The following is a 72,089-nucleotide window of genomic DNA, read 5'->3' on the forward strand; positions in this document are numbered from 1 at the left end:
AGCAAAATGCTTAATTGCAGCTTCTGATTTGTTTGGCTTCTTATTCATCAACTGAAGTTGGCTTAGTCAGAGCTTGAGGTCCACACAGTGATAGCAAAACGAAAAGCCAATTTAGTGTACCATTCAGTGTGAACTACCCAATACACTATACTGTCAAAAGTATTTGCTCGTCTGATATGAACTTGAGGGCCATCTCATTCTTAATCCATAGAGTTAAATATAATGTTGGCCCACCCTTTGCAGTTTCAACTCTTCTGGGAAGGCTTTCTACAAGGTTTAGGAGTGTGTTTATGGGATTTGTTGACCATTCTCCCAGAAGCACATCTGTGAGGTCAGACACTGACATTGGATGAGAAGGTCTGGCTCACTCCAATTCATCCCAAAGGTGTTCTATCAGGTTGAGGTCAGGACTCTGTGCAGGCCAGTTAAGTTCTTCCATACCAAACTGGCTCATCCATGTCTTGTGCCTATGTGTCTATGTACCTTGCTTCATGCACTGGGGCGCAGTCATGTTGGAACAGGAAGGGGCCGTGCCCAAACTGTTCCCACAAAGTTGGGAGCATGAAACTGTCCAAAATCTCTTGGTCTGCTGAAGCATTAAGAGTTCCTTTCACTGGAACAAAGGGGCTGAGCCCAACTCCTGAAAAACAACCCCACATCATAATCCCCCCTCCACCAAACTTTACACTTGGCACAATGCAGTCAAACAGGTACCATTCTCCAGGCAACCGCCAAACCCAGACTTGTCCATCAGATTGCCAGACGGAGAAGCATGATTCATCACTCCAGAGAACATGTCTCCACTGCTCTAGAGTCCAGTGGTGGAGTGCTGTACACCACCACTCATTCGATGCATTGGTGATGTAAAGCTTGGATGCAGCTGCTCAGCCATGGAAACCCATTCCATGAAGCTGTTCTTCAAATCAAATCAAATCAAATTTATTTATATAGCGCCTTTTACAACTGATGTTGTCACAAAGCAGCTTTACAAAAATGGGAATCACAGCACAGAGAATCAGACAAAACACTGAACATAATATACAGTTCTTGAGCTAATCTGAAGGCCACATGAAGTTTGGAGGTCTGTAGTGATTGGCTCTGCAGAAAGTTGGTGACCTCTGCGCACTATGTGCCTCAGCATCTGCTGATTATAGTCTTTAAAAGCTGGATTCCAACACCATGTGGTCATTTCACGTCACACACTTGATTCATCTTAGTAGTTAATGATTAGGGGCTGGTGTGTCAGTGAAATCGCCAAACTGTACTGGCCCAAACGAAAGTATTAAGACATATTGTACTTCCATAAGCCAGTAAACCAATCTTCTACCCATTATTTCCAGGTTAAAAGTGAGGGGGCTCCTTTTATGACCCGTCTTGACCGAGTGTGAATGTAAAGCTGAGTCCACCTGCCTCCCAGTCAAATCCGAGCAAAATGTTCTCCTCACCTCGGAACGTGTCCATGCCAAGGACCGCTTTTGTTGTTGTTGTTTTGTTGCAAGAGCAAAAAAGACTATTTAGCTATTAGACCAGTCTAATATAGTACAGGTGTGTGGAGGGTGGACTATCGACGGTGTTGAGAGTCGGCCCAGTCACCAACTGTTCTGTCAGTCTCACATGTAGGACCCGGGTCGACGTTCTGCTGTTGAATTTTATTTTTACTGTGCTAAAAAACCTAGTTAAAAAGAAAATGTAAAGTTTGGTGGTTGCTTAGTCACCTAACGCTAGCTAGCTTACCTGTTAGGTTAACATGGAGCTGAAAGATGCATAAGTGTAGCCACAAAGTGCCTTGTAAATTGTTCTTTGATGTAAGTTTGTTTAGTTGATAGAATAATACAACGTTAGCCATCTAGCTCTGTGTAATGATCAAGTTCAGTAGCTACCTTTGAGAATCCTCTGTTGTGCTCCATGGAGGAACGCCACTATCTGTGGTAGCTAGACACAAACCCTAAAGCCACACCATAAAACAAGATCAACACATACACACATATGAAACTAAAGAACAACAAAAACAACAAATGTCTCTTTTATAGGGGGTAGGGGTAGTAGGTAAGTAGTACATAGTGTACCTCTAAAGCCTATGGAGCCTATCCCAGCGGCCATCGGGCGGAAGGCACAGTAGGTTATACTTGTTGGGAAATGTAGTTTTATGGATGTTGTAATAATAATAAATAATGTTGACTGCAAATCAAATAAAGTACAACTCAGTAATATTTAAACAACATTTATTGTCAGTTTTCTCCTTTTAGAGAACGCCATGTGAAACAACTTCCCTCTGACTCTTCTTCCCTCCGCTGTGTGTGCATCACTCACTCGAGTCTCAGCGCGCATCGTAATGCACAGATCTGATTGGCTGAGTAGCGTCACGTGTGATATTTACAACGCATGCGATTGGTCTGTGACTCTCCCGGGCAGCTGAAGTGCTACCGTAAAGGCTAGAACGGCTCCCCCGATTAAAACAGTAAAACCCCGTCGAAATTAAATTATTCTCAATAGTTTATCGGTTATAGGTCCAGGTCCGCATAGGACAGCGTCTGGGTCCCGACTCGGACCGCGGTCCGCCTATTAGTGACCTCGGCTCTCGGCTCTAGGCTCTAGCCTCACCTCTTTCGGCAGGGTGTAGTGAAAGCCTCCTTTAAATAGCCACAGGTGGGCGTGTCAACCACGATTATGTAACTGTAGTTTGAGAACCTTGGACATTGTGCTGCAAGGCCGCTGCAGCTGTGGTTCAACCTGAATCTCATCTGCAACATGGCACCTGAGGAGTATGACTGCATAGTCATAGGAGCTGGAATACAAGGGTCTTTTACTGCCTATCACTTGGCCAAAAACAAGAAGAAAACTCTTCTGCTGGAGCAGGTTGGTTAGAATATCACATTTCTGCAGCAGTGAAAGCTCAGCTTTTTGAAGAGCTTGTTCAGTTTTGGCTTTTTTACTTTTTCATATTTATCGTATGTACCGTATAAATATGTGGTGCAAAAGTCAGGAACCACCTTTGACTTATTGAATTTCCATTCCTAACAATCCTGCAAAGCCTGGTTTTATAAAGCCAGGCTTTGCATGGTTGTTTTATAAAATGTTTGAGATATAGAGGGAAATTAAGCTCCACTCTTGCTGTAAATCTGACAGAAATCCACAGGTGTTTCAGTCCATCCTTCCACTGTAAATGAGCTGCTGGTGTTGTCAGAACTACAGACTGTCCACCCCAATATCAGTGTGTTTGGGATTATTTGGATTGTGATAAGCAGAAAGTGCAACCAACTTCTAAGACTAAACTTTGGGAAGTGTGGAAAAGTATCCCTGCAGATTTCTTTAAAAACTGAAGCAAGTCTCCTGAATAACATAGAAGTCACTATGAATGGATATGCTAAGTACTGAATTAAATCATATGTAGTTGCTGAAGTGGTTTCTGACTTTTAACCATTACTATGTATGTAGAAATGGCATAAAAACCCAATAAGCTGTTCTGAATATTCTCTCTCTTCAGTTTATCCTGCCACACTCTCGGGGGAGCTCCCATGGCCAGACCAGGATCATACGTAAAGCTTATGCAGAGAACTTCTATGCGTCCATGATGGGGGAGAGCTGTGAGCTCTGGACCCTGCTGGAAAAAGAGGCAGGAGTGACACTATACAGGTGTGTGTTGAGGGGGCACTGATAGACAGACAGACAGAAGGGTATGAAGGGCCATTGTGCGAGACATCAGCCATGACATGATGAGTAATCCCAGTCTGAAGAGCAGCACGTTCTCATAGTTGTGCCTCTTGTGGTTTGATTGACATGCCTCAGTTTTCTACCACAAACAAAAAGATCTTTAGAGAAGTTTTTTTTGTTTCAAAGCCTTACCAATCTTCAGCAACCTCATTTTTCAAAGTCTGTGAGGTATAATGGATTGCCAGATGATTCTTCACTTAGCTTTCATGCAGAGTCAAGCTGTAGTCTCTCTCAGCATTTATCTTTGGTGACTGATGGACCATGATCTGAAAGCCACTGTGTGTCCTTGAACTTTTGTAAACTGGTGTACAGTGGGAAATGTGGGTCAAGCCCATACATGTACATGTTTTTAGTGCATTACAGTTTTCTGCTGGTTCTTAGCCTTGGACATTGGGCCTGCATGCAGGGTAATCATAAATGAGGGAGAGCATTGTTGTATTGTGTGGAGGCCTCACTTAACACCACTCATCAGTCAAAAAAGACAAGAGGTGCTGAAGCATGCCCCCTGTCTGGTCCCAGTCTCTTTTCCAAATACATGCACACTATTTATACTCTCTGCTAAATGAGCTAGACCATTAAAGGGTTCAGCTTATTTATGGTCAAAATGTAACCATTACCACTAAAGCAAGCTTGCAAACATGCTTATGTGCCTCTTACAGTGGTGCAACAGTAGTGTCTAGAGTGAGACTATCAGATTTAAAGACTAGGAAATAATGTATCTATCGAAGGTGGGAGGAACTTTTGAAAACTTGGAAGGAATTTTGCTGTGTACATTGGGGCAGGCTCCTTGCAAAATCTGATTGCTCATGTTTTTGCTAAGAAGTCTAATATCATGTCCATACTTATTAGCATCTACATCAGCAGTACATCAGTGGATTTCTTCATTCCTGTAGAAGGTATTTCCAATGGTTGTATGATTAGTTAGTATTTGCATAATCCATGCTGGTTACTGTCATGAGAGGACATTTATTGACAAAATAAAAATCACCAAAATGATACAAAAGTGTGAATTCTGTCAGTCTGATGAAGCTGAGGGATGCACATGCACTACAAAATGCTACATATCATGACACAAACATATTAAATGCCTGTTTAGGGCAGAATGAAAGTTGCTACTGAAAGTTGATGTATTAAACTGTAGATCATGTTGTAATCCTGAAAATGCTCTGAACTGTCAATACATTACACAACATTACTGCATTTGGTCAATTTCAGTTTTTGATTCACAGAACTTACCATGCCACTTGACTTAGATGTGTTAATGATTAGTTTACCAGGCCTAACTGGAGTACCTAACTATATGATCCTTTTTGCTGTAGGCGTACAGGGCTGTTAGTGATGGGTCCGGAGAATGGGAAGGACTTCCAGCTCATTAAGAGCACAATACAGAGCAACAGGGTTCCTGCCGTGGTGCTGCAGAGGCATGAGTTCAGCCAACATATCCCCAACGTCAACCTGACCCATGGAGACGCAGCATTTGTGGAAACCGATGCTGGAATTCTGTATGCAGATCGAGCTGTCAGAGCAGCACAGGTCAGTTACTGCTGAAAAGACTTTCCTCTCACTGTTTCTCATCCTTATCCTGAAGACTTGATTGGCTCTAGTACACTTCCCTACAAAGACAGAGAGCAGTGACTACAACAAGTGTAAAAATGGGCAATTATGTTGCAGGTACATAAGTGATTCTGCACACATATATCAGCCAGTATCATTGACTTATATATTTACAAGATATTTAGCTGGACAAGAGTAGAACTTTGAAACTGTTCTCTCAGTTTCAGTGTTTATGTGGTTACCACTCTTTTGTAGGGCAGTATACTTTGAGAAGCTAACTCAGGAGCCTGTCTCATGAAGCATGTTTAAGTTTAACTTAACAATTTTCACTCAGGTTTACATACTCAAGCTAAGATTAATCCCAGTGAGTGTGATGTTTACAACAAACAGCCAATTTGTGAAACATGAGGAGGAGTCAAATGCTTATTTTTCAAAGAAAAAAAAGAAAGTAAAGCAGTTATAGTGGTAAAGAAAACAAAACTATCGCCACTGCCACGTTGTTAGTACTTATTGAGGTAATAGCTGCCTAATATTATAGATACACTGTAAAGCCAAAGGTATGTAAATAGTCCTGCTTATTATTGAGTTCAGATGTTTGAGCCACCCCCATTGATCAACTGTATAAAATCAAGCAAGTAGCCATATACAAACACTGGCATGAGAATGGGGTGTACTGACGAGCTCAGTGACTTTAAACAGCATCAACAAGTTTTATGCATTGGGAGCTTCACGAATGGATTTCCGCACCTGAGCAGCTGCACACAAGCCTAAGATCACTATGCACAATGCCACGTGTCAGATGGAATGGTGAATAATACTTCATGATCTGGCAGTCTGATGGATAAATCTGGGTTTGGCAGAGGCCAATAGAAAGCTAGCTACTAGAATAGTTTGGTGAAGGAGGGATAATGGTCTGGGGTTGTTTTTCAGGGTTTGGTTTCAGCACCTCAGTTCCAATCAGTGAAGGGTAATGTAACTTCAGCATACAGAGACATTTTAGACAATTATATTCTTTCAGCTGTGAGGCAAAAGTTTGGGGAATGCATTTCGTTTTTCAGAATGACTGTCACCCTGTGCGCAAAGTGAGGGCAGTAAAGACGAGTGGCCTGCGCAGAGCCCTGACCTCAACCCCATTGACCACCTTTGGTCACTTTAACCTTTGTTACCTTATTGTAACATTGATAATGAGCCAGGCTTTTCATCCAACATCAGTGCCTGACCTCACAAATGTTCTTCTGACTAAATGGGCAATATTTCACAAAGACACACTCCAAAATCTTGTGGGTTGCCTTACCAGAAGAGTGGAGGCTCCATATCATTGCTCATTGGTTTTGGAATGGGATGTCCAACATCCTGTCCCATTTGGTCAGAAGCTTGGCCCTGATTGGACCAAAAACTGTTTATGAAAAAATACTGTTTATAAAAAATACCCTCAACTCCTCCACATTTTACATTATTGTCTGTTAGTGATGTCAGTATAGTGATGTAACATCTTCGTGAACCAAGTTAACTGCAATGCCTGAAACTTAGTCAGGAACTCTGTCTATGCTAAACTTGCTTTGGTGAGAAAGACACATATTTTCATGCACATCACACAATACTGTTGACATCTAATTGGGTCAAGAATATTTCTCAATGTTGGATAAGTAATGGGATGATCTGAGCTTGCTTTGTCAGTAAACCCTGATCCACTTAAGTGGAAAAGAGATTTAATTTGAGTGTGACATTAGCCTCAAGTTGCGCTGCTGTTTCTTAGAAGAGAAAGGGAGAATAAAAAAGCTTTGAAGGAGAGAAAGTCTTTCTAAGCGCTCCATCAAGCACATAACTATTACAAACTGATTCCTTTTATTTCAATAGAAGCCAGACACAATTAATCATTCCTCTGTGAATTTAGTTAAAGTGATTTATCTTCTTTAAAGAGCACAGATCAAGCATACTTCACACACCATCATTAACCTTGAAAAAATGACTTACAGCTGCCAAAATATTCGTGTATTCCAGTTTTTAGAAAAAGATGTTGAGCTGTATAGCCGAGGCTGAGTCCTCACAGAATGCCAGAGGACCTTAATCCTGAGCATGCAACACAGGACAGCAACATCATTAGTGAGTGTAGCTTGTTAAGGCTTTCTAGCACTTGACTGCAGGAATCTGGCCTTGTACCTTTACGCACACACCATCTCCTCCAAGCCTCAACCTGTTCTGGTCTACAGCAGTTCCAGTGTGCAGTGCTAGGCTCCCTGATGGCTCAGTCTGAAAACAGCTCTTGCTTCTTGCTCATTATCTGGGATCATTCTTTCTGGTGTTGTACAGTCTTGGTGTCCCTTTCCTTCAGCCTTAGATCCTGTTAAACCTGAACAGAAACACACACAAAAGATTCTCTGTTAACAGTCGGAGGAACTTTAGAAAATGCCTCAATTAGCTGCTGTTTGTCAAATTTGAGATTTATCGGCTTCTAAAAACTGAGAGTTTTAAGTATGTGGGTTATTATATTATATTATTATATTATATTATATATATTATATTATTATATATGTCATGTATGCTATTTTTCATAAAAAAGACCAGTTGAAGAGTTTCATTAAATGCCGTTTATCCATTTGTAACTGAGTTTTGGGGGGGGAAACAGCTGACTTATTTTGGAAATCACATCTATATCTCTAATGAAGGAGATCATCATAATATAGCATTAATATTTTGTAAAATGTATATTATGAAAAAGTCATCTATATTGTGTCTTGCAACAAAACCCTTCAATCATTGAAAGCCTGGAAGCAACAACCAGTGAATAGCAACTGAATAATCTGCATATAAATTAGCTGAGTAGATGCCCATTATGTCATCATCTTATTTTATTAAGTAAATTTTGTAATTTTATCAATTTTTTCAACAATTCAACATTTGTGAATAATTCATTTTTGTAAACAAATAATACAACCCCAATACCAAAAAGGAGTGCTGTGTAAAATGTAAATAAATGAAAATAAAAACAGAATGCAAATATTGTAGACCCATATTTTATTCACAATAGAACACAGAACACATATCAGATGTTTGAAATGAGACATTTTAACCATTCCATGTAAAATATTAACTAATTTAAGAATATTGTCCCATTCTTGTCTGATGTAGGATTCTAGCTGCTCGACAGTTCTGGGTCTTCTTTACCAGATTTTTTGTTTCATGATGCACCAAATGTTTTTTATTGGTGAAAGGTCTGGACTGCAGGCAGGCCAGTTCAGCACCTGGACTCTTCTTCTGTGAAGTCATGCTGTTGTGATGAATGCAGTATGTGGTTTAGCATTGTCTTACTGGAATATGCAAGGCCTTCCCTGAAAGAGATGTTGTCTGGATGAGAGCATAGGTTCTAAAACCTCTATGTATTCAGCATTGATAGTGCCTTTTCAGATGTGTAAGCTGCCCATGCCATATAGGCACTAATGCCACTCCATACCGTCAGAGATGCAGGCTTTTGAATTGTGCACTGATAACAAGCTGGATGGTCCAACTCCTCTTGAATTTGCAGGACACGGCGTTTGTGGTTTCCCAAAAGAATTTCACATTTTGATTCATCTGACCACAGAACAGTTTTCCATTTAGCCTCAGTCCATTTTAAATGAGCTTTGGCCCAGAGAAGACGGCAGCGTTTCTGGATTGTGTTGACATATGGCTTCTTTTTTGTGTGATACACCTCTAACTTGCATTTGTGGATTGCATGGCAAAGTTTGTTCACAGACAATGATTTCTGGAAGTGTTCCTGAGCCCAAGCAGTGATTTCCAGTACAGAATTATGCCTGTGTTTTAAAGCAGTGACATCTGAGGGCTCGAAGATCACAAGCATCCAATAGTGACTGTTGTTTCTCTTGATTCTTTGAATCTTTTCATATGTACTGTACATATGATAGTGGGATGTCCAAAGTCTTCATAGTGTACCTTGAGGAATATTTTTCTGAAATTGTTCCACAATTTTTAGACACAGTTTTTCACAGATTGGTGAACCTCTGCCCATAATTGCTTCTGAGAGACTCTGCCTCTCTAAAATGCTTTTTTTATACCCAGTCATGTGAGTTAGTTGCAAATGTCTCCTCCAAATGTTTTTTATTAGTACCACTTACTTTTCCAGCCTTTTGTTGCCCCTGTCCCAACTTTTTTTGAGATGCATTGCTGCCATCAAGTTCTAAATGAGTTAATGGAATAATTTTATTTTTATGAGTTGTTAATAATAATAATAATAATAATAATACTTGTGCTCTATGTACTCCAATGTACGCATAGTTTTCAACAGCATTTTTTAACACAAAACACTGCTGTTTTGCTGACACATTTTGTTTGCCCACTTGACAAACTGAATCTTGTGATGCATTTTGTTTATAGCAAAAATATTTTCAGGTCTCATGATCTTAAAAGGGAATTACAGCTTTAAAAAATGATGCATAATTAAATTATCATGATGTAAGCAAAGTCATTCAGTGTGGTTTGTCACAGTTTCACAGAAAGCCATTACGTGAAACGCGTCTGAAATAAACCTGGGAAAAGTATCAGGAGTGGTGATATTCTAATGTAAACAGGTCTCCAAACTCATCTCTGTATTTTTTTTACTTAATTGGATACACACAATCAGCAATTATGGCTTGGAATAAAAAAATGAAAAGTTGTGTATGAACTTTTGCAATTTTGCAATGCAAGTAGGGCTGGAAAAAATAAATATTTTTATTGTTCATATATATTGTTGATATTTGATTGTTTATGCGTAATGATCGGCTAATACTCAATGGATTGGCTTAAATGTGGCCTTTAAGTGTGAACAGGTGTAACAGTAAAGTGTTTGGCAGTGTTTGACAAACTAAGATACTGTTAATGAAGAGCTAAATTACCACTGTGGAAAAAAACATGATGCCTTTTTGATGTCTGCCCATAATTTTGAGCTAAAGTGGGTAATAAATAATAAAGTAAAATAATAATATAATAAAAAATGTAAAAATAAGTGATACAGTAATACATAGGTAGATTAAAGTTACAGCTCTGTAGGCAGCATTGTTTAAAAGGTTTAATATTTCAAAATGCTAGCTCACTTGCTCACTAGACGAGCTGTGTACAAGTTTCCAAGAAGAATGGACAGCATTTTTCACGTTTTACACCCCTTTATATTGCTGACCTTCTTCTTCCCAATACTCCTGCTCATACTCTTGGGTCCTCTGATGCTGGCCTTTCAGCCTTTATCTCTCTGCAACCACTCCACACTCTCTTCCATCAAAGTCTGCCTCAAAACTTTCCTGTTTTCTCAATACTTTCATTTTTTGTCTCTCAGTACTCCCCCGCACCCCATGATGATGACTCATAGAACATTTGTCTCTTGTTGTTAAGTGTGCAATCATTTTTCCCTTTTGTGATAATCCCTTTGTTTGATGTGATCATGACTTTCTTATTCTGAAATGGCCTTGTGTGACGCCTATGTGAAAGGTGCTATAGATATTAAACTTATCATTATTATTACAATTATTACTACTTGTTTTGGATGGGAATCTGTCACATTGTAAACATCAACAGCCCTGATCTACATCACCACCAGTGTAAATAAATCTTTTACTCTGCAAAAATTTACTCTGCAATATTTCACATCAAACCACTGTAAATAACTCTGAGATTATGCAGAAATTTTGAGAAAATGTGGACTTTCCCTTTCCCTAAAATTTGGTCATATCCCCCACTCTCAGCTTTAAAGTTTGCCACTGCCTCTTCTCTTTTCAGATGGTTTTCCAAGGACATGGTGGGGTAATAAAAGACAGACAGAAAGTGGTTCAAATCGAGCCTGGCTCTATGGTCACCGTGACGACCGGGTCTGGCGTGTACAGGGCAAAAAGCCTGGTGATCACAGCGGGTCCCTGGGCCAGCAGAGTCCTCCCACTCACCGGACTGCAGCTGCCACTGAAGGTACAACAGCCAAACAGATAGAGCCAGAGCAATTCATGCGTTCAGTCCCTCACATGCTCCATCTTTATCAGCCTTAAAAAATTCATACTGCAACGCTCTGTCTACGAGAATGCCTGACGCCAGGTCGCCAAGCATTATCTGAAAGGAAATCATTTCCGCCACAGCGCAGCGCGAAGGTCAGAGGCTGGGAATTACACACAGCCCTGCAGAGCTTGACTGGCATCACCCCAGGTCAGTCTGAAAAGTCAGCCATTGCTCAGAGTAAACAAGCCAGGGCATTTCCCTCCCCCAGTGCTGCCCGCAGCCTAGGCAGTCTCAGTGCACACAATCTTCGACGTGTCACACACCAAAAGAGAGGTGATGGGGGAAATATTCAGTGTTGTTTAAGCTCGAAATTGGACCCAAAATTGGAATTGCATTATTCAGCGTAGCGTGGTCCTGAAAACCTGCGCTTGAGTGAGCAGGAGTGTATGTGTGACGTGTGAATGTGTGCTGGTGGATTTTTTATGGTTCCTGAATGAGGAAGCTGGCTGGACAGTTCATTAAAGTGAGAGCTAGTAAATGCTATCCTTTTATTACCTCTCCCCTGATGTGATTTGTATTAGTGTATATTCATTTAATTAAATCCTCATCCCTGATACTGCAGTAATAGTAGAACACTACTCTAGTAATTGCTGCTGGATCAAGGACAACAATGATGCAGGGAAAGAACTGACCCAATCAGAGTGTCAGTTTTCTCTCTCTCTCTCTCTCTCTCTCTCTCTCTCTCTCTCTCTCTCTCTCTCTCTCTCTCTCTCTATCTCTAGGTGGTGAGGATAAATGTGTGTTACTGGAAGGAAAAGGTTCCGGGCTCCTACAGCGTCACTAACCGCTTCCCCTGCTTCATCCAGATACAGCCAAAGGAGGCGGAGCACGATATCTACGGCCTCCCTTCCAATGAGTATCCAGGACTAATGAAGGTGAGTGGCAGGATTTGTCTAAAAGAGGAAATTCCACCAATTTGTCATAGTTTCTGTGTAATTGAATAATTGATAAAGTCATTCATAGCGTTTTGATGTGATATGGTTCATTGTTGAGAAACTTGCTGACACTGGTTTCTTTAGAGTGGTGGTGATTGGATCCAGGCATTGCAAACAATGCAACAAAAATATAGCCATTTTATTTACCTAAAACATTTTTTAAATGTAATGTTGACGGCAAAATAGTTATTAGTTAATAGTTAATTATAAATTATAAGATATCACACATACAAACATTGGAGTACCACAGTGCATAATTCAGATCCACAATTCCTCAGATGTCCAACCCATACAGAGACAAAGTGGTTGTATTATGTATCTACTGTAGGTAATAGAGGGTAAGGGAAAAAGACATAGAAAGAAACAGAAGAAATAAATAGATTTTATATTTTATTTTATGGTTATGAATTTGTGTATGTGTTTACTTGTTCTGTGTGGTTCAGTAGCGGAAGCCTGCCTGTCTAATCTGTGTTTTCTTGGTCATTGCTGCTGGTCCTCATCAAACTCAGACAGATCACACCTATTCAACCTGGCCTTCCTGTAAATGCAAAGCATCAGTTTTACATGTGTACAAAGCAGCATTTCTTACTTCTGCTCTTGGCGACCCACAGCAATTATTAAAAATTACTCAAATTACTGAGAAAAGCTGTTTGAATATGTATTCAGCCCTGAGCTGTGAAAGCTCCAAGATCACACAGATAAAAGATATTGCCCTAACAAGGACACCGTTAGCTTGCTATTGGGCTCTTGAAAATGTTCACCTTTTCCTGATAAAAGACCTCCTTAATTCAGGTATCATTAGTCAGACTGCAAATCTGAAGAAAGGCTGTGAAAATGAAGGCTGAAAAGCATTCAAAGGAAATTAGAGATAGAGGTATAGACATGCACAGGATAGGAAATGCTACAAAATAATATCCTAGTATTAGATATCTCAGTAAGCACTATTGGATCAATTGTAAGGAAGTGGAAGCTGCATCATACTACCTGGCACTGCCTAAACAAATGTCATTCATCAAAACTCTGCATCAGGGCAAGCATCAGACTTGTGAGGGAAGCAACAGAGAGGCCAACAATAACTTTGAAAGAGCTACAGATTTCAGTGGCTGAGACTGAATGGAAGCTGCTCCAGTCAATGATACCAAGAGCTCTAAATATGGCTGGCCTATATAAGGAAGTGGAACGAAAGAAGCCGTAACTGAAGACAAACACAATCAAAGCACGTCTGGAGATTGTCAGAAAGCATCAGAGTGACCCAACTAAAATGTGGCACACTGTTTTGTAGTCAAATTAGGTATAAATTGATCTTTTTGGTCAAAATGTGTGGTGCAGACCAATGCCCATTCTTCAACAAACACCATTGCAGCAGTGAAGTATCAATTGAATGATGATGTGTAAATACATCTGCGATGCATATGGACACTTCATCAGTGATGTTCTTGGAATCATAGGGTGTTTCAGGTCTTTCAACATCATACACCCTCATCCAGGTAACCCAGCTGGGGCTGATCAGATCCTAGCTTGTGTCCAGATGGCTAGCTAGCTACCACGACTCCATGGTTCTCCTCTCTTGAGCCACAGCCATCTTAAGGCCCTCTCTGCCGCTTCGGTGGTATTGTGGATGGCTCTCCTCTTTCGCTCTCCCACTATGCCTAAACTGCTTAAGGTTCCGGCCAAGGAATGGGCCGCGAAACCTCTGCATCCAACCTCCACTGTGAGGCACCTTGCTCTCCATCAAGTCACTGACCAGTCCCGCGTACTTGAAGAGCTTCCTATCAAACGCTCCTTCCAAGCAGTCTTCCCATGGCACTGTCAGCTCCAGCAGCACGGCTTGCTTGGTCGACTCAGACACAAGGACAGTGTCTGGTCAGAGGGTGGTGACTGCAATGTGGCTGGGGAACTTCACCTGCCGTTCGAGGACCTCTCTTGGAACACAATGGACATGGTGTTTCTGCTATGCCCCATGCATGCAGGTTAGATGGGCTTGGAAGCATATTATACACTGCCTGGATGAGAAACTTAATGAGGTGAGGTGAGGTGAGGCTTTCCAGATCTCAGTCCAGGTCACTTTCCTCTCAACCACGTTCTCCCATCTTGTCCAAGCCCCTTGATGCCTCATTCCCACTGCCTTGCATGATCTTGCCTCCTCTACGGCTGCTCTCACCTCCTCTTGAACAAGGCGCTGCCTTTCCTTCCCTCTGGTGTTCCTTTGGGGAGTTGGAAAGGATCCTAACCCGGCTTGGCCTCTTGTGACCACTCCCACCAGGCTCCTGTGACGCAGCCTTGCCTCAGCCTCTTGGACAGCCTCCTCTGTCCTCCACTTCCTGCCTGTCCTCACTTGGATTCCAGCTTTGGCCACCTTCAGATCACTAGAGTCCCTGTACTGCACCACTTCTCTAGTTCTTGTAACCTTGAATTCCTCTTCCAAGGATTTGAAGGGCAGGTGCAGTTTGTTGTTGCACCCATAGAGTTCGATGCTGCTCAGGCTCTTTGGTAACCCAAGCCATCTCTGGAGGAGGTTGCTGACTTTCCTCTCTAAGGTCTCAACTGTAGAGATTGGGACTGCATAGACGAGGAGGGGCCACAGGATCCTGTGAAGGACGCCATGCTGGTAGACCCAGGCTTTGAACTTTCCAGGTAGACCGGACTTGTCCACGGATTTCAGCCAGCCATCCAAATCAGCGCAGGTTGACTGGACAGATGTTGAGTCTTTCAGAGAGCTGTCAAAAACCTTGCCCAAACTCTTGACCGGCTTCTCTGTGACCGTTGCAATGGCTGTGCCTGCCATGTAAAAGCAGAATTTGTCCTCTACCTTTCCTTTCTTCAGCACCATGGATCTTGTTTTGGCAGGTTTGAAACGCATCTGGGCCCACTTCATCAGCCTCTAAAGTCCCTTCAGAATCCGCCGGTAACCTGGGACTGATTCTGTCGTGACTGTCAGGTCATCCATGAATGCCCTGATGTGTGGCTGCCATTGTCCAGAATTCATTCTGGGCCCTCTGCATTCTCGCTCAGTGGACTTGGTAAGCATATTCATGGCCAGGGAGAACAGTGTCACAGAGATACAGAGAGTGCACCCTGTGATGATGCCGATCTTCACCTTGTGTCAAGTAGATGTAGTTGCTCCAGAAGAGACCCTCATCCTGAGGTTGTTGTAGCAAACAGCAATGAGGTCTCCACTCCTACTAGGGACATGATGTTTTACTAGAGTGAACTGGACTAACTTGTGTGGAATGGAGCCGAATGCAATTGCCAGGTCAAGCCATAACACTGACAGGTTGCCTTTGTTCTCTCTGGCCTCCCGAATTAGCTGTGTCACCACACCAGTATGCTCCACACAGCCCAGCATTCCTGAAATGCCGCCCTTCTGGACTGATGTGTCAATAAAAGTGTTCTTTGTCAGGTAGGTGCACAGCCTCTTGTTGTGGCCAATGCTGTTGTGAATTGCAGGATGTGGCTTGAAGTTGGTGTCACTGAAAAAGACGTTATTTAGAAGGCAGCGTATGTTGCTCCAAAATGTGTTCAGTATTAATGGTGCAGGGTACCCATCAATACCCCCCATGTCGGACCCTGGCTTTTGAATTTTTTTATGCTAGTAACAATGATGATGGTCCTTTTCTTCTTTGGCCCTTCGAACATAATGTCCATTATTTCCATAAATAATTTGAAAAGTTGACTTATCAGACAACATTACACATTTTCACTGTGTATCAGTCCACTTCAGATGAGCTGGAGTCTAGAGACGATGGCAGCATTTCTGGACTGTGTTGATAAATGATTTGCACTGTGCATAGTACGGTCTTAACTTGCATTTATGGATGCAGCGATGGATGGTGTTTATTGATGACATATGTCAAAGTGTTCTCGAGTCCATGTGGTGACGTCCATCACAGAAGCATGCGAGTTTTAATGCAGTGCCATCTAAAGGATCAAAAGTCAAGGACATTCAGACCTTTTTCTTTATACACATAGATTTCTCTGGATTCTTTTGATCATATTATGCACTGTCGGGGATGAAATACCCAGACTCCTTACAGTTTCTAGCTGAGGAACTTTTCTTGGATGCATTTCACAATGTTACTGGTCTTAAATTGCCCCAACTTTTTGGAATGTGCTGCAGGCATCAATTTCAGAACGAATGTATTTTACCAAAAAAAAAAAATATATGAAGTTGATGCATTAAAGCATTATATAACTTATCTTTGTACTACTGCTTTCTCTTTTTATTTGCATTTTACTTACGATTTGGGTTTGTAGTATTTTGAAAGACTTAAGTATTTATGCAGTAAGCATTTTTCAGTTTTTTTTTTTTTACAATCTGTTTATAAATATGCATTTTAAGAGCTTATTGATTTGCAGTCAAAAATACTAGCTTGAGCAAGTGTCCTTAGTAATCCAAATGAATCTGATGACTTTTTAAGGTCATTGAATACTTATTGTATAAACTCATGGCCGGAGACTAATGGGGTAGATGACTCTATTCATATTATATCATTTTGAAATAAAAGGTCATTATTATTACATTTAATTAGATATTAGATATTCTGAATCAGAAACTGCAAATGTAAGAAAAGAAAGTAAAACAGAAGGGTGAGGCATGGGCAGTGAACGCTCTCATGTATGGAAAAAGTTAATTTTACACTTCAGTACATGGCCGTTGCGCACCTTCCATTCTAAAGGCATTGGCATACGCACTGAGAGCAGCCCTCCCAAGCCATTCTTTAGACCCAAGCACAAAGAAAAGCTGCAGTGTTCTCTGTTTCAGGGTTAAATAACAGAGGGTGGTTCAACGCTTGAATGGTGGCGTAGCAGTAGCCCTGCTGTCTGATTTGAGTCCTCTTGGTCATAGTGCCGTTTCACGCTGGTGCCTCACTGGGAGTTCTCAGACTGATCACGCTCAACATGGCTGAAAAGCAGAGCACAGATGGTTGAGTCATGTTAGATGTATTATCTCTGCTCCAGAAAACCAGAGCCTGATTTTGTGTGCCTATCGGCTCCTCTCCCCAGTGCACCGCAGAGTGATGTATTATGGAGCTGTAGTGCTGTCTTAGGTCCCAGATGACACGGCTGTAGGAGGCCATTTTCTTTTATGAGTCACGTAGACTGGATTGAAGTAAATTTGGTCTCCGTGTCTGGGAGTCTCTCCTTTTGTTTAAAGTGCCACTGTTTAATCCGTTTAATCTCATTTCTCCCATCAGATTTGTCATAATTCTCATCTGTTCATTGTAATTCTGCTGATTAAAGGTTTGGACCCACATTACACAAGTACTATACAAATAAATGTACCTATTTGAATTTACCTATGCCCATAAATTTGTTCTTTAGTAGCTACCTTTGTGGACAAGCTTAGACATGGCGTTCAGAAAACATAATGGAAACATAAAGAAGACTCCTTTGTCTTTCTATGTAATCTCATTGGGCCTCATTGAACAACATCTTCCTAACCCTTTTTAAATGTGTTCTTGACAAAGTAGAAAAAACGAAAGTCTGTCAGATCCATGAACTATTCTTAAGCCACAGATCTCCTCGCACCTTTGTGCTCGAGGGTGCATAAATTCTGTTCTTACCTAAGACCAAATCCCAAATAATATTGGTGAATGTCAGAACCTTTTGAACAAATGAATAAGAAAAGAAGATTGGTGACTGGGGCCTTTTGTTGTCTTTTCGTATGGATTAGTTCACAACTAAATTTTCTACTAAATGAAATCACAAATCACAATCACATTCAACACAGTATTAAGGTCAGTCCTCTACAGTGTTTGTTTATAGTTGCAAAAATATTTAATATAAGTTGAATTTCCAGTTCAAAATGCAAACATCTGCATGGATCATTGTGTGATTCATGTAAAATTGTGTAGTTTGTACACCATTAAAGGCACCAAATCTGCATTCCTTTTATGCAACTGAATAACTGATGAATAAGGACCATTCTGTGGTCCTTGTACTACTAGTGTGAACTTTTAAACGCATAGCCTACAAAATAAAATGAAAGGAATAACAATCCAGATTGAGATGTGGACAAAAACTGTGTGCTCAGTAGGTTGAATGGAATTTTTGCCAACGTTCTGTAAAGCTTTTCCAATCTGGTTGTAGTTGTTATGGAAAAAGTAGGGATGTAATAATACAACATATTATAATGTATGGATCACAACACATTATATTGTTATGTAGTAACTAGATTGTGGCTAATGTGTTTACTTTGAGTGAATGTGTTAGCATGTGAGTAGTGTGTTAGATTGAGACATTATAAAGCACAGCTTTTGTTTCAGGTATTGTACCTTTTATGTTTAATGCTCTAATAAACTAAAAATACAGACTTTACCATAGTAATGTAAGGTACATTTTGAGCCATGCCTTATCTTTGCACTTTTTGCAAAAATATATAGAATGGAGGCATTACTGTATCATATAAAAATTGTGAATATTGTGAATACCTATTTAAAAAAAATAAAAAACACATTTGTGTGCAGAGCATGGTTAGGCCAACTGAAGTCAAACTGTGTTGTGCTTTAGTTATGCTACCACATGGGCAGCGAGACAGATCCGGATGAGAGGGACAGACAGACAGACAGAAGTGACGTGGACATCTTGAGTCGCTACATCAGCCGCTGCTTCCCCGGCCTCGTTCCCGAGCCTGCTGTAGTGGAGAGCTGTTTGTACACGGTGAGTTAGCACTCTTATTCCTCTTGAGGTACGGCCATGCATCAGGCCCACTGTCAAAGCCTCAGTAAAGCAGTGTTAAAATTTGTCACATAGTGCATTTTTTACACCTGGGAAGTAGATTGTCATGCTATGCATCTGTAAGATTTGCAGGTGTGTATGCTTATTACTTCATAGCTTGACTAATTTCTCAGATTTGTCATCCAGATGGCATCAGTTAAAATTATACACATCAGTCAGGATACTGCACAGGTAGGCCTCTACATACACTATATGGGCAAAAGTATTGGGACACCTACAAATAACACCTACAGAAGCTTTTATGACCTCACTTTCTAAATCCATTAATATGGAGTATCCATTAATAAAGAGCATTTGTGAGGTTAGACACTGATGTTGGACGAGAGAGCCTGGCTCACAGTCTTTGTTCTAGTTCATCCCAAAGGTGTTTGATGGGGGTTGAGATGTATGGGCCAGTCAACTTCTCCACACCAAACTCACCCAGCCATGTCTTTATGAACCTTGATTTGTGCACAGGGGCACCATCATGCTGGAACAGAAAAGGGCCTTCCGCAAACTGTTCCCACAAAGTTGGAAGCATAGAATGGTTTAAATTGCTGAAGCAGTAAGAGTTCCCTTCACTGGAACTAAGGGGCCTAGGCCTACCTGAAAAACAACCCCATAGGATTATCCCTCCCCTACCAAACTTTACATTTGGCACAATACAGTCAGACAGATTACATTCTCCTGGCATTCTCCTAGATAGAAAAGCATGATTCATCACTCCACAGAATGCATTTCCAGTGGTGGCATGCTTTGCACCTGTAACTCAGTAATTAGGTGTGTCCCAAAACTTTTGTCAAATGTAAGTTAAATGCCAGTTGTGTTCATGTTTAGTATAAAATATACACACATCAGGCATAACATTATGACTCATTGTCCATTTCACTGCTCCACTTACTGTGTAGGTGCACTTTATAGTTCTACAGTTACAGACTGTAGTCCATCTGTTTCCCTGCATACTTTGTTAGCCCCCTTTTACCTTGTTCTTCATTGGTCAGGACCCCCATGGACCCTCAAAGAGCAGATACTATTTTGTTGATGGATCAGTCTCAGCACTGCAGTAACACTGACGTGGTGGTGATGTGTTAGTGTGTGTTGCGCTGGAACGAGTGGATCAGACACAGCAGTGCTGCTGGAGTCTTTAAAACACTGTGTCCACTCACTGTCCACTCTATTAGACACTCCTGCCTTGTCAGTCCACCTTGGAGATGTAAAGTCAGAGACGATCACACATCTACTGCTGCACAGTTTGTGTTGGTCATCGTCTAATCCTTCATCAGTGGTCACTGGACACTTCCCACAGGATACTGTTGGCTGGATATTTTTGTTTGCTGGACTGTTCTCAGGCCAACTGCGACACTGAGGTGTTTAAAAACAGATGGACTACAGTCTGTAATTGTAGAACTAAAAAGTGCATCTATATAGTAAGTGGAGCTGATAAAATGTAGAAATAGTCAGATCTGTTAGATTCATGTATGTTCATGTTAGAGTTCATGTAGTAGAAACAGTTCATTTTACACACCAATATAAAGCCTTTAAATGTCACCTAAAACTTGTGAAGTTTAACATATTTTTGAGACTGTGGAATCCTTTAGTGTGTTAGTCTGCAGTGCAATGCATTTTTAAAGAAACCTTTCTGACTGCATGCTGTATCAGGTTGCACACTGCCCAGACACAAGCAAAACAGAACAGAACTTCTGTACTGGATAAAGAGAAAATTGATTAGAGCAGTATAAAAACGTTTGATAATTGTGCATGGACACAGAGGACCAGAGTTGTCCTTTTAAATGGGATCTGCAGAACAATGTCTTTGTCATCTCCACCATATTGATTACTTTCACCTTGCCAAATAAAGAGGGAACATCCTAAGAATATATAAGCGTCGCTGCCAAATACAAATGAAATTGGAGGCTTTTCCTCCCGATCAATTCAATTACATATTCCTCTATTAGAGAGGCTTTTTGCTGACATCCTGCTTTCAGTGTTTGGGATGAAGGTGACAGGTTGTTGAGAAGTGTAATAACTTTTATTTAACTCCTGCAGAAAGTTTGGCTAAACTGTTCTGCAACATCACTTTGCATTTTCGAACTAACGTCTGGAGCTGAAATCCATTTTGAGCTATTTGATTTGGTTCAGGCATTGCTTGGTATTCAACTAACCTTTTTTTTCCAAACGAAGAAAAGCAGTAAAGCAGCTGGTGAATATCGTTCTGAAGAGTTCTGTTTTTAACCTTCTCTTTCCTTGCTCGATCATACTGCCCGTAGGTCACACCCGACCACCACTTTGTCCTGGATCGTCATCCCACCTACAGCAACATAGTGATTGGAGCTGGATTCTCAGGTCAGTTCAATCAGTGAACCATACACATGTGTCGTTCTCCCACACACACACGCAGCCTAACCATCTCAAAGAGCCAGCTCAACTTAATGAGGGACTGAGCAGGGGCAGCAGGGAAGGACAGCGAGTGAAGCCCCCAGTGCGGACCCCTTTTATCCTCTAATTAAAGGCACTTGTGGCTCCCTGGGCTCGTGCGTGCTTCCACAGCCGCCGCTCCGGGCCCAAAGGGCTCTCCTGGCATTTGTTCCATCTGCTCCCATCGCCTTGTCCTTTAGCTAATTACAGGCTAATTAATTTCTGCTCAGCCTCGCTCTGGAGAAGCGGCCGTGGGCCGAGAGGGGCTCCAGCAGCAGCATTTAATTTTAAAGGCTTGGGAAAAGATGTGCAGAAGCTGTGCTATTAGCTTCATCGTCTGCATGCTATTCATCTCCCACAGCATTGTTCACACTTGGAGACAGGGCCTGACCGATATACAATGTGGCTGGTTATATTAGCTGAAACTGAGACTCCACAAACTATATATTATGTATGTGTGTGTGTGTGTGTGTTTTATATATAAAGGAACACTTAAACAACACAATATAACTCCCAAGTAAATCAAACTTCTGTGAAATCAAACTGTCCACTTAGGAAGCAACACTGATTGACAATCGATTTCACAGCTGTTGTGCAAATGGAATAGACAACAGGTGGAAATTATTGGCAATTAGCAAGACACACTCAATAAAGGAGTGGTTCTGCAGGTGGGGACCACAGACCACTTCTCAGTACCTTTCTGCTTTCTCGCTGATGTTTTGGTCACTTTTGAATGTTGGTGGTGCTTTCACACTCGTGGTAGCATGAGACGGATTCTACAACCCACACAAGTGGCTCAGGTAGTGCAGCTCATCCAGGATGGCAAATCAATGCAAGCTGTGGCAAGAAGGTTTGCTGTGTCTGTCAGCTTAGTGTCCAGAGGCTGGAGGCGCTACCAGGAGACAGGCCAGTACACCAGGAGACGTGGAGGAGGCCGTAGGAGGGCAACAACCCAGCAGCAGGACCGCTACCTCCGCCTTTGTGCAAGGAGGAACAGGAGGAGCACTGCCAGAGCCCTGCAAAATGACCTCCAGCAGGCCACAAATGTGCATGTGTCTGCACAAACGGTTAGAAACCGACTCCATGAGGATGGTATGAGGGCCCGACGTCCACAGATGGGGAATGTGCTCACAGCCCGGTTTGGCAGTGGGTCAGTAATGGTGTGGGGTGGCATTTCTTTGGAGGGCCGCACAGCCCTCCATGAGCTCACCAGAGGTAGCCTGACTGCCATTAGGTACCGAGATGAGATCCTCAGACCCCTTGTGAGACCATATGCTGGTGCGGTTGGCCCTGGGTTCCTCCTAATGCAGGACAATGCTAGACCTCATGTGGCTGGAGTGTGTCAGCAGTTCCTGCAAGATGAAGGCATTGAAGCTATGGACTGGCCCACCTGTTCCCCAGACCTGAATCCAATTGAGCACATCTGGGACATCATGTCACGATCCATCCACCAATGCCACGTTGCACCACAGACTGTCCAGGAGTTGGAGGATGCTTTAGTCCAGGTCTGGGAGGAGATCCCTCAGGAGACCATCCACCACCTCATCAGGAGCATGCCCAGGCGTTGTAGGGAGGTCATACAGGCACGTGGAGGCCACACACAATACTGAGCCTCCAACTAACTCCAAATCCAGGCCTCCATTGGTTAATAAATTTGATTTCCATTGATGATTTTTGTGTGATTTTGTTGTCAGCACATTCAACTTTGTACAGAATAAAGTATTCAATGAGAATATTTAATTCATTCAGATCTAGGTTGTGTTATGAGTGTTCCCTTTATTTTTTTGAGCAATGTGTATATATATATATAAATAAAATATACACAAACACACACTGTATTTCCAAATGTATTCGCTTGTCTGCTTTCACACACATATGAACTTGAGTGACATTCCATTCTTAATCCATAGGGTTTAATATGATGTCAGCCCACCCTTTGCAGCTATAACAGCTTCAACTCTTCAGGGAAGGCTTTCCACAAGGTTTAGGAGTGTGTTTATGGGAATTTTTGACCATTCTCCAGAAGCGCATTTGTGAGGTCAAACACTGATGCTGGACAAGAAGGCCTGGCTCACAGTCTCCGCTCTAATTCATCCCAAAGGTGTTCTATCGGGTCGAGGTCAGGACTCTGTTCAGGCCAATAAAGTTTATCCATCCCACCTCGCTCATCCATGTCTTTATGGACTTTGCTTTGTGCACTGATGCGCATTCATGTTGGAACAGGAAGGGGTCTTCCCCAAACTGTTCCCACAAAGTTCCCAAAATCTCTTAGTCTGCTGAAGCATTAAGAGATCCTTTCGCTGGAACTAAGGAGCTGAGCCTAACTCCTGAAAAACAACCCCACACCATAATCCCCCCTCCACCAAACTTTTCACTTTGCACAATGCAGTCAGACAAGTACTGATCTCCTGGCAACCACCATTGCACTTGGTGATGTAAGGTTTGGATGCAGCTGCTCAGCCATTGAAACCCATTCCATGAAGCTCTCTACGCTGTTCTTAAGATAATCTGAAGGCCACATGAAGTTTGGAGGTCAGTAGCAATTGACTCTGCAGAAAGTTGGCGACCTCTGCACACTATGTGCTTCAGCATCCGCTGACCCCACTTTGTCCACGCTGCATGTGACCATACTGGAATTCACTGAGCTTCTAAGAGTGACTCAGTCTTTCACAAATGTTTGTAGAAGCAGTCTGCATGCGTAGATGCTTGGTTTTATACACCTGTGGCCATGGAAGTGATTGAAACACCTGAATTCAATTACTTGGGTGGGTGACAATACTTTTGGCAATGTAGTGTGTGTGTGTGTGTGTGTGTGTGTGTGTGTGTGTGTGTGTGTGTGTGTGTGTGTGTGTGTGTGTGTGTGTGTGTGTGTGTGTGTATATATATATATATATATATATATATATATATAATTTATTATTATTATTATAACAACATTCAGACCCTCTAGTGCAAGCTCTAGTGCAAGATTTGCAATTGTTTAGCATTCTATTTATGCCTACTTGACTAAATGTCACTACAGCCCACACTTCGAACTGTATCCCAGTATCATTTGGGATGAAACAGTTGTAATATTTGGAATTTCACAGCATGCAAAAGTCAAAAAAAGTGTCTGTCTCTTACTCATAATTGACAAGGCCTCTATTTTCATCACCCTTTAACTATATTCACACATTGGCAACGTGACATTGAATGTGAAGGCATGAATGCCAGAACAATAGAGAGAAATTGAGAACACATTAAAGTTACGTTGGACCTGATTGCTTCTTTGGGCAAAATTAGTTTTTTTCTGTTTTTGAGTTCTAAATTTTCTGTATCTCAGTTTCAGTTGTTTTTCCTATTCTGAGGTTCTGAGATTGACAGCATCTGCTCTGGTAAACTGGGCAGCTCTTTGAAATACTGAAGACAGTCAGAGAGTGGGGGCTGGTCGTTTGTGACAAGACCCCTCGGAAAATCTAGCTGTGGTTGAATTGTGTTGTTTTTGTATTATTTTGGGAATTTAATTCTACACCACAAATGTGCTGTGCCTATCCAAAACAGCAGTCATATTGAACAATACACAACTGACAACTGAATCATAGTTAGTGAAGATATAAAACATAAATATAAAATCATACAGGAACTTCTAGGTGTCTTCTTCAGTCTCAGTCAGAGCCTAGTTAGAGGAGCCACTGAAGAGGAGTGATGGAGAGTGTTGTACGTAGCAGGGCTGCCGAGAGAGAATCCAACCTGTTATCACGCTCTGGCACCCACACTCCACTAATGATTTATGACGTTTATTCTTCTGCCTTAATACCGCATTAAGGACTATGGTAGGAGCCGAGGAATCCTCACTATTAACCTTTCCCCTTCTCTCTCCTCTTTATTGTGCACTGTCATGACTGTACTTGTGGCCCGCGTTGCGTCAGTGGCCTGACCACAGCTGATGTATGTGTAGCTGACTGGAAACCTCAGGGGCTGTGACAATTTGGCTATGATTCTGAGGCTAAAGCGCAACAGGGTTTAAGGGAAAAAAAAAACACCGCTGCTGCCCTTTCTCCCCGCTTGCGCCTGTCATCAAAGCTGAGCTGCCAAAGTAAAGCCTGATGGTTGTCATGGTTACCCCCATCTGCGGAAGGGCCTCGTCACAAACGTCCATCCGCCACTTTTGACCCTGCCTTCAGGACTTCAAAGAGTGCACTAGCACAGAGCTGAGAACATGCACTGCATTTATGAACACCCCATATTCCTTCACATATACAAACACAGCCCAAAACACAGACTCAAACTGTGCATCGGGGAGAAAGTCCTTAATTTAGCATTTGGCCGAAGTCCGTATGAGAAGGAAATGTTTTGTGACAGCTAGAGTGAGTGTGCCAGTGTGTTTTTTTTTTTTGTATTTTATTTTTCAGTGCCCTCTCATGTGGAGATGCTCTGCCTCAACAACAGACCACTGACACTGGCTATTTATAGATTGGCTGTATTATTCTGTGCACTGCTTCAGTCCATGTTGTGGCTAGAATGAATGGACAGCGTGTGCTCATCTGTTCAAAAATCTTATTTGTATCACCACAGGCCATGGCTTCAAGTTCGGCCCCGTCGTGGGGAAGGTGCTGAGTGAGCTAAGCATGGGGCAGGTTCCCTCCTATGACCTTTCACCTTTCAGCATCAGACGCTTCCACACCCAGCCCAAGTCTGCTCTGTGAGACCACAATCTGTAAATTCACACAGCTTTTGTGTAATCAGCAGATTAATAATGCCTACTGCACTGTGGTCATTTGAAGAAAACATAAGAAGCAACTGATTGGCCTGGACAAAATGTTGAGTTTCAATCAATGAATGCACATTGACTGTACATAATTACTATCATGTGTAACAAGTGCATAACATCCTACACCACTATACACCACTACACATATGGACTGGATCTCACAGTTTCCAATGCAAACCTTGCTGTTCATGAGTTTTGCTGCTGTCAGACTGTCATAGCATGGTAAATATAATTTTTGACTTAAGATTAAGACTGTATTATTTTGCAAGGTAATTATGCTGACATGTAATGCAGAATAGAAGTAAAAAAGTCAGCGATGTATAAAGGGCCCATATCATAGAAGACTGAAATAAAGACTGTGATATAATCAGTAAAGATTATTAAAGTTTTAAAACGTACCTTTCACTACGTAGTCCACATAGTCCATATATGTAACTTAAGCTGAAAAAAACAGCCCGTTTTGAAATCACTGTTTTCCGTTGTGTCACAATCACCAGCTCATTTACATACATCCACCTATTTAGCCTACAGCAGTTTAGCTCTGCATTTACTGCATTTATTCAGCTCTGCATTTACTTCATTTAAATATGTACAGTTCTGTGCGAAAGCTTTAGGTATCTAAGCAAATTTTTAAACAATTTACCTCAGCAGTGAGTTTATCACAATACACATTAGAATAAAGTTATATTCATAATTCAAATAAACAGAAAAACAATAGAAAGTTACAAGAATTTCTTGGGTCCATATTTTTCCTTGATACTCGTTAATATCATCAGTTACATCATGAGCACAATTTACTGAGCACTGATTGGTCAAACCAGGAGCTGCTTTTTAACTACATATAATACTGGGCTTCCTCGAGGAGAGGTTTGAAAATGGGTAAACAAACACACAAACATCTATGAAATCACTATATGTATATTATATATATATATATATATATATATATATATAAAATGATATATAAAATCATTATTGATTAATATTCTATGAATTATATTTATTCTAATATTAACACTTTTCTCAGCAAATAAACACATACTACACAAATAAATAGATTTTGGAAATGTGTCTTGGGTGCCTAAGACTTTCACACAGTACTGTATATTATGTACATTTTCACATGATTTAAATATATTAGACCATTACATTGAAAGTAATTAAATTATTATTATAGACAAATTGTTATCATGGAGTATATTTATATGGATATTTACTCTTATTTTTAGTCACAACAAATTTATTATAGATCTTATATCTTACATATATTTTAGAGATCTTGTATCTGTCTCATATAGACAAAAGTATGTAAGCTTTCAAAAGAAAGGAGAGTATCAAAGGACAATAAGTGAAAAACAGGAGTTTCCAAAACAGAAGTTCAAAAATGTATTAAAAGATACAGAGAAAATGAGATTGCTAACAACCCTGTAAGACCTGGCAGACCAACAAAACTGTCATCATTAGATAAACAGCACAGAGAGAGGAGAAAACCTCCACTCTGAATTCAGATCTGGAAAATCCAGTTCCTGTTCATCCTTCCACTGTGACCACTGTGAGAAAACAACTCAACACTATGAGTCTGAAAGGATGTGTAGCTGTCCAAGAAGCCCTTACTGAGAAAAAACTAGACAAAAAAAAAGAAAACAAAGAAGCTGCTGGTGTTCTCAGAACAATGGACTGACCTCCCCAGAGTTCAGACTTCAACTCACTGAATGTGTTTGGGATTACTTGGATTGTGCCAGCTATAAAAAGCTGAACTTTGTAGGTCCCTACAGATTTCTTGATAAACTGAAAGCAAAATGAAAAGAATGAAAGAAAAAAATACATATTTAGCTGTTGAGGCTTCTGTGTACGTTTCTGTTCAGTATGTTTTCTGTTTTTTTCTTCTTAAGGCTGACGGATGACTTAACAGCTGTTAACTAGAAATGTAATGAATGAAATAGCAGTTTCTCTCTTTTACACATTACTGTATGCATTTTAAATCGTGTAAATTCTGTGCAGGACATTTTTCAGAGTATTTGCTAATAATGGAGATATGTTTTTGTTGAGTTTTGCATGGTGATAATTTTGTGCTCACTTTATTATTACCTGCCCAAGGACACAGCAAATTGGAAATTAGCTGATAGCTAAGTAATAGCAACTGAAAACATCTTCTCACTTGGGATGAATGTTTTTGTACATGGTGCCTTACAAAGTAAACATAATAAACTGCTTGAGTCGGACTGGGCCCATGCACTGCTTGCTGAATCAACAGCTACCCTGCTTTAGAACTCATTAAGCTGCTCAGACAAGATTGTAACAGTGTTGTCCGATTCCTGAACTGTTCGTCTGTGACAAAGGGCATTCGACTTAAAGCACACGCTTGTTGTATGCATTACTTCCTCCTCTACTCCCTAGCGAGGGGGCTCCGCTGAATATAAAGCACATTGTTAAAAAGACATCATCCACTGTGGCGTTTGTCTCTGAGCAGCCGGGCCGCTTGTTGTTATGCTGTAACTATTTTGCCCTGTAAACATGTTAATCACTAATCAGGCAGGCCGTTACTATAGCCATCCGCCACCATCAACGAGAATGAGGAAATTATACAGCATGACAGCGGGGAGGCCTGGGCCCATTCATCCTCTGGGCCTGCAGTGAGCGCATATTGATAGTGTTAGATTATTAATGGCTGCATTAAATCGCCATCAAACATGTGCAGGCTAATATTTACCTCAGTGCAGAGGCTCGATGGTGTTGGAGCTTTGGAATAGTGGGGGTGGGGGGGACTGCTGAGCAAGTGTGTGCTCAGAGGCCACTCCAGGCTCTGCTGTAAAGCCTGCAGGCTGTGGCTCCTTGTCAAAGAGCCTTAATAAATGCAGCTCCTTAGCTGCATCCAGCTCTCTCTCTCTCTCTGCATGCAAGTCTATGAATAAGGTCAGATTTGCAGTTTAAGAACACAGAGGTGAGCTTTATGCAAGCAAATAGCGCAAGGTCAAGTTTATTACACAGACATTTAGGGAGAGAGGGAGGGAGGGAGAGGGGGGGGGGGATAGGAAATCAGTGGTCAAGTGTGGTTTATGTAGCCAGGACTCTTGATTTGAAGAAAGAAAAGGTAGAAGCATGGAGGTGTGCTGTTTACAAACTCCTAGTCTATGGCAGGGAAGAAAACCCAGTAAAGGCACAGTTAGAGCAGCAGTATCCAAACAAAGATACTAGAAAATCTAGAATTTGAAGAAACGAGGAACTAATCAGGGAACGACTGGATTAAAAGTGAATCTCATATCTTTTGTTGGACCTCCTTTCCTTGAGTCTTTGCTCCTCCACCTCCTTCTGAGGATGGAAGAAAGATATGCAAGGACAAGCATGTTTACCAAATAAAATGTTCTTCGCTAGGGTCTGCCAATACTAACTACAGTTAGGCCCAGAAATATTTGGACAGTGACACAGTCTTCATGATTTGGGCTCTGCGTGCCACCACATTGGATTTGAAATTAAACTGAGATGCAATTGAAGTGTAGACTTTTAGGTTTAATTCAAGGGGTTGCACAAAAATATCCTATGAAATGTTTAGGAATTGCAACCATTTTTCTGTAGAATATTCCACTTCTTTTCCTTAAAAAACTCCTGGGTTGCTTTCACTGTAAGTTTTGGGTCATTGTCCATCTGCACTGTGAAGCAACGTCCAATCAACCTTGCTGCATTTGGTTGAATCTGAGCAGAAAGCATAACCCTGTACATGTCAGAATTCATCCAGCTGCTTCTGCCTTCTGTGACCCAGTGCCATTGGAAGCCATGCATGCCTGTGCCATCACACCGCCTCCAACATGTTTTACAGACAATGTGGTGTGCTTTGGATCATGAGCTGTGCCAAGCCTTCTCCATACTATCTTCTTCCCATCATTCTAGTATGGGTGATCTTAGTTTCATCTGTCCAAAGAATGCTGTTCCAGAAGTTCCAGGCTTCTTTAGACGTGTTTTGGCAAAGTCTAATCTGGCCTTTCTATTTTTGAGGCTGATTAGTGGCTTGTACCTTGTGGTGAACCCTCTGTATTTGCTCTCATGAAGTCTTCTTTTTATGGTAGACTTAGATACTGATACACCTACTTCCTGGAGAGTTTTCTTAGCTTGGGTGGATGTTGTGAAGAGTTTTTCTTCACCATGGAAAGGATTCTGCGATCATCCACCATTGTTGTCTTCTGTGGATGTCCATGCCTTTTTGAGTTCCCGAGCTCACCAGTGCGCTCTTTTTTCCCCAGAATGTACCAAACTGTTGATTTGGCCACTCCTAACCTTTCTGCTCTCTGATTTCTTCTTTTTTTCAGCCTAATGAAGGTCTGCTTCACTTCCATTGAGAGCTCCTTTGACCACATGTTGTGGGATCACAGCAACAGCTTCCAAATGCAAATGCCGCACCTGGAATCAACTCCAGACCTTTTACTTGTCTAACTGATGATAGATTAATGAGGGAATAGCCCATGCAGCCCATGAAATAGCTTTTGAGATAATTGTCCAATTACCTTTGGACCCTTGAAAAAGAGGCAGCCACATATTAAAGAGCCGTAATTCCTAAACCGTTCCTCCAATTAGGATGTGAATACCCTCAAATTAAAGCTGAGAGTCTGCACTTTCATGTTGATTATACAACTGTATCTTGAATATGTTTTGGTAAACAGCTAAAATACCAAAACTTGTGTCACTGTCCAAATATTTCTGGGCCTAACTGTATGTCCTGTCTTTTAACTTCATCATGCTTTATTGCAGTATAAACTAGTAGTACCAAAGTTAATGAATTATGAACCTAACCAATTAATGCTTTTAACACATTTTCCTAGTTTGAAAATTTCCTAGTACCCTCCTAGTAGCTCATGTGTTAAAGCAAGCAACAGTGTTGCTGTTGGGTTCATATACGGTATACAGTTACATGCTAGGTTTGAACACGCTCAGTCAAATTACATATTTTGTTGATTTTCTAACTGAAAATAAGTTAACACATCTGCTCAGTGGTAAACCATGACTCTTAACCTCGGCCCTCTGACCCCACTTTCCCAGGTCTGGAAAAAAAAGAGCCTAGTTTACCGTTTCCTCTCCTAAGGTACAGTCAAAATTAAGAAACAAAAATTAAGACAATAATTCAGTCTTAGAAATGTAACGAGCAAGCAGCACAGAGAGGGTTATCAGAGTCGGTTTATGAGGAGCCTGGCCACTTCTTATTTTAAACAGAATAGCTAATTTCTTAAGCGAAATCAATGCAAATCCTCCTTATAAATAATTGCTTCATCATTCATGCTCTGAATGCACTTCAGAGATATGGAAAGATGGGCTGGGGTTTACGTAGCCAAGCAGCCAGGAGCGTCAGACACACTAGCCTTAGAAAAATGACCAGTAATTCTGCCGTTTTCCTAAATAAACTCTCATTGTCATCAGTGACCAGAATAAAATCAGCCGGCATGGCAGCCTGTAAGATTTTAAATCACCTACCCTTTATTCAAGGCTATACTTGAAAAAGTCCATCCTCCTGTCCTTTTGGATGATGTAGTTGATGGCGGGGTCATTTTAGTGCACTTTTTTACTGAATAGATCATACAACAAAATAGAAAAAAATAGAACATGTGCCATAACTTTTGCAGAGACCACATTTTATGTTTTATTTTTTCCCCTAACATGTTAAATTTTAAAAATAAGTCATTTACTTATTGAAGGTAGAAATACATTCAGTAATTCAACCTGAACATGAGCAGCTGTACCACAGACCTACATCATGTGCTATAATAATAAAGACTTCCACAAAGGGTGCATTTGTATTTTCCTGCTCTTGAAGCCTCTCTAATGTCTCTGTGATTATTCCAAGCAAATTTTAAAAAAGAATGTCCTTGAACATGTCTGATTTTGTTCAAAGATGGCTGATTTTAACTGATTTTTGGGCCAACAGTTGAAGGACAAAGGATAGCGGAATCGAGGAGACATCAATTTTTCAGGTCCAGCCCAAGACCAAGGCAAGTCTACGCAAGGACTAGCAACAAACCAGGACCATATATACAAACAGGATAACTCAGGAGAGGATGATGATGGACAAGGTGGAGCCAGCAGGGATTCTCTGATACATAAAAGGGAATATATTAGTGTGTTCAGTCAGTCCTTGCAAACTTTCATTTTCAACATAAATTTTATGTTGTCCAGGTTTACCAGCTCACAGTGGACCTACATTAGGTTGAGTTTATCCAGCTAGCCCTAGAAGCCACATAGTATAAATCCTATCTAGTGGCATGTTTCTCATAGACTTCAGTTCAAAATTACCTTTTTTCCAAAGAATGTTTCAGTCTGGGCTGTATTTCTTTTTTTATTAAGTATAAAAATGTTTATTTTCTAAGTCTTTGATCATGTGATATTTGCTCTAAGCTATGGTCAAGTAAAATTTATGATTCATGTTATTGGCTCAGATTTTGGTGATTGAAGAAAGTCCCTATGAACCAAAGGTGTCAGGGCCCTGACACAATTACGTAAATCCCATTGAAATCAACAGATAAACTGAATCTATCCACCTATGACTGTGTTGTGAGCATAGCTACCCATCCACTAAATTGAGTAAAATAACAAGCCACTGATCCAGCATCCAGGAATTTTACAGTGCCTGGATGGCAGCCTTACTACATATGGTTGCCTGTGACCACCCAAACAATCTGGTAGTTACAACTGGGTGGATGAAGAGCTGAACCTGGTTTTCAAAATGTTCTTCATCTGTGCTAGGAATGCCATGCACAGCGGTGAATCTAGTTGAATCTAGTGAATCTAATACCTACAGAATTGTTCCTCTGACATTTTGCACTCCATGCTATTTTAGCTGCAGCACATACATCAAAGCAGTCATGAACTTCCATCTCCAAAGAACAAAAATCCATATGCCACGCTGCTCTATTCAGCAGCAGAGTGGAGGAGATAGTGAAGCCGTCCTTCAGAGAAAATAACACAGCTGGGAGTTCAGTTTTACTTACAACTTTCCCTCTTTTTCTCTTTCTTTCACTTTAACTACACCCCCCCATGCCTCCTCTCCACACCTCTTAAATTGGCCTTCTCCAAAGTGTCAGCACCTCCACTGTTTAGAAACATGGAAGGAGGAAAAAAAAAAAAGAGCACCTAAAAGCACTTCACAGCTGATAAGCAGCAGGTGTAGAGGCCTGTGTTGCCAAGGCAGAGAGTGCTGTTTACCTCTCTCTGGTCAGCAGCTGTGATGTAAGAATAAAGGCCTGGTGAAAGGACCTATGCAGGGCGCAGGTAATGGAAGCGGGACCCAAACAAGACAGGCCCTTGACGTTGAGGACACATTGTGCGATTGCATTAGCAAACTAAAGCAACACATCAGAGCTTCAAGCAGCCACATAGCAAACATTTCACAGTAAGAGTGCCCAGCTTGGGTCAGCACCCTATGTTTAGAACAGAGCCATTAGACACATAAAAGACCAAAACTCTACGCCTGTCCATCACTCTGTGAGCTCTGTACATCCTGTACTTCCAACAGATGATGAGAAGATGATTTGACTCTCTAAAGTAATTTTATTGTATCTGTTAAGTCATAAGCAGTCATTAATATTTATTAAGTTAGTTATTGTTGTAACATAATAATAAAATATTCTTGAATAATTAAGAAACTGAGACTGTTCTAGACATTAAACTAGCATGTTTATTAGCTAAACAGTTGAGATACTGAAGTAGGTAAACAGGAAATTTCGAATCAGACATATTTAGGGCTCTTTGATTCCACACGGTTTGTAGGCGATTCCAATTAAAATTCTAAATGACCAGATTGATGGAGTCGTTTCCAAAAGTTGATTTTGCACAACAGTGTTATTTCCAAAAGAAGGAAGGAAGAATGAATGAAAGGAAGGAAGGAAGGAAGGAAGGAAGGAAAGTCATCTATTACAGCAGCACAAGGTAAAGAGCAAAAGTACTGTCATACGCAATTACTCAAAGATACATAAATACAAGAGGTAAAGATATATAACAAAAAATGGCAAAAATTAAGTGCAGTTTTAATTAGATGTGACCTTCAGCAAAGAAATTTCGAGGTAACACCAGCTAAATCAACCAACAAATAAAGGGCTGGATATATTGGTTATATTGTGTCTGATTAAAGTAAAATACAGCTGGACTGTTGATGTGGGAGTTGTGGATATATTTTTCATACAGACTGACTGGACCGTGACTGCGCAATACCTCAGTGTCTATGTGCACGCAGGTGAGGGCAAACTTGAACATCACTTTGTGGAATCGACGCCAAAGCTTAGTTGACTGTCGATTCCCAAAAGCCTGGAATCAAGGAATCAATTTACTTTGGTATCAAGTCCAGCCCCACATGTAGCACAGCAGACCAGCTGTTCTTCTTCAGCAGGTAGTGTGAAGATCACTGTTAAAGTACAGGAGGTAGGACGCCCTGTAGCTTCTCTGTTACCTTATTCAATAGAACACACCAGCAATTTTCAATGTTTTCATTCTTTCAGAGATACAGCTAGTTTACAGAGGAAAGAAAAAGCTCTACTCAGAGTCTCTCATCCTACAGCCTGTAGTTTCAAATTTACATTATATAGTACGGCATTTCAGATGTTTATTCACAGAATTCAGTGACTGGACTTTGGCTTCCATTGTAAAAGAATTCCGCATCAAAGGGTTTTCCGTTTCATGAATAAGGAAATGTGTTGAAGTTATTGGTTGTAATTGATGGCTGTAAAATGCAAAAAAATCCTTTAATTCCTTCATTTCTGTGTCAAGCAACTTCCTGAGGTAACCTCTTGGGATGCTTTTCCAACAAGCTTGAAGACTTTCCACACTGTTGGCTTTGAAAACTACTTCATGAGGGGCCTTCCAAAAAGATACATTTTCTTCATCTTGGAAATAAATTTATACATATACATACATTTATACATACATTATACATAGACAAATATAAATTTATACATAGATTTTGAGCTGGACTATAAATTGGTGCAAGAATAAAAATGTAGGCTGTAAAGCGTGTAAAAATGTTTTTAAGATAATGAAGAAAAATATACAGTGGGGTCCAAAAGTCTGAGACCACCAGTAAAAATGCCTCTCCTTTTTATTCTTTTCTAATCTGATGCAAAATGTTTCATTACAAATCATATAATCAGCATAAACAAAGAAAAGTAGAATTCTTGAAAGATAAACAAGAATTTCAACATTTCCTGGTATTTGGTCATTCTGTGATGAGAGTATTAAATCTACCTGAGAGTCATATAAATATATTTCAGTAAAATAAAACTTCACCCGGTCACTATCAAGTGCTACAGTTTGAATTGTGATCTTCAAAATCTTGAATATTTCATTTCACATTTTTCAACATTCCAAAACTTTATTTCTAGGTTTAAATGAAAAAAACCCTGCTGTACTTTAATTCAGGTGTATCTGGATGTTTGGCTTTTACTAACTTGATTTCAAAACTAATACTCAATATGGTCAGTATGAGTGAACCATTGCTGTGGCTTGCTGTTTCTATCTAATTCACTGACCAATATGAGCACACTATGGCAGTACAGGACACATTTTAGAGCATCACCTGTTCTAATACATCCGATTGAACTCATCTGCAAATCACCCAGACTTTCATGCACTGAATCAGCAGAATATTAGAGGGAAATACAGTATTAAACAATGCAGTGCAGGGCTACTGCAGGAGTGGGCTGGGAAACACTGCAGTTCAGCATAAAAATGCTCAAAAAGTTCACAGTAAAAACTTTCATTGAAATAAGAACTGCACCATCAAGCCCTGTGTTTTGATGCAGTTTTGACGTCTGGGAGTTTTTTCTCCATCCATGAGTGTTTGGTATAATAGAAGGCGGCGGTGACCTCTGGAAGTGGGCTGCCATCATCCCAACGCCTTTATCTGCCACAACACACACTGCCCTGGGGGATGGCCGTTAATTAACACCACTCTTCTGAGCTCCTCCACACCCTGAGCTTCAGTGGTGATGAGAGCTTTGTCAGTGTCCAGCCATGATGAGGCCGGACAGGGCGCAGCCAGTGGAGTTCAGAACCAGAACAACGAGACTGAGGGGCATGAGGGCCGATTCAGTTCAGACTACAAAACCATCTTCCAGAACGGAGCTGGGTGAAACTTCAGTGAGGGTCAGTTTGCAAGGGTCATCTGACTGGACATTATTGTCTGGAGAGTTGAGTCGTATTGAACTTGGTGGTGTGAAACAGATGGAGTTGGAGTGGACTGTGACATGAAGTGGAAAAGTGTCCTGTGGTCTGACGAGTCCACATTTCAAATTGTTTTTGGAAATCATGGACGTCGTGTCCTCCGGGCCAAAGAGGAAAAGGACTGTCTGGATTGTTATCAGGACAAAGTTCAAAAGCCAGCATCTCTGATGGTGAGGGGGTGTGTTAGTGCCCATGGCGTGGGTAACTTGCACATCTGTGAAGGCACCATTAATGCTGAAAGGTACATACAGGTTTTGGAGCAACATATGCTGCCATCCAAGCAACGTCTTTTTCAGGAACGTCCTGCTTATTTCAGCCAGACGATGCCAAGCCACATTCTGCACATGTTACAACAGCGTGGCTTCGTAGTAAAAGCGTGCGGGTACTAGACTGGCCTGCCTGCAGTCCAGACCTGTCTCCCACTGAAAATGTGTGGAGCATTATGAAGCGCAAAATATGACAACGGAGACCCCGGACTGCTGAGCAACTGAAGTTGTACATCAAGCAAGAATGGGAAAGAATTCCACCTACAAAACTTCAACAATTAGTGTCCTCAGTTCCCAAATGCTTATTGAGTGTTGTTAAAAAGAAAGGTAATGTAACACAGTGGTAAACATGCCCCTGTCCCAACTTCTTTGGAACGTGTTGCAGGCATCAAATTCAAAATGAGTGAATATTTGCAAAAAACAAAGTTTATCTGTTTGAATATCTTGTCTTTGTAGTGTATTCAGTTGAATATAGGTTGAAAAGGATTTGCAAATCATCGTATTCTGTTTTTATTTATGTTTTACACAACGTCCCAACTTCATTGGAATTGGCGTTGTACTTGACCCTGTTTAACTACATTAAAAAAAAAAAACCTGTTCTACATTTTAACACCTCACTGCACCCTCCATAGAAGTGGATAGTTTAACAGTGTTTTTTACCTAGTGTGGCCATGATTTGCATGTCTGCCTTCTCATAGAAGATGAATTAGCATTGTTGTGGAAAGTTTCATTTTTAAACTCATAAGACATTTTTTTTTTAATTCTTAAAAATAAAAATGCATAGGAACTTGACTGGCAGAGAAAAAATACAGAAAAGGTTCTCATTTTTCAGATTTGTAACAAGCATTTGGAAAAATGAAAAAGTAAGGTGCAAGATGTATGTTTTTCCTTTTATAAATGTAATTGGGAAAGGCTACAAGTATTCAAATTTTGATAATACTCAAGTAGAAATCTTTCAAAATAATACTTAAGTATATAAAGTACAATTCCTCAAGTATTCTTCACCTCTGGTTGTAGTTTAGCCTTGGAGCAAAAAACCGGAGCTCTAATAGGATCCAGTTGGAAAAGCTGGTTGATTCTTCAAAGAAAAGAAAGATGGAAAAAACAGGGAAAAAATTAATCCTGCGATTTATTTGGGAAAAGCCAAGTGTGAAGAACAGTGTGGCTTCTTTGCGGCTAAAGACGAGGCTCTTGCTCTTTATCTACTAAAAGGTTGTTATTTTGCTTAACACTTTTAAAGCTAACAAAGAAAAATAACCAAGCATTTAATTTAGCACTAGCATTAGGCAGCACACAGATATTTGGCAGGGCTTTGTAGGGAAAACAAAAATGAGGGGCTGTATTTGGCCATTTAGTTTGAAAACAATTATCTTCCTCAAAATCACCCCTCCTTCAATTGACTAAAGCAGCTTCTCAAACATTGGTACATGTTAATTATGGTTGGCCAGGTTTGTCCATTAACTCCTAAGCAGTGAGATGTAATTAGTGCTGGCCATAAAGATACAGTGTGTGACTGGGCCAGATGTTACGGTGTCAGATGCTGATAGCAATGAAGCCAGGGGATGTACAGCAGGAACCGAAGGCCCACAGGCCAGGAGGAGGTTCCAGCAGCTAGGCAGGAAGGCATAAAAGCCCCAGTGCCCCCCTCATCAGGCAGCTCCAGAGAGGCAACACACAGCGGCTGCATTTGGAAGTGTAATGAGCTCGGTGGCACTGCTGCTGGGCGAATGCGGAAAGGCATCAAATGCTTTTTTACTCTCTCTCCTTGTCACATCCCCTCGAGGGAGAGACAGTGTTTGCCTCCATCCCTCCCTCCTTCTCTTTGTCTCAAGACACTTCGCAGCTCGGTGCAGATGATAATGTCCACGCATGAATTTTGCATCATTCTTTTTGATCAGGGCTTAGAACAATCCTAATAGTGTCACACAGAGGAGTGCTGCAGAGAGGAGAGGAGCTTCAGCTTGGAAAACTGCAGCTACACTGCATACTGTACTTTAGTTCACAGGAGAAAAGTGTTCAGAGGCCATCTGAACTCCGCTTTCTCGCTCATAGAGAGCACCATCATCAACTAGATGGATTTTAGTATATATTGTGTTTTGTAAACATACACAGCCTATCAAAATTTTGGGAACACCTAAGCTGTAGGCAAAAACAGCATAAGACATATACATAGTATCTCATACTACAACTCCATTTGAGGTGCATTCATTAGTGCAATATGTGAAGTAGTACGTTACGTGTTTTCAGCTGCAGCCCTAGTGTCAGCTTCAGACTCTCCACCCCCACGAACATGGAAAGTCTGATTTTTATTTGACATTACAAAGGCCACAATTATCGAGTATCGATTATGGGTTTAATCTGTCTGAAGGGAAACAAACCTTTGAATGTAATGCAGTGTATCTCAGAACACTGCATTATATTTTCCATTATATTGCAAAGTTCACAGCTCACAGTTCATGTGCTGCGAAGTCATTGAAGAGTTTTCATTTAAGAATTCAGTAGCTATTAAATGAAGCGGCATCACATGTTTTTCCACACATTCCACTTTCTTTCTCATGGATGTGTTTTTTTTAAGGATGTACATCGATACTGGAGTCATATCGGTATCGGCAGATTTCCACAAACATTTTATCAGCATTGGACAGATGTTTAAACTTGGCTGTTATTTAAAACAGAGATTTGACGATGGCTTCATTGCAGAAGAGCAGAATGTTTGGGCAATGCTGGGATATTGTGTTAACATTTTGGTCTTTTATTCATTTTACTGCATTCATAACCCTAACCAAATAAACACCAGCCCCATTTTAATTCTTACCTAACTTGCCCTCCACCTGTTCGACTCACCACACGGATATCCATCACAACTAAGTTACACAAATGGCCACTCATGCCAGAAAGGGAGGAGACAGTAATGAAAAGCGGATTATTCAAATGGAATGCACTTGCCATTTGCAGGTTAATCTCATCTGCTAGCCATGCAAATGTTTTTTGCAAATCAAAACTTAGTCAGCTTACTGTTGTAGCTAATAAATTGCCTTGTCCTTCATTATTTTGGTGCTTACAAAGGGAAATGAGTCAGGTCACAATGATTTCTGGGTAGGTTCTTCCACTGAAGTTGACACTGGTGTTTGCTCGATTCCTCTCCCCGCGATGGTTCATCTAACACTTTTCTTGTAAGCAAAAGAAGTAATGGAAGAGTCCATAAAGATTCCCCAAAAGGGAATTAACAAGTGGATGAGGGCTTGTGTGGTGGTGGGGGTGTTATTTTCTTTGTAGTGCAAATCCAGCTAGCTGTGGGCCCAATTTCCACATTTTACACATGTACATGTATCAGCATCTGAAGTCCACGCTTGGTCTCTTTCTCCTCCTAGACTTTATCTATTAAACTTCACTTGTGCTAATAAAGTAATGTAACAGCCCATAAGACGGCGCCGAAAGGAAAAGGTGAGGGCAAGTAGATGAGGCCACAAACTGCTACTGAAATGGGTGGCTAAGGCACCAGACTCTTTGACGATGGGCAGTATTCTTGCTTGCGAGAACGGGAAACATCAAACCTTTCAAAACGTTTTCAGTAGATTCACACGATGTCTTTGTTGGTTTGTAATAAAATGACATACTTAAAACACAGATCTAAATAAAGCAGTTTAAATTTAGCAAAAATTGCACAACTGACTGAACAGTTGACAGAAGCAATATCTTCTGTACAACTTACAGATTTTATCCCCTTGTGATTCCAGCTCTTAAACATTTTATGTGTTTAAGCCACTTTTGGGCCAAAAGATTTTGAATATGTGAAAACGGTCAAGTCACTATTTAGCAGAGGTGTAACGATATACATTTTCAGGCTTCATTCTGAGGTCAACATTCAGTCCCATTTATCAGTAAATTGTGTTGGCAGTGTCTCACTGCTACAGAGCTATAATTATGTACTACAGAGATTGGTTTGCTTTTTATTAATGACAGCCTGACCTATCGCAACCCCTGGAATTCATAAGCAAAAAGCTCAGTCATTTGAATGTGGGTGTGTGTATAGAATAAACCCCTCCACTCTATCCATTTCACTCTTATAGAACACACCCAGATATCTAGTTCTATCAGTGACTGTGGTTTTCAAGAAAGGTGAAATGAGAGGCCCTCAGACAAAGGCGTAGCAGTAATAAGGTTTTAAAATTCCAGTACACTACAATTGCTACACACTAATTTAGGCAAAATCTACTCTTTGCATCAAGGAGGACACTTTGTAGAGCACCGTTTCCTAGTGAAAAGTTCTGAAAATGTCTTTAAAAAAGGTGAAGTGCCCCCAAACAGTACTTTTGACAAAAAGTGCACAGATAAAACCAGCAGTTGTATTCTAGTAGAGTAGTTTTACCAAGTTAACTTACCTGATATACATGACTATTGAAGGCGTCTCACATCTCTATTGTTTTTTGGATAGTAAGCATTAATTTCTAAATCTGACCTCATGCAAAAGAGAACAGGTTTAGATTTACTTACCGAGTCGGTCAGTCTCTGTCTCTCTGTCTCTCTCATCATCTTCAAAGAAAATTATTAAGAACTCAAAAAGAGCTACATTGAACAAAACCCATCTAAACATAGCCTAATGTTCTCTGCAAGTTCCACACATTGTCGTCTCTTTTTGCACTGATAAACACACTTCACCTGGTTCCTTCTTTGAGGGATGAGAGCCTTGAAGCAGGAGATGTAGGACATACAGAACACGGCTAATGAGGTATAACATGCCAGTGTGAAGGAAAAAAACAAACAAACAAAAAACCCAAACAAATCAGATCCTGTGCTTGTAGCACATTACATAGGACAAAGTAGATGAGCATTAACCACACACAGACTAACATTAACATAAGACAATGAGTAGCTAGCTAAGTATTTTCAAGAATTCCAGTATCCCTAATCTTTGTCTATTTCCTTTTCTCAGAATCGGCTTCTTCACTGCTGCGCATACTTTCAGACTCATAACATAGAATTTTCAGTGGAAGGATGGAGAGAAACTCCTGTGTATTTTTTCACATCTGAATCGAGATTGGAGCGTGACTTACTCCTCTTTCACAAAGAAGAAAGCTTTAAGCACTGTTTACCTAATGGTGATAATGGTGGTCTATCAGGCCTTGCACGGTTAAGGAGTCGCATTTAATGAAAAGTGGAATATCTTATATCTAATCTCAGAAATATCTCCTGAAAAATGAATAATATGTACTTTATGGTGGCTGTGACAGGAAATTGAATACATTAATGGTGGTTCTGGCTTCTGCACATTTCTGTATTTCTTACTGTAGTAGTGTGATAGTGTTAAAGCAGTCTGAGTGCACTAGAAGATGGCCAAATTCAATTGAATTCATAAAAGCTTAGCAGTTTTGAAGAAAAAAAAAAAACTTGGGTCAGTTTCAATATCAGCAGTTTCAGTGAAGTTTAGTTATCAGTACTGGAAAATGAAAAGAGGAGTCATGCCATCTCTTGCACTGTATGAACTGCTTTTTTATGTGGACTCTACTTATGCAGTCAGAGTGAAGATAAACATCACCTCTTGTTTTTGTGTACAGTTTGAGAAATGTTGCAGGTTGTAGGTTAACAATAAAGTAATTTAAGTTAGTATTTAATCCCATGTGTACAACGATACACTGAGAGAAGTACATCATCACATCCTCATCTGGTTTGTGTTGGAGTTTCGAACTTCTCCTACCAAATGTTTTGTTTAGTTCTTTTAACAGTATGTTTTGTGTCATTGTCATGCTGTCTTACCTATCCAGGGATTTTCTCTTTATCCAGTACAGAAGTTCTGTTCTGTTCTGTTTTGCTTGTCTCTGGGCAGTGTGCAACCTGATACAGCACGCAGTCAGAAAGGTTTCTTTAAAAATGCATTGCACTGCAGACTAACACACTAAAGGATTCCACAGTCTCAAAAATATGTTAAACTTCACAAGTTTTAGGTGACATTTAAAGGCTTTATATTGGTGTGTAAAATGAACTGTTTCTACTACATGAACTCTAACATGAACATACATGACTCTAACAGATCTGACTATTTGTACATTTTATCAGCTCCACTTACTATATAGGTGCACTTTTTAGTTATACAGTTACAGACTGTAGTCCATCTGTTTCTCTGCATACTTTGTTAGTCCCCTTTTACCCTGTTCTTCAGCGGACCCTCCCTGAGCAGGTACTATTTGGGTGGTAAATCATTCTCAGCACTGCAGTAATACAGCAGTGCTGTAATTGTAATCTGCAACTGTAATACTACAAAGTGCACCTATATAGTAAGAAGATAAAGGAGAAGATAAAATGGACAATGAGCATAGAAAGAAGGAGGTGGTATGATAAAATATGATATGCAAGTTTCACTTCTTTTTGCAGTTTGCATAGTTCCACTGTGTCAGAGCTGCTTCTGAAATTAAAATGCTGGCTGCTGAATTATACATTCTCTCTGGCTGATAGGAGGAATAAAGAAAAGAGAGGGAATAAGAAAGTTCATATGAAGTTTGTGCCCATACATTTTTCACTTTTTGGCAAAAAGCTTAAAGCGGAACCCTGACCCATCGTAATATACACCGACTGGCCACTTCGTTAAGTACACCTCCTTGTTTCAACTTACTTCCTTCTTACTTTGTTAACTCCGTTTCATCCTGTTCTTCAATGGTCAGGACACCCACAGGACTACCACAGAGCAGGTATTATTTGGGTGGTGGATCATTCTCATCACTGAAGTGGCACAGATGTGTTGGTGTATGTTGCACTGGTCTGAGTGGATCAGACACAGCAGTGCTGCTGAAGTTTTTAAACACCTCAGTGTCACTGCATCCTTGAGAATGATCCACGATCTATATAATAGCTGCTCTGTGGGGGGCCTGATCATTGAAAAACAGGGTGAAAGAGGGATAAAGTATACAGAGAAACAGATGGACTACAGTCTGTAACTGTAGAACTACAACTATAGGGTACATGGACCTGATAAAGTGGACAAAAAAAGTGTGAATTTAATGAAGTGGCTGGTCAGTGTATTGGCCCACCTATAATAATGTAGCGCAGATGTTCAGAACTAAGAAGGAATCTGCTCTTACAATTAAAATGCTCTTTTTTGTGAGTCTTTTGAGGGGATATTGCACCCCTTTAGGATTATTCATTCTTGAGAATGTTATATGGACACCTACCAGTAACCAGTCCTCACTATGGATGCTTTCATTCTTGTTTCAGCTTGACTGCAAGGTGATACCTGCACTGCTATTAGCTATAATACATACTGTAAATGACTGTTCTGTAATTGGCCATGCACCTAGAATACTCCTCTATTAATTAAGATCATTTGTTAGACTCATTAGATTAGAGGTTTCAAACTTCTCCTGAGGCCCGCTTGCCAGTTTTTTGAGAACGTCAGTATACCAAGTCCTTTAGTGAATGTCTAAAGAAAATAAGGTCAAATCATCCCATTTGTCCAGAACTTGTGTGCATTAACTGGCAAACAAAAATAAAAAAGCAGCACATGACAACAAGAGCCTCATAAAAAAGCTGTTGAAATATTTATTTTTTGCAATTTTCTGTCTAAACTCTCTCTCACGCCCCCCTTGCAATTCCTTCACGCCCCAATAGGTGGCCAACCCCACAGCTTGAATACCTCTGCACTAGACCACTTATTGATGTTAATTAGGCAGGGAAACAGTGATGCATCATGTTACAATGATGTTCTTCATCCTCCACTTAGAAACAAACTGCAGCGAATGCAGATATTTGTCTCTGTATTGCTGTAATAGCAGCAGCATACAGCAAGTGTATCTCAAACCTCAATTTGTCTACACAGTAGGGGTCTTTTTGACATCGTTATTAAAATTCAGACAGACACACTTTCCATTTATCAATACACCACAAATAATGTGTAAGATTAAACATTGATTATTTTATTGAGGAGGTCCATCATACTTCAGAAGATCATTACAGACTGTTTGAGTACTGATTTTCACAACACACGACTGAGGTTTAGATTAATAGAGGTATTTATTCAGGTCATCAGCTGTTGGCTATTGCTCATATCTATTTGAAGGTAAATATGACTTGTGATTTGAAAGTTACCTTTTGCAGTTGTCAGGGAACATGCTGCAGATTTTTAGAGCTGTATGCGCACTGCTCTGTGAGTGAGGTCTAGGGAAGGGTAAAGGAGTCATCTTACCCTCTCTTCTGTTCAGCCTGTACTGATCGGGCTGACAGTAGCCTGAAGCTGTTCTGTATACTGCATAGAAAAGTCTTCACTTTCTTTACTTTGGAAATCACTGTCTGAAAAACAAAACTGTGAATGCAGACTATGTACACTAAGTGTCCAGTTTATTAGCTACACTCTTAAAAAAATGGTTCCTTAAGGGTTCTCTAAAAGGACAGTGGTTCTATATAGAACAATGAATGCTCAAAAAATAAATAAATAAATGAAAACACATTCGCGAGCTTAAAGGGTTCTTTGAATGGTGAAATCGTGTTGTAAACGGTTCTATCAGATATTTAAGTGGTGGACCACTTGCAGCACCGACATGGTAGTAGTACATCAGTATGTGTTTGCAGGCACAGCAGGTGTTGCTGGGAATTTTAAACACCTGAATCCAACAGATGGGTTGAAAATAGCCCAGCAGCCAAAAATATCCAGCTAACAGGCTGCAAACAAATTCTGCAAGGAAGTAGATCTACAGGAGGAGGGTTGGTGACCCCTGGGCTGGAGTGCGACAAATAGTGCATGAAAAAAGATGAGCTACAGTCTAAAAGTGGACAGCAAGTAAAAACTAACACTGCTGTGCCTGAAACACTCATACCAGCACAACACACCAACATGCCACTACTGGTTGTGTGAGGTCAAATGTGACACTGTAGCAAGTCTAGGAACACCAGAGGCAGTATACATGGAGCCTGGCCACTTCCAATTTCCAAATTCCAACATGATTGCAGAAAGCTAGATGGTGCCTGTGAGACAGTCCTCAATGGGGTGAATGGAGCTAAATGGCTAAAAACAAAAAAACATGTTACTTGCCATTTACGTGAGGATTTCCTTTTTATGCTATTTTTTGAAGAAAAAAAAAAGTACATTTTCTGTACAAAGCATTCACATGTTAAGATAATTAAGCACAACAAAAGCTTCCTAGAAAACCATTTTGGACTCGCTCAGATGCACCCTCTAGAGTCCGACAAAGCCAGAAGACAATAATCAGTGCCAAATATCCTCATTACAAATTCTTTGGGGACAACTCATTAGCGCTTACCAGGGCATGCCCTCTTTAAAAGGGCCACTCCCAAATTTCTCTAGTCCATACTCTTGAAACATCCAGAGTACAACTGATAATACAAGGAAAACAAGATAGACAGCCAAACACTATCATTAGCTAAAGGAACTGTTTTTCTCTTGCAAGAGCTAATCTTTGTGTTTTCCGCATGTCATAGACATTGATCTAAATGCTAATTTGGAGTTTCTTCATCCAAAGGCTGATGACAGATTTATGGTCTGTTGGCCAATAAAGACGAGCGCACCATGGCCCCTACTTTGAACCCTGCTTTCACAAGGAATTAGTTTAGGAATTTTACACCTTAATAATTCTTTGTTCTAACACATTCAGCCCAAATACATTTGACATGGTTGTCTTTAGATGTTCTCATTATGAGATCATGTTCAGTCCCGCAACACTCACCACTACAATGTTGCTGTCAGTGCTATGCTGGGAATCTTCCACCACTTAAATAATATATCAGTGGTGGTCCAAAGAGAGCCCGTTTCCATTGATGACTGGGGTAAAGGACGGATGATGAACTGTGGAGCAACAGATAAGTCAGCAAACGTAAATCAACAACGTGCCCCAATATGGGAGATGTTTCTGATAAAATGGGCAATCAGTGTAGATAGATGATAGATAGGTAAGATGGATGTACCTAAAAAAATGGCAACTGTTTATGCTCTGTCATACAGTAGCTGTACACAGACTTCTCCTTGGATGGAGGGCATGGAGGGTGCCACTCAGATGTGCAAGACAGAGGGCCTTGAGCTTTAAACTCATAAAGGCTACCATTTTTGTATCCATTGTGTTCCCTGTTGCATAGACGATAAAAAGAGAAGGCTTAAGCAACCACACTCTTCATTCTCAAAGCAAACAACATGAAAACATGTGCTTTAAGGGGAAAAAAAAAAAAAAACATACTGAAAGCCAAAACCCCACAAACCCTCTGGAAATGTTAAGTACATGGGCCGATGCGCATATTTATGACTGGAAGGAGGTGGGGAAGAAGGATTTTGTGAGGAGAGGCCTTCATGGGGAAAATAAGAGATGATGAGCAAGTAAATAAGGAAAAGAAGCATACTGAAGCGAGTCTAAAACAATCACAAACATTTATTTACAATATATTAAACCATAATGGAAAAAGAATTATTACTTATAACAAGTGGTCATTTATTCAATAAAGAAAATAAACATGAACTATTTTGAAAGCTAGGATGAATCATACAGATTTATATATATTCATATTAATGTGTACAGCCAGCAGTGTTTTTTTTTTGCTTTGTGTTTTTAATGAGCCAGCAACATCATAAAACACGCACTTCTCATATTAAAATTAATATTGACTGCATAGAAAAGAGGATGAAGTCATTGACCTGTGCAGAGTCTATAAAGCTGTGTAAAAAGCACATGATGGCTCCCTTCGAAATCAAAGAGAAGCAATGAGTCTTTCATCCCCATGCTATTGTAAAAATGGTGTGCATTTGGCAGCTTGGCGCAATTCATTAATGCTAGTTCATAAATACTACGATGAAAGCAACATAATACAGTGAAGCAACAATAGAAATCAAAGGAGCTTGTTTTTCGTCTGCTTTAAGTGCACCTCTACTTAACGTGTATCAAAGTCATTCGGTAAGGCTGAAAATACTGCTGAATCCAACTTGACAACATGCTTAAGGAAAGGAGGATTTCACAGCATCGGTTCAACTCATGAGCTCATGTTCTGTGTGTGTTGTGTTTTGCTGTATTGTAGCAAACTAGAAGCCTTCACAGCTGTTAATAGCTGTGTGTTTTCCAGTATCAGACCACTGTAATAGCAGAGGAACTCTAGAAAGAAACCACCAAACTGCACCAAACTCAGGATCAAGTACATTCCCTTTGAAATATCAGAATGCATGCTATGAACAAGAAACAGGAGCATTAAAACAATGGCAAAAGGGGGAAAAAAACCAACAAAAAGACTTGCTTGTACTAAAAAGGGAATTCCCCCCAAAATTCCTACATAATTAAATGATCAAGGTGTAAACAAGTCATTCAGACGGTTTGATGTGAAATGCTCAATTCTAGTCAAAGTCAAGACTGTTCACAGTGGTGGTGACTGGAAACAGACACTCATAGCTATTAATACATTTAATGCTGTTTAATGCTTTTAAAAGCTACCACACAAAGTTTTACATGAAATGGTTTCAGTGTTTATGCCTGATGTCAGACATTCATTTACATCTGTAGAAGGCAGAAGTGGAGGCTGGGAATTACAAAGACTTTGATAAGAATCACAACAAACTAATTATGTTCTCTGAAGAAGACATGATGATGGACATGCGACTCTTTGGTGAGAGAAACTCTTGATGCAATATCTTAAGATATGCTTTAAGTCAAAGTGAAATACTTTAATCAAATGGCTTTGAAATTGCATTTATAAAGGTATGAAATAGTTATGAGATAAGATTTTAACAAACTCAATTCATGGTGAAGAGGTACATGCAGTGCATTGTGAGGCATTGTGTTTTCAGCTTTACATATAAAAACTGAAGACACAAAGTTTCACTGATCATTTTGAATGGCACATAAAACGCCTGCATTTGCACCATAGACATTTTGCCCCTTCGTTCCCATCACCACTACTGTAAATTGTCAGTATGTTTCTCTACAACATACAATTTCAAATCAAAACACTGAATGATTCTGTTTACACCTCAACAACTGAATCATGGTGGATCTAGTTCAGTTGAAATCCACAAGACAAAACATATGTTGAAAAAAGCTGGCCCAGAATTCAATGTCCTGAAGCACAGCTTGGTATTTGCTTGGGCAAATCACTTCTGTCCTTTCAACCCACATCAAAACACAGTGACGACAGAGGCAGAAGAAGGCCTGCTTCCATCAGACAGCCAGGCAGGGCACTGTAAGAGTGGCGCACCAGACAAAGAAGAGCCGGGAGGTTCGGGAAGCTGTGAGAGTGTGTGAGAAGAGTGCCCACAGCTGCGGAGAGCAGAGCTTAAATCAATGGATCTCTCCCTCCACTCCCCTCAAGTCAAGCAAGAAGCACTAAAAACCTACAAACATGCTCGCAATAAAGGGTTTTTTTGGTAGAATTTTTTTTTTCCATTTTTGTATTTTTATGAAGCGCAAAAAGGGACACAACCCCCTGACTTAGCACTAGCAAACTACATCCCACTTCTTTGGCTCAGCTCGACTTGTGCTGGAGGCTGATCAAGCAGGGAAGGACTCGTGGGGCATTTTACTGGGCCTTGGTGCAACTGGCTTGGAAGTAGTAGGGGGGATGGAGATGAAGCCAGTCCACGAAAGAGAAAATGTACTGAACAGTGCTGAGTCTGACACTCAATGGCATAAGTACCCCAAAATGAATCGCACAAATAGAAGTAACAACAAACGCAGTAAGAGTAATAATAAGAAGTGAAGGCTGTATCCTTGCAGACAGTGCAGTGAAGAAGGATCATAACACAGTGAGGTCCATCATATTCCTGTCCTGAAAATTCTCTGAGTCTGCCATTTGCATCAGGGTTCAAGAGGAACATCAATACTGAGAGGCAAGAACGTTCCAAAGTGTATGCATATGTTGTGTTTGTGTACGCGTGTGGAATCACTACGCTGTGGTCTCGGACCGCTTGCCCTCACTGTCATTCAGGTAGCTGCTGCCAGAGTATCTAGAGCGGTAGGAGCTCCTGCCTTCTTCTTTCTCCTCCTCCTCTTCTTCCTCATCAGATCTGTCGAGGCAGAAGCGTCTTCGGCCAGATGGGGGGCTAGAGATTAAAGAGTCTTTGATTAGAAGCATTCCAAAACAAACAAAAAAAAAAAAATCAAAAGTATATTATCAGAAGGAGACATGATGACTGACATGCAACTCTTCAGTGAGATATCAACAAACTCCTGTCATGCTGCAAGTCAAAGTGAAACACTATAATCAGACGCATGGCATTTTAAAAAAATATGAAAAATGTTTTGAACTGTCCACAAAAGTTACACATTTACACAGAGTCCTTTTAAAACCACCTTCATGTTGCATGATAGCTATTCAAAATCTCAGCAGCAAAATTAGCATATAAATGAACTGTGTGCTCAAATTTCACAGGAGCAAATATATGGCTAATATCTCTCCCTCAACAAAAAGTCAGAGATAACTTTCAGTGTCACCATGGCTAATCTTTTCCTGGACAAAAAAATCCATCAAGCTTTAGGTTAATTGATGCCTTTCTTGAATATGCGTGTGAGCTGTGCAGATCGATGGTCTGTTTTAATTATGTCTAAATTAAAATACTGGAGGCGAAATCTATGGTTGCCTCTGAATTGACTTCACTTACTCCACCGTTCTTTTGTATTGGGGTAATTAATCACAAAGACATTTCAACAAATGATGCATCAACAGTTCCCCTTTCTGGCTAAATCTAAATAAACACAAAAGCAATTACCCGATCCTTCAGAAAGACTTGTGAGTTGTGAGACAACAGAAGAGTAATTTTGTTTCTTTTACACACATTCATGCATATACACAGCACACTATTAACTGGAAGCATGATATTAATAAATAAAATCTAAACCTCCATTCATTAGACATACTAGAACATACTGTGAAATTAATGAATTGTCGCAGTAAAAGGTGATTTGTTTTTGAGGAGAGAATAATTTTGAGGTTAGTTCAACACCATGCTTGCAACAAGCCTTCACTCCAAACCAGGGAACACCTACTGCCAGATTCAGTCACTGTCAGGTTTATACAGATACTTCATCATCACGCTATCCACGTTCTTCTTCCTCTTCTTCTCCTCTTTCTTGCTGAGTGGCGGAGGTGCTTCAGAAGGCCCTCCAGGCTCTCTCTCCTCTTCAGAGGCTGAAGCGTTCCTGCCAGGGGCTTTCTTGATGCTACTGGTGCTTCGAAATGAGATGGTGGAAGCCCCAGAGCTGGAATCCGACTCAGAGCTGGACCCTGAATCTTCAGAGGAGGAAGATGAGGACTCCTTCTTGGACTTTTTCTTTTTCTTGCCTTTCTTCTTGGAACTCTTCTTCCTGGGCTCATCTTCGGACGAATCTGACCTGTGGCTCTTCTTCTTCTTGCTCTTCTTGCTGCTACGGCTACTACGGCTACTGCGACTACTGCGGCTGCTCAAGCTACTGCTGGAGCGTCTGCAGTCCACAGCAGAGGCGGAGCGTCGCAGGCTGGAAGAGCTTCGGCTGCTTTCCCTGCCGCTCCTCGCACTCCTCCTGCCATTGTCTTGCTCTTCCTCAGCCTGTCCCTCAGAGTCTTCTAGGCTGCTGCGCTTGAATGTGATGGGCTTGAAGTTTAGCACTTCATTAATGGCTGCCTCCAGGTCTGGGTCCAGATAGTTGCGGTGGCTGACCGGCTTGAGGTCGGATGTGTCCTGCAATACCGAGTCGGTGTCCCGAGACTGTGGAGGTACAGAGAGGCTACGGCCGGCAGAAGAACGAGAACTGAACGCCACGCTGAGGGAATCATCATCCATGTCAAACTCGCTGAGGCGGCAGCTGTGGGACAGGGATATGCGGGAATCCACACGACTCAGGTTACCAGGACTTCGGCGGCTCAAGCCTGGGCTCATGGCTGAGCCATAGTCACTTTGAATGTTGTCCATCCGGGACATGCTTCGGCGCCGGCTCAGAGGGCTGATGGCGCTCATGGTAGACTTCGCATCATCTAGGTCCAGATCCAGGTTTGTGCAGCGGGTAGATGCTCGACTGGGTCCAACAGAGGATACAACTGAGTCCTTGTCAAATTCAGACCAGCGACTATCCATGCCCTTCCTGGCCCTGCTGGCTGCCTCAGAGTAGGCCTGTGAGACAACAGAGCCTCTATCATCCAGATCGTCTCCCTTCCTCCACGAGCTCATAGAGTAGGAGTCATCCTGGACATCCTTGGCCTTACTCCTGCGGAAGGATGCAAGTTCCTGAGAGTTATCTTGCTCCTTGAGGGCATTAAAGAGAGAGATCTCGTCTCCCTTGCCACCGAATGAGTCCTTCAAAGAGGAGCGTTTCCTATAGCTGAGGGAACTCATCACAGATACAGGCCTGCTCTGCTCTACCTCTTTACCTTCTTTGCCATTCTCTTTCCACAGTTTTCCCTCTTTGGCATCAACGTTTGCGGCATATCTAGATGAGGGAGTGGTGACAGGAGAGGAGGAGTGCACAGCAAAGACAGACAAAATGGAACGAAGGAGGAAACAGGGTAGAAATAAAAGATAAGTTATAAACTTAAATGGAAAAGATGACATTTACAAAGAGATGGATCTTCAAAGCAGCATTCAACCCAGAACTCATTTTTTAATGTGTGTGACTCCTTTAATAACATTAATATTGCGCTACAAATCAAGGACTTCTATCATGATGTTTTGGTCTTTCTAGGTTTGCTTCCTTGCATGAAAAGGCAAAATACATGGCTGATGAATGACCAACAGCACGTGTCCGAAAAGTGCTGGTTTAATTGCTACAAAGTGTATTTACAGAAAGGAATCACACACATTTATAAAAAAAAAAAAGCATGGTCTCAGTTGATAGAAATGGGGAACAGAAAAGAAAGTTTGTGAAATCTGAAAAATCAGGAGGATTTATCCAAGAACAGAAACCAAATGCCTTAAAGAGAAAAGACGAAAAAAAATCTGATGGGATCTAATTTACCATGTGCAAAATCAATGACCTGGGCTCTGTATTGGCATTAAATATAAAGATCTGTTTGAGACAAAAATCACTCAGAATATTGTGCAATAAGAGAGGCTAACGCTACTATGCCACACTTTAACTGTCTTTACATTTGATTTATACTCATAAAAGTTCAGGAGAAATTATTAAGAAATGCTGGCTTGAGCCCAGATCCTGGGGCAAATGTTCTACGTGGAGCATGATTAAAAGGAATTTAAAGCTCCAAAGTTTTTAAAAGTTGTGAGGGGCTCATGAGAGAGGCTTAAATCTTCTGGAAAAGAGACAAATGCAGGGCGATCGAAGCTGTCAGCCAGCAGGCTCAATCTATTAATCTCTGGGAGAGGGGCGCAGGTAGGCATGCCAGCTGGCCAACAGGCACGTCGATAAATCTGCCAAGGAGGCCAGTGCCTCTAAAGAAGCCTCTGTCATCAAACCAGCAGCAATGAGAATAAGTGTGAGAAGGGAGAGAGAGAGAGAGAGAGAGGGAGGTGAGAGAGACAAAAAAAAAGATGAGAAAGAGCGAGAGATCAGAGAGTGAATAAAAAAAATAGAAATGGAGAGAAAAAAGAAAGAAGAAAAGGTAGGCATGAAGAGAGGAAAAGAAAAAAAGAAGAATAAGGAGAGAAAAACAAAAGCAGTGAAAGAGTGAGAAAGAGAAAAAAGAAATAAAGAAAAAAGAAAGAAGAAAGGTACAGAGAGGGAGATAAAAAGAGGAATAGAGAGAAATACAGAAGCAGAGAGAGATGGACAGAGAGAAAAGATAAACGAAGAGAAAAAAGAAAGAAGAAAGGTATAGAGAGGGTAAGAAAAAGAGTAAGGAAGAGAGAAATACAGAAGCAGAGAAAGAGCAAGGAAGTGAAAAAGAAAAAATACAGAGAGAAAAAAGATTAAGAGGAAAAAGGAAAAAGAAAGAAAAAGATGAGAAGAAAGAATGAAGAAAGCAAAAAAAAAGTAAAAGTAAAAAAAGAAAAGAGGCAGGAGGAATAAAAAGAAATAGATGGTAAAGGGAGAAAGATGTACAGATGGAGAAACAGGGTTACATATAGAGAAGAACAATGAGAAAGACAAACAGATTAAGAGAACTGAGAGAGCAAGAGAAAAGAAAGATGCAGAAAGAAAAGAGGCGATGAGAAAGGAAAAAGAGAAACAAAGTCAGAGGAAGGAGGGAAACATGCAGAGACAGTGAGCGAGCGAACGAGAGCGAGAGAGAGCGAGAGAGAAGCAGCAGGTTGTAAAGTCTCCCTCGGAGCACTAATGCTGTTTTCTCAGCCTGTTTTATCTGCATGGTGTGTGTTGGGGGGCTTGAACTGAAGGATTTGGTGGCCAAGTGGGCAGGGGTCACAATACTGACCTTGAACTCTTCAGGCTGCCGTCGTCTGACAGGTTCTTGGCGGAGCTCTTGTTCTTAGAGAGCCATGACTTCACCCCATCCACACGACCCTCCACTTCAGAGCCTGAATCAGAGTCTCCCTCGCTAAGAGGAAGGAGAGGAGATAAAGAGCGTTAGAGGTGGAACAAAAGCAGATTGGGCATGGACTGTTAGTCTAGCGATAGGGGACAAATAGGGCTCTATAGCACAGACATAGCAGCACTGACACATGCGCTGAAACAGAAGAGACCCCACAGCTCCAACGCCATTCTCTGTGTGTTAGTGAGCACTCAGACTCTCGCCCCTCTGTTAGCTGTCCCTGGACAGACACTGTGAGCTTATCTGAGAGGACTGGGTCTGCACGCACAAAGCTGAATTAGGAGAGAGGAAAGCATTTAAACAGGACCTGAGAAATATTAGAAGGTCTTCACAATTTTTTATGTCCTTATCTAACCAAAATAGCTTTTAACCTCGGGATAATAAATTAAACAGAGGCTTTGGGGCACAATTGCCATCCTTCTAAATGACAGCAAAATGGTGGCTGATAGCTATTTAAGAGTAGAATTATGGGCTGCCAGAGGTCTATAAAAGACCAAAAAAAAAAAAAAAAAAAAAACAACCCAAAAGCTTTTAACACTTCAAAGCTTGCTGCACAGCTGCTGATAGAGTACTCTGCTCATCTCACATTACCAATGAAACCATTATCTAAACTCTTTTCACCCATAACTTCTGGGATTCAAAAGCACAGCATAACCCTGCACTGTCCACACTGTAAATAAGATACCAAAACAAAAATCAAATTCATGCAATTTAAATTTTCAGTGGCCCAAATTCTACATTTCTTTGGTATTTTATGTCTCACCTGGGCACCATTTATGGTATTTATGTACCAAAAACAGTCACAATTTATTTGCAAATCTCATTTTGTCTCTCTGTTTTAAACAGGATATTCTGTTACAGTGCCTTTAAGATTGATACACACTATACTTCCAAAAGTATTCACTTGCCTGCATGATGTCAGCCCACCCTTTGCAGGTATAACTGCTTCAACTCTTCTGGGAAGGCTTTCCACAAGGTTTAGGAATGTGTTTATGGGAATTGTTGACCGTTCTTCCAGAAGCACATTTGTGAGGTCAGACACTGATATTGGACGAGAAGGTCTGGCTCACAATCTCCGCTCTAATTCATCCGAAAGGTGTTCTATCGGGTGGAGGTCAGGACTCTGTGCAGGTCTGAAGAGTCCACATTTCAAATTGATTTTGGAAATCATGGAAGTCATGTCCTCTGGGTCAAAGAGGAAAAGGACTGTCCGGATTGTTATCAGCGCAAAGTTCAAAAGCCAGCATCTCTGATGGTGTGGGGGTGTGTTAGTGCACATGGCATGGGTAACTTGCACATCTGTGAAGGCACCATTAATGCTGAAAAGTACATACAGGTTTTGGAGCAACATCTGCTGCCATCCAAGCAACGTCTTTTTCAGGGACGTCCTGCTTATTTCAGCAAGACAATGCCAAGCCACATTCTGCACGTGTTACAACAGTGTGGCTTCATAGTAAAAGAGTGCGGGTACTAGACTGGCCTACTTGCAGTCCAGACCTGTCTCCCACTGAAAATGTGTGGAGCATTATGAATACGACAACGGAGACCCCAGACTGTTGAGCAACTGAAGTTGTACATCAAGCAAGAATGGGAAAGAATTCCACCTACAAAGCTTCAACAATTAGTGTCCTCAGTTCCCAAACGCTTGAGTGTTGTTAAAAGGAAAGGTGATGTAACACAGTGGTAAACACACCCCTGTCCCAACTTCTTTGGAACGTGTTGCAGGCATCAAATTCAAAATGAATATTTGCAAAAAAAAACAATAAAGTTTATCCGTCTGAATATTACATATCTTGTCTTTGCAGTGTATTCAATTGAATATAGGTTGAAAAGGATTTGCAAATCATTGTATTCTGTTTTTATTTGTGTTTAACACAACTTCCCAACTTCATTGGAATTGGGGTTATATGTTAAATATAACATTATCGTAAAGTGAGGAAAAGGAGTTTGTTGCCCTGAGGCAACATCATGAAAGAGAGGGTTAAGAGGTACAAGGTTCTCTTACTGCAGCCCAACCCTGCACTATAAGATAAAGGTGCCAAAAAGGTTCGTTGGAGCTATGCTACAGAACCACGTTTAGTTCCCAAAAGAATCTGAAAAGCTACTAATAGAACCTAAGGTGGTTCTTCAATGGCATTAATTCAAAGAATCCTTTTGACATTTTTATTTAAGAAACTGTGGTCCGGGTCCTACACATTTTCACTCTGCTCTAACACACTTTATCCAACTAACTACTAGTTGAGAAGGCCTTTCTAAGTGTAAGCGGGTATGTTACAGCTGGGAAAACACTGGGTTTAAAATGTAAAAATCGAGGTGCTACAGGACCAATGCCAGTTTCCACAATGGTCTGAAAGAGGTAGGCATCACTTTGGAGCCATAATTAACTTCACTCACCATGGCTGCATCACTCTACAAACGAATGCAAAACAGTACTGATGGAGGAGAAGCAGTGCTGTCAATAAGAGAAGCAAACCCAGACAGAGGGGCCCTAGGAGCAGACACATTAATGGGCTGTGCATCGAGCAGCTAACCCAGTCCCAAGCCTGTTTGCCAATTTTTCAGGCTCAGATAAAAGTGTGGTATTTATGTTTGGCCAGATTTGCAAGTCAATGCTTCCCAGCTTCTTTAGATTAGTCTTATCGTTCACTTATCAGCCAGCGCTGTGCACGGAATAACTATAAAACGGCCTTGGAGAATCCAAAAGGTAGCAGGGTCTCCACTCGTGTCAACAAGCAAAAGGAAAAAAAATTCCATGATGAGGCTACGGCTACCAGTTTTGTTTTAATTGGAATTTCAATAATCATATTATATAGTCATCTTCTGAGGCCATCGCAGTCAAACGGCACCAAATTACATTACAGACAGTACTCTAGGTCATTATTTCAGTGCTGTGAAATGAAGGTTAACTCTGAAGCTGCAGCTGCCCATCTTTGATTCTAGTCTGGGTAGCATGCAGTGTTTCTCTGTCCAATACAAGATGCTTAATATTTACCAGGCTACTGATTTTTTTTTTTTTTGACATTTGATAACTTAGAACAGGCAAAAAAGGATGAATAGTGGCACATAAAAAAAAATATTTATGCTCTATGTTTACATACTATGTTGCCCACATCCAATTAAGCAGGACTAATTATGCTCTCTTTGTATTGAAACATGCAGTTGGTCAGTGTTATTTAAGCACTGATGATATCCACAAAATGCTCAGAAATAAAGCATATTATGACATTAATGATAACAACAAATATAAATATAGGTAGGCCAAAGTCAAAACCTTCTCAACCCTATGATAATCTATGTCTCAGGCATCAGAGAGCATACCTTTTAGACTCATTACCTGTTTTAGATGTCTAGTTTTCATCACAACTGTTGTGAAAAATCCTGACTCATTAAATTTCTCTAGAACAAAGCATTTCAAATCAAACCACTCTAAATTACTTTGTTTACATCTTAACAACTGTATTATCTTGAAATTCAGAAAGATTTGTGGAATTCTCCTTTAAGTTATTTTTTATCATCATTTAAAAGCAATAAAACAAAATCATCAATGTTAAGTGACACTAATACCTTATAGACGACATATAGCTCAGCGCTACATGAGGGCATTATGCACTCCCAAAGTGCAAACACTGAAAATGAAACTGAACACAAACAAGAGAGACAGGACAAAGAATGAAAAGCAATCAGTCCTGATGCACATACAGTAGGAAAAGAGAGCCAATGGTCATATCAGATCAGATCACATGCTGCCTTCTAGCCTGCCTGTGTGGGAACTCGCTCTACTCTCAGACGGCATCCCTGATCCCTCGAGTGGAGACTGAGGTGAGAAGCTGTGCGCGAGTATGTAGACGTGTGTGGTAGCTTCGAGCTGTGCCGAATAGCCCCATGGTAAGCCTCGGGACAGCAGGCTCTTTGTAATCAAGCATTTACCCAAAGTGTCACACACAATTTATGTCCTTGACCGCATACCATTAGTTAAGCTGTGTCACGGCCCAGGGGAGCAAACAAACAGCACAGAGAGCGGCAAGGGACATTAATTGTCTGTGACAATGCGCCTCTATTGGTTGTACATCTCTGTTAAACACCATTACATTTATCATTAGCACCTACAGATCTCTCTCAGCCCTCGAGTCTCATACGTGTTCATGCTTCTGATAAGAAAACCTTCCAGAGAGCCGGATTCTGTAGAATGCTATAGATTAGCTACGGAGTTATTATATAAACGAAGGAGTATTTATTTCTGCTCTGCTCTCAATTATCTCTCCTCTTTATTTACTGCACTTCTCCAAAGGTCTGTGAAACTGATTTATTTTTTAACTTTAAGTGTAAAGTTTTCTATTTAAAAGAAAGAGCAAGATTAACCTCTGAGAAAGGTTTGTACTGTGTAGCAATCTGACTACTGTTTAAGCCAGAGTTCTCTAAAAAACCTTATGTATGCTCAGTAGCGTACGCTACAGAGGCTGGTTGTGCATTGGAGGCCACTGGTAGACAAGTTGGGGGGTCTTTTTGTAGGTCATTTGAGGGTTATCTATTATTTAACTTTGCTTGGTTGAAAGATTGATGTGGAACATGCCCTCCTCTTTCTGTCAAAGGCTGCTGGGTCCCATGAGTAGGACTGAAATATTCAGACACTGATAGACAGAGAGAAACAGAGAAACAGAGAGAGTGAGAGAGAGAGAGAGCGAGAGAGAGAGAGAGAGACACAGACAGACGGAGAGATGGGAAAAGTAAAGAGTTGTTGCTGGCTCTGTGGTTCCTGACTGCTCTAGAGGACAGCAGGGAGTCAGTTCACATTCTCCCGGAGGGAGTACACTCTGGGCAAGGCCACACATACTACTTGACACTTACCTGCCACTGGATAGTGACTACAGTAGCTGGATAAAGGTTATCCTCAAGCATACTGTTAAGGGAGCAGTAGGGAAATGTTTAGAAGGGGAAACCAAATGAGTGCCATGCTTTGGAGAATCAGTAGGGAGAGTCATGTGGTCAGTAGCATGCGTTCACTGCAGCATGTGCTCCCATGCAAAACAAAAGGTGGACAAAAAACATTTAGGTGGGTTATGTTAATTGTCATATCCGTGGAGCATATTGCAGTATCTTTAACACTTGATCATTTTGATTCCCAGTGCAGTTACAATCACAATTGGTGAAAAATGCAAGCAGCGGAATATTTTTATCCCCTGGAATTTGAGAATTTTCAGCTTTGTTCTGCTATCCTATTCAAAGGTAGTAATGTATTTGTGTATTTAATGCTGCAAGTCAGATTAAGACTTAGATAAAAGATATTACGGTGATAGATCTGCAATGCAAGAAAATTATGACATTCTGCATTCACCTTCTTTTTTCACAGAAAAATAAAAATTTGGTTGCACAACCAAAGAAGCCCTCTGCTTTATGTTTTGCCTGAAAAACTGTTAACTGTGAACAGGAAGAGTCTGGAGCTATCCATGGTTGGTGAGGAGGGCACCATGGAACGTTCACTCTCCAAAGTGAGCTTAAGGAAAGTAAGCTCATTTTTCATTTCACTCTGCTCCCTATTGGCTGTCTAAAAACAGTACTGTACAGTCATAGCAGTGGTCCCTTTGTCAGATTTTGGAACAAAATTTCTGACACCAACAGAATGTAGGCTGTAATTGGGGCAGTAAATCAGCTGCCATGGAGCACGTCACATTAAATGTTCAAAGACCACTGATTTTCCCATATAATCCAAGACTTATGATTTTTGTCTGTGACAGCATTCATGTGATAAATGTACAATGTTAATCTTCCATTACACACCCTCTACAGAGACTGAACTTACTGAAATGTCTTTTTTTTATTATATAGAATATTGTTTATATACATTTTTCTGCTAAATTTATTGCATAATTCCCATTAATTTGGTGAGTTTAACATATTGGAAAAAACAAAGTATGCTATAACTTTTGCACAGTTCACATTTTATTTATTTTTCCCCTTCAATATGTTAAACTCAGCAAATAAACAGTAAAACAATGCAAAATGTGCAGAACTGTATTCTCTGTAGAGGATGTGTTAAATTTGTGTCTTATTTTCTCTTCATCCATCAACAAAACATGTAATTTGACCAGGGGTGCCTAAATATTTGCATACAGCTGTAAGTTAGATTTCCATTCTGTAACAAGAGGGTCACATATGCAATTCCCATTTTTTGCTGCAAAATTTTGATGATAAATAGCAACCATTGTAAAAATGTAAAACCGACCATACATTATTACCCTTTCTTCAAACTCAAGTCATAATAAAATTTCTCCACTTCTACTTAGAAATACAAACCTTAACTAACTCAAAGTGATTAATAAACAGTGCAACTGCTGGCAGGGTCATTTTCTCCAAATATAACTGATACTGCAACATTATCCAAGGAAAGGACAGTCCAAACCAGGTTAACGTAAGCTCAAACGTGTGCTTGGAGCTCCTCACGTTCTGTTCTTTCGTTTCTGATACTTAGTCACCATGTCTTGTAAACTGGAGATGGAAGATGGATGAGAAACAAACAAACACAAAAAAGGGAAAAAAGAGAAAAGTGAGACAGACACACGTTACATAAACCAAAAGAACAAGAGATGAACAGCGCACGAAGGGAATGAGAAATGTGGGTTTAAAACAAATGCCTAGAAGCTGAGATCATCCCGGTGTTTGAATATTTATTGTGCTTCCTGACAAAGATTCTACTGCTTCATTGTCTCCAAGGAACTCTAAGGCTCCTGACCCTGAATTACTTTAACTGTACTCCCCTTTTTACTGCATCACAGACACTCACTCACTCACAGCACTATATTCCAGCCTGAAAACTGAGGATGCATTCAATGATCTTCACCAAGCCTACACTACAAACAAACAAACACACAAACAAACAAGGCTCAGCAAGAGTCAGGGAATGCTACAACTAGAGTGAAAAACTACAGGAGTAGAACATGACTTCACTGAAGTGACTACTGATGGAGCTGAACAGATCACAAAAACAGGATCTCCAAATTATGCACGGCAGTTTTTACAGCATCAATATTTCAGGCAGTGGGAATAAAAGATGAATGAGAGTGGGGACACTCATTTCACAAGTTCATGAAGACAGCGCTGGGTGTGACTCTGTCTGTGCTCCTCCTCTATGGACTTCTGTAATACTGTAGAGAGACACAAAAGAAGCAGCTGAGACAGAGTCAGGCTTTACCTGTTAATTAGATCTTCATTGTCATCACTCTCCATTTCATCCTCAATAGCGGCCTGCAGGTCACCAATCCGTTTGAAGGCCAGCTTGAGGTCTGCCTGGAGACTCTGGTTCGCAGCCTCCAAACTCTCAATGTCCATTTCCTGCAGGAACAGGATCATTTAGATCAACGGTCCTCCTGATATTTTTTTACAATAGCACAACCACAACTTGCTCATTTTATCATTAATTGATGCCTTTAAAAGCCTATGATCTATTAGTTTAATCTAACATAGTAAAGCACTCTAAAGACTACCACACAATGGACACCAGAGATGGTGACACCACTGTATTACTGTACTATATTAACCCAGACCACAGTAAACGACTTGGCTTGAACGTTACACCAAAAAGAGTGTATCTAAAGTCTGTCAACCTAAAACAGGCAAATGCTGACTGTGCTAGCATTAGTAACGGATGCTAACATTACTAGCTTAACATTACCGCAATGGTAATACTCATACCTCATACTTTTGTCTTGAAATCAGCTCGTGTCAAGCTCATGTTAATTACCTGATACCAAACCTAAATAATTCACTAAATTATGTTAAATGTTTTATTCCATCGAATCTATATGGGTAGAGCGTAAAATGAGTTTGATGTTCATATGCTGTGCTATGGCTATATGTTTGTCTGATGTGTTATAGCTGCACTAAGTACTGCAACACAGCACTTCTGGCATGCGGTAGCCTTTCACCAGCTGCAGAAGACGTCTTTTCGTGTCTCTCTGGTGGAGTATAGAGTTCAGACATTTCATGGTTCTTAAATACCAGAATGTACAACATTAGAGAGAAGATATTTTTCACATGTTGCTATTACTATGAACTATTCCTTAAGAAGGTGAGCTTAGTGACTGTTTTCTAGCTATACTATTTAAAGCGGCTTATAAGTCTGTCATGAAAATAAAATTAGATTTACATCTGTAATTTGTTTTTCAATATATATCAGAAAATATATTACAGAAAAAACGTACTTAAAAAAATTATATTCATTTTTGCTCCAATTTCATTAGCATTTCATTAGGTGAGCACTTTGCAACAGCATGCATGCATAACAGCATTCAGGAACCAACTTCAAACTTAACTAGGGGTCAGAAAACAGGAGAAATACAAAAAGCACCACTACTTTGCAGACCCAGAAATGGAATATAACTGTTCCAGATCGAACAGTGGTCAGTAAGTGTCAATTAGTGTGAAAAGGTGATGTGTCCATGAGTGAGGTCAGGTTGCGGCTCTCACCAGCTCGTGTTTCTTGCGGCTGGCTTCAGCCTCCTTCTTGGCCAGCTCGGCCATCTCCTCCTTGAGGTCACGCATTTGTCGCAGTAGCCGCTTGTTCTGCTCCTTCTCGCGGTTCTCGCTGGTGCTGCGTTGGTCACGCTCCTCTGTAAGCTTCTCAACGTTCTCCTTTAGCCTGGACACCAAACCCTGGAGCACAGCACAAAGACAGGAGCTGTTAACATACTCACTCACCACCTGAGCACAAAGGGAAAAACTAAAAGCTGCAGTCTTGTCTGTCTTTAGAAATAATGAGGCCGTACTCCACTATTACTAAAGGTTATGCAGCTTTAACTCAGCCATTACTGAACTGAAGGTAATTCAGCTGAGCTTTGTATTGTGTAAAAATATCTAAGCCCCATTTGCTTAAGAGCTCTCTCTTAAGCTGGAACTGCATGCCTCCAGAACCAGGAAGTGTGCAGAGAAGATCTCCACAGACCCCTCTCACCCCGGACACCACCTGTTCCAGCTCCTTCCCTCAGACTGGCACTTCAGCCAGATGAGGATAAGGACATCCAGGCTACAATGGAGCTTCTTCCCACAAGCCATCACTCTCTTGAACAGTTAAAATGTCATACTAAACAATTTCAGCTTCAAACTGCACTTGTACATATACTCACATATAGTATCAAGTTCAACTCCATCCTCTGGAACTGCTGCTCAAACCAGTGTTTGTTTACTCACCTGCCATATTACCTCACCTATCTGACTGTCACCTCATTGATCCCTTTCTCTGCCACGATATACCCTTTAACTGCTGCTGCTCTCAGCACGTTAACTTTAGACTCATACTTTGCACAATGTAAGTTTTACAGGTATGACTGTGTGTGTCTGTCTGAGGTAGGAATTTCATTTTATTATGTTATATTTTGTATTTATTTTTATCTTATTCCCTATATCTGAATGTCTGTCTGATACTGCTCCTGAGCTCCTGTGACCAAAACCAAATTCCTTGTATGCGTAGCACACCTGGCCAATAAAGCTTGATTCTGATTCTGATTCAAAGCTCTTGTTTGGAAAATGCAGTTTGTGTGGTTGTGCAGATGATGTGCCAAACAGAACAGAAGAGTATGATGAAGGTGACTGCCTGCTAGACAATGCTACTAAAGAACACAAAAACAAATGCAAAATCAGCCATTGGAAAAAATATTGGAGAAAGTTTCACTAGAGTCTGTTGAGCAACAGCAACTGCCAAGTTGTTAAGCAATCTAAAATATTAAAAACATTACCCAGAAAACAAACGTGTGAGCAACATTTACTACTGTACTGTGCAAAAGTCAGAGACCCTTCATGTATTTAATTTCCAGTCACAGTCCATTTTCCAGTCTTTATTCAGAATTCATTTTTCAGTAGACATTTCTAATGAGATTAGATATGCAGCAAACTTCACAAGCTTCACAAACTTGCTTAAGGAAAGATAAGTACAAGGAGAAGGAGTTTCCAAAACTGAAGTTATAGAGAAATTGTGACTCTTAACATCCATGCAAGACTACCAAAACCGTCACTATCAGATAAACTGTACTGAAAGCTTTCTTACCTCACACTTATTTCTGTCTATTTGTCCACTATGAGATGACAGACCAATGCTATGGTTCTGAAAAAATGCAGAGCTGTCAAGAAGCTGTTTCAAAGAAAGGAGGCAACACATTATTTGAACACTGACAAACATGCCATAAATATACCCTGTCATGGCCGATTTCAGATTTTATTGCATGGTGTCATGTTACCATTACCGTTAATTATCATGACAGATGCCATAGATGTCATTAAGACTTACTAGAGTACGCAGCAGAAATAACATATGACATAAGCGGTCATGACAGCAAGCCTTTTTGGAAGACAACTGCTGGTAGTGGTAACATGACACTTATACTATGAAGAAAATCTGTTATGGCATATCACATCTGCCATGACATGTTTACTGCATGGTTAAGTCAAGTCACATAGCAGTGCTCAAATAAAGTGCTATCAAAAAGAAAAATCACACATAAGTGATAGGGAAGGAAAAAAAAAGTGTAAAATTTTTCCTTTCTTCTCTTCTCATTTTCCGGTTCCAGTTGAGTGTATGCTGTGCGCGTTTGGCTGCCGCTACTCGTCGGTGTTTTGTTTGTTTTGTCTTTCTTGTGGCTGTTTTTTTCTTTCCTTTTTGCTGGACTTTTGCGGGACATCCAGTATGATGGACTCTCTCTGTTTTCTACGAGCAAGCTGAATCTTGCCTTGTGATAATGCCTATGACACACCTGCTCCTCACCTGTGCAAGCCCTCTTCCTCTTCTCCTGCACCGTGACCGCACCTGTGGTGAGTGTGTTTGTGCCCTCTTGCTTCGTTGCTGTTGCCAGTTTGTTCTGTGGTAAGCTGCAGCATTTCTGCTTGTGCTTCTCACAGTCTTGGCTGGTGGTGTAGTGGGTTTTGGTTGGCTAACGTGCGCAGTCTGAGGTCTGGCATGTTCACTCTTCTCCGTCATGTCCAGAGTTTTTGTTTCTGGCCTCAAGTCGTGCTGTTCATTTTTGTTTTTTACGCTCCTCACCAAGACTGCATTCTTTCATTTACGTAACATTGCTCATCTCCGACCGTTCCTGTCTGATAGAGGCCAAAACTCTGGTTCATGCCTTCATTATGTCCCGCATTGACTACTGTAACTCCGTCTTTGTTGGTCTCCCTGTAAAGTCTATCCAAAAGCTACAGTACATTCAGAACTCTGCAGCTGGAGTGCTCACCCACACTAAGTGTTCAGCTCATATCACCCCCGTTCTCTCTCAGCTACGCTGGCTGCCGGTCCTGTCCCGTATAAAGTTTAAAATCTTACTTCTCACTTTCAAAGCTCTGCATAATCTTGCTCCCCCCTACCTCAGAGAACTGCTGACCTCTTACACTCCCTCTCGCTCTCTCAGATCTTCCAGCAATAACTTACTTGCTGTTCCACGCACCAGACTTTCCACCTTGGGAGGGAGGTCCTTTAGTGCCACGGCCCCCAAACTCTGGAATTCTCTTCCTCAATCCCTCAGGGACTTCTCTAATCTTTCTTCTTTTAAATCTGTCTTAAAAACTTTTCTGTTTAATGCACATTTTTCTTCCTCCTCCTCTGTATAGTTTTTTTTTCTTTTTTTTCTTTCTTTCTTTTTTTCTTTTTTTTGTCTTGCTATGGGAAGCGACCTTGGGTTTGTGAAAGGCGCTATATAAATGCAATTTATTATTATTATTATTGAAAAAAAAAAAAAAAAAATATCACAAAATCAAATACATTTCTGGTGTTCTCAGGTCAACAGACAGACCACCCCAGAGTCCAGACCTTAATATCACTGAATGTGTTTGGGGTTACTTGGATCATGCAAAACGGAAAATACATCGCATCCACCACCAGCACTGGACTTTGGCGATGTGGGAAATATTCCTGTAGATTTCTTAAAAAAAAAAAACTAAAAGCAAGTCTCCTAAAAAGAATGAGAGCTGCAACAAAAGTGTGGACAGACTAATTACTAAACAAACAAAAAAAAAACAAAAAAAAACATTTTGTTGTGCAATTTTCCAGTTAAAAATGAAAAAAAAAGACTTCTACTCATTGGCCGTTTTGACTGGAAATTACAAACAAATGGTGGTCTCTGACTTTTGTGCAGTACTGTACTGTACTGTACTTGGTGCCACTTCTGATGCTTTAAGTTCTAAGTGGTAGAACATTCACTACAAAGAGGTTAGAGGGTACAGCCTGAGAGGGATATGAATAGTGAGTGAATATATTTTATTTTCATTCTTTTTGACTTTCGACTGCCTGCTTGCTGACCTTATGACACTTCTGCTACTCGGCCTGGTCATCCCACACACACACACACACACACACACACAGAGAAACACACACAGAAACACACACAGAGAAACACACAAACAGATGCACAAACATACTGACGGAGTACTTGTCCTTCCCACTCACCTCCAGGCGCTTGACCTGTGTCTTCTCAAACTCAAGTTTGGTCTCTATCTCACGGATCTTGGCCTCTTGCCTGGTGACCAGAGATTTGTCCACCATGGACTGCTCCTGAAACTCCAGCTGACTCTGCAGGGCTGTGAGCTGACAGAGTACATACGCACGCGCACACACACACACACACACACACACACACAGTGAGTTCATACACACAAAACAGACTGCACCCCCCCACCCACCCCACACACACACAGCCTAGCGTGTACACTGCAGACAACAAAATCCATCTGTATTCTACAGATAGCCTTGCTGTGGGGTCTGAATTGAATTGCGCTACCTTCAGAGCTGCACATTGTTGTTCCTGTCAATGACTGAAATGAGGCAAAACTTGCCTCATTCTCTATGGAGAATCACCACAGGGTGTCTTGACTGCAGCCATTTTTAAAAGTGTTCCGCTTCTCTCCATTGACCCAGCCCTGTTCAGCCCAGGATACTGCATTGGATACTTAATTACACACACTTCGAATCCATTATTCAAAAGGCCTCTCGGCACCTTTGAATTCCTATTTTCCCATCAACGGAGTGTGCTCTCACCTATTTTCAAAAAAGGTGAAGAATTTCGGAGCCGAGAATAATGATTTCCCTCTTATTGACTTTTGGGCCAGACTTGGGTCAGTGGTTTGTTTGAACTACACTGCAACTTTAGATTTTAAGATGAAAACAAGAGTGGCCTTGTACAACTTAAAACATAAAATAATATAAAAAATAAAAATAAACCAGTGCTGGAGAGTAAAAAACCTTTAAAATCCTTTGCCCTCTCCAATGTGCTCGAGGCGTCAAAGAGCTTTTCATACAAGTCGCTACGGATTAGATGTTGCTGTGCGGCCAGTGGAGCCCATTTAAGCTGTATATCTGAGGGAAATAATCTGAAGTAAGGGCCAGATTAGCCTAGCGCAACAGCGTGGATAATTGCTGAGAGGCAGGCTATGATTCTTATCTCAAGCTTGTAGCATTTTGCGTAACAGTGAGACACAGATCTCATAAGTCTTGACCTTATCGCTACAGCAGCTTTTGAGACACAGAGCGAAAAGGCTGTGGCTGATTGAGGTTTAATTGTTACATAGCAGTGACCAGACTGTTAAAAGAGACAGAGTTTACAAAAAAATAAGCATTAAACAGCCTGTCCTTTATCAAGATATGCTTTACTTCTGCTTTGCTAATGAGGGTAGATCAGTGGAACAACCTCAACCCGTCCTTGTCTGTCAAGGAAAGGGCTTTATCATTAATTCATTCATCCATCCATCCATTTTCCAAGCCGCGTCTCTACGTCAGGATCTCGGGGTTATCATTAATTGATCGTCTTTATTTGCCTATGCTATTTTCATCTTTTATTACATTTTGAATGAGTATTAGCCAGGCATTTTAAAAACATACCATAAAACAGAACTTAGTGTTTTTATGAGTCAACATTATAAGCCATCATAAAACATTTTTATCTAATGCTGAGGAAGAAGTTACAGTGCAAAATAAAACTTAATTGTAGATGGCCTAATGGCATGTTCTTTTTACTTTTTTAGAACATGGTAGTAAAGCTACTATAACTAAGTAGAGTAACTTCCTACTGTTCTGGCTATGCTACTGTCTCAAAGCCACTGTATGTAAAGAGGTGTGCTGTATCATAGCAAAATTTTGGCTTTGATTATTTGTTTTTAGAGAAGTAAATGAGGTACAGCTGTTTGACCACTGCTATCTGTTAAAAAATGTATTTAATTTCCAATAAATAATGGTTCCTATGTGATGGGTGGGTTTATCATTCAAGTTAAGGAATGTTTTTGAATTATACCTATGAGGGTGCAGCAGCTCTGCTAGTTAATTGAAGGTAGCAGCTAAAAACAGTGGTGTTCAGACCACTTTTCAAAAGGAAGAAAACGTAACTACAACAATGTACCATATTGAAATACATGTTGCGCATATGTGCTCCATCATATCTCAGTCATTTCGGCAATATTTTAGTTTTTGACAGCCACTCAGTTTGAACAAAACAGGATGTTCATAAAGGGTATGTTTTATACAGTTTCGAGCTGTTTACTTCATTTACTGTACATGCTTATACCTGGTCCTACCTATCATTACTACCTTCCACAGCTCATTCAACAACTCTCTTGGTACATTAATACAGAATTCGTCTGTGTGAGTGTTCATAAGTTTGCATGCATCAAGATCTTTGAAAGTGGCTCAGCCAATGATATTTCAGAACCAGAACATACTGTTCTGTTTGGAAATTAATGATTAAAAATATAACTTTTAGAGACGTTTTGATGAGTTGCAGCCTTGATTTTATCATATCTTTTTACATTAAACTTTTGTGTACATTTTTTTTGGACACTGATGATTTGCAACAGGTCATATGGTCCAGTAAGCTGGATACTTCAAATCAAAATGGCAAAATTAAACGTAAATTCCCCATTACATATTATACAAGGTACAATAACAGATTAACACAATAGACAAAACACTCCTACCAGCTTGTGATGAGCAGTGCCCAGAAGCCTCAGCTCTTTACACTTACCTTCTCCTGGACTTCCTGTTTCTCTTTCAAAGCGTCCTCCAGCTGGGCCTGGAGCTCACTGATCTGGGCCAAGCTCTGAGACGACTGTACAAAACGGCAGTAAAGAAGACAGAATGGTCAAATGTTTTCACTATAATGACCAAGTCAATGAGCAGCACTGCACTGGAAATGCTACATAAAAACCACCAATGCACACACTGAGATATAATGTATGGATGGATGTGAAATAAAACGGCAGGTGCTTCATGCTGAAAACCTTCACAGCAAAATCACAGCTGCTGTGTGAAATGACACAGTAACTACAAGTGGGTGATATGGAGCAGAGAAAGTGAGAAAGTGACAGGAAGGAAAGATTTGTATCTAGACTCAGTCTCTACACATCAAAAATGAATGGAACCCCCAGTACGCAAAAGTGTTTGACTAAATGAAGCCTGGGGCTGGTGGAGCAAGCCCAAAGAACTGTCAGGACAGCATGTTCATTTAGAGCATGTATAAAAAACTGCTTCAATCTGTATGCCATTGTCATATCTGAGAGCTTTTAAAACCTCAGCTTAGTGCAAACGAACCCACGTGTTTAAATAAATTCAGATGGCCTACAAACCTGCCCTGCTTATTGCATATTAATAACTAGCAGAGTAACTACAAACAAAACTGAGAAAATGAGAACCACTTCAATCTCTATCTACACCCTGTCAGTTTGATCATTTGGCTTGACAGGAATGAGCCACTGTACAAAAAAGGCAGTAAATCATTGGCAAATGACAATGGTTTGTGAAGTGCGGAAATAGTAATAAAGTGCAAAGCTTTTCGAATGGAGCAAAATTGTGGCACTGCAAACATTTTGCAACCCAAATGGTTTTTTTTCCCACAGAAATGTTTTTTATTTTCTCATCCCCCCCTTATATACTGAGCATTGTAAGAGCTGCAGTGCAATTTTCAGGAGAGCATCATTGTGGAGACAAGCTTTCAGAAAATAATAGCCCTAAAAATACTGCCATCCAGCTGGAGACCAGTGTCATTATATGGTGTGTCGTGGGCTTGTGGAGGGGCCCTAGGCTGTGTACATGCTGTCCTACTTGCAGTATTTTGACATAGAGAAGACGGTGGTTCTGTGTGTAGTGCCTTGACAGGTCTGGGAAGGCTACCTGGGCAACAGCAGCTTTGTGCTTCTTCATGAGCTCATTCATGTCCTCCTGGTCCTCCTCCATGCGCGACTGTAGGTCATTCTTCTCACGCTGCACGCGGCTCAGTTGCTCCTCCAGCTTGGAGGGACACAAAACACACGGCATGATTAGAAAGCAGTACGAGAAAATCAGTATTTGCAAAAGCAACCATGCTTGAGTTTTACTTTGTGTGAGAAAATAGCTCAAGAAGAGTAGTGTCTCACAAAAGAGCTCAACCCACAAGAAATTCGTCAATATTTCAAGCAGAAGCCCAGAGGCTGTGATTGTGTTTTTGTAATATTTTGTATTCACCTGCTGACTGAGAATTGAATGCTTACACGAGACCGCAGGCTCTCCCACACATAATCCCCCCGCATGCCCTTCAGAGCTCAGAAATGCAAAAGCCACGTACAATTATGGCTTTTTACAATTAGCCGCTAATGTTGCCACTTTTCGAGCTGCCTTTCCTGGGAGTAACAGAGGTCTAATTCCATTCAATAATAATTACTTCAACAATACAGTAAGGCAATCTCTGAAGAGTAAGGGCTGAATGTGTTAATAAGGGATGAAAAATGTGGATATCAGAGAATGCTAATGAATTCATTAACGCAGTGGGAAATGGAATGGAGTTCGTAACCAGCATAGTCGCCGAGGCATCCATCTTACTCACGTGCTGCAGAAACTCACTAAGACATGGTTAATGGCCCGAATCAATTCCCCTTTAGTCCAACTGCCCATTACAGGGTATGTGAGATTTTTTGATTACAGCTTATTGAACAAATTATATTTTAGCAATGGCACTTGCACACAGTAAAATGGACAATAACTCAGCATTTGTAAATTACACAGTTAATAGTTAATGCTCTTGGCGTGCCAAGATTGCAATAGAATTTAACAAATGACACATCCTTTGTAGTAAAGCATAATACTAATAGTAAACACTTTATGAAACTACAAAAGAGCTATTGAGGGGGCAGAAGAATGAATCATAAACCACAGCTTTTACAATGTGAATAAATCAAAGGGATGCTATTCAATCCGTCTGTCATTTCTAAATCCCCTCGGTGCATGGTTCCAAGATGTCCTAAATCCTCTTGTCAAAGGGAGATGAGTTGAAGGATAAAAACAAGATAAGTTGTCAAAGACATACAAAACGCTCATTAAAATACAATTACAGCAGCCGAAGACATAGCGCAGACTAAGCACAGGGGCTGAAAATGTTTTTCAGCTTTGCTTCGCATCTCTTCCATCCATCTCCTCCGCCTGAGCTGACAGGCACAAGTCATCCTCCTAATAAAAGATTGCCTCTCTAGCTCTTTCTTGCTCCCCCCCCCATTGTCTCCACCAGTGCATGGAGTTTGAAGAAAAGAAAGAAAAAAAAAAAACAGGCCAAGACAAGATGACTCTGTTCAAAAATATTTAAGCAATTCAATAGAGCAATCTCTCAGAAACTTGCCACCACACTGTTAGCCTCTTCTGTTTTATAGGTGTCCAGACTTGGGGTAATGTAATACCACAAGGGTACACCATCAAGATTAAGGAATAAAGGAGAGCTAAAAATAGTCTGTATACCATCAACCTATATAATTTCAGACGGTCAACATTAAACATGTTACAATAGTTTTATTTAAACTAATTTTTAACTACTTTTTTTTTTTAACTAATTCTAACAAAATTCAGGCGCACTCTGACACTAAATTACAGGGTTCACTGTTGGGGAATTATTTTGTTCAACCACTATGCAAAAGTCACGTCCAAATATTGTGTTTCTTTTTAGGTATTTTTAAAATTTAAAAAAATCTGTTGCTTACCATAGCAAGGTCAAAGGTTAGTGTGTTTTTAATCTCCTTCAGAGACCCAACATAAATTATAAATTGAGGCTATTCTAAACACCCATCATTTGCGCTCTAATAATGCATGGTGCTTGGACTCCGATGATCGCCACCTGTGATACAGTTAATTTTTTATCTATATGATGCTGCTATGTTGTTTGAGGAAGAGCAGAT

The 72,089-nt window shown here is 40.6% G+C and overlaps 2 protein-coding genes across 10 annotated transcripts in view; one reads left to right on the forward strand and one right to left on the reverse strand.

Annotated features, from left to right (window-relative positions):
- The first annotated feature begins 2,679 nt into the window (after nt 1–2,679).
- Nucleotides 2,680–32,323, forward strand: pipox (pipecolic acid oxidase). Of its 2 annotated transcripts, none has more exons than XM_017694853.2 (8): nt 2,680–2,856; nt 3,485–3,633; nt 5,031–5,244; nt 11,011–11,193; nt 12,000–12,152; nt 18,723–18,872; nt 21,197–21,272; nt 32,003–32,323. In XM_017694853.2, exons 1-8 carry the CDS (start codon nt 2,749–2,751, stop codon nt 32,119–32,121), a joined length of 1,152 nt encoding a protein of 383 aa, XP_017550342.1. In that variant the 5' UTR covers nt 2,680–2,748; the 3' UTR covers nt 32,122–32,323. The 2 variants fall into 2 exon arrangements, with proteins under 2 accessions (XP_017550342.1, XP_017550341.1); XM_017694852.2 differs by lacking the exon at nt 32,003–32,323 and adding an exon at nt 25,899–26,338.
- A 12,111-nt stretch (nt 32,324–44,434) lies between these two features.
- myo18ab (myosin XVIIIAb) overlaps nt 44,435–72,089 on the reverse strand; it is a 149,644-nt gene continuing 121,989 nt past the window's right edge. For 6 of the 8 annotated variants that reach the window (XM_037546884.1, XM_037546883.1, XM_037546882.1 and 3 more), the window contains 9 exons: nt 70,066–70,182; nt 68,921–69,004; nt 66,358–66,495; nt 62,397–62,582; nt 61,123–61,262; nt 60,375–60,419; nt 53,820–53,942; nt 50,507–51,922; nt 49,475–49,563 (listed from right to left, as the gene is read on the reverse strand). In XM_037546884.1, coding sequence (XP_037402781.1) covers nt 50,515–51,922; nt 53,820–53,942; nt 60,375–60,419; nt 61,123–61,262; nt 62,397–62,582; nt 66,358–66,495; nt 68,921–69,004; nt 70,066–70,182 — 2,241 coding nt within the window. In that variant the 3' untranslated portion in view covers nt 49,475–49,563; nt 50,507–50,514. Of the gene's footprint in view, nt 49,564–50,506; nt 51,923–53,819; nt 53,943–60,374; nt 60,420–61,122; nt 61,263–62,396; nt 62,583–66,357; nt 66,496–68,920; nt 69,005–70,065; nt 70,183–72,089 lie in introns of those variants that run through there. The other 2 variants (XM_037546880.1, XM_037546886.1) reach the window with 2 other exon arrangements.

The sequence above is a fragment of the Pygocentrus nattereri genome, chromosome 17 (assembly GCF_015220715.1).
Source record: "Pygocentrus nattereri isolate fPygNat1 chromosome 17, fPygNat1.pri, whole genome shotgun sequence".
NCBI classification, from domain to species: Eukaryota; Metazoa; Chordata; class Actinopteri; order Characiformes; family Serrasalmidae; genus Pygocentrus; species Pygocentrus nattereri.

Coding starts and splice junctions, on each gene's coding strand:
- pipox (XM_017694852.2), top strand. CDS start 2,749: ATGGCACCTGAGGAGTATGACTGCATAGTCATAGGAGCTGGAATACAA. Junction 18,873..21,196: donor TGGAGAGCTGTTTGTACACG/GTGAGTTAGCAC, acceptor TACTGCCCGTAG/GTCACACCCGACCACCACTT. Junction 21,273..25,898: donor GATTGGAGCTGGATTCTCAG/GTCAGTTCAATC, acceptor GTATCACCACAG/GCCATGGCTTCAAGTTCGGC.